This window comes from Coenobita brevimanus, chromosome 100 (genome assembly GCF_032717465.1).
Source record: "Coenobita brevimanus isolate Jiangsu-jjx chromosome 100, ASM3271746v2, whole genome shotgun sequence".
Taxonomy (NCBI): Eukaryota; Metazoa; Arthropoda; class Malacostraca; order Decapoda; family Coenobitidae; genus Coenobita; species Coenobita brevimanus.
The window spans coordinates 2,200,136-2,272,224 of NC_137053.1; the positions used below are offsets into that span (position 1 = coordinate 2,200,136).

Genomic DNA, 72,089 nt, shown 5'->3' on the forward strand with positions numbered 1-72,089 from the left:
ACCTAACCAGACTATAATGTCATCACCACCCTTTCCACTTCAATACCAATGCAAAACTCATGAACAGTCTGCAATTGCCCTCATTGTAATGCAGCCCCTCTTGCCACAACACATCTATCTGATGCATCTCTCTCATAACGTTTTCTCAGTATAAACCTCAACAAAATATGTGGGAGAACCCAGCTGAAGTGACCGGTTTCATGCAGTCCACCAGGTTCATACCTGTGCGAGCCTGAGGCCAAAATAACAGCATAAGATGGAATATGGTATGATATACTTAAGATTAAATGCCAGTACTGTAGTTTTTAATAGTCCAGTTGCATTGCATCAAGCTGCAGCAGTGTGGTACTGTATAGTATGAGCTGAAATTTCTGTTCATAACATAGTACCCTCCATTTATAACTGATGTACAGTTCAGTTTGTCCACATTTTGAGCTGGTAGTCAGGATTGTATCTGAGAGAATGAGCTTATGACCTACAGTAGTCTTATTTCTTGGGAGAGAGGTACTATGGGTGTTGATGAGTGGAGCCTATGGCATATAACTAACAGAGAAACCAAAGACAGTACTGTATACAGCAGCTTTTGCAGCAGATGCATATCGAACGACAGGCACTAGCGGTTGAGATGGATATATTCTGCACCATTTTGAATTGGCAAAGACCTATATGAGTCATTCGAAGGACACTGTGATAGGGTGGAAACTTACCTAATCTCAAAAAGATCCCATCATGACAGCGATTCAGCGAACCCAATGTGAAAACCAGTACCTGACTACCTGTACAAGAATTTCCAGAAGCCGAATCCTGTAAGGGGTGACGTTTCTGTGCTTCTGCTCCTGCTTAGCAACAAAAGACGTTTCTATCCCTACTCAACAACAAAAAACATTTCCATCCCAACTCAACAAGACGTTTAGTACCTACTCAACAACGAGACATTTCTGTCCCTGCTCAACAACGACCTATCTACACACAACACATCACCTTCGCCAACAAACAGTAGTCCTAATCTGGCACCTTATCTCTCTGCCTTGTTCTGTCCCTCTCTCTTTCAAACCAGGTCACTTATGCATACTCCTAGCCAGTCTTCCTCACGATCCCTTCATTTCAATGACGTATTTTGCATTATCTCGCTACCAGGCATACATTTATATTCCGTGTACTTGAGACCTTGTTGCAGTAGATTTTAATAAATTTTGTTTCTAATCCCATCACTACCAGTCGTCTCTCAGAAGCTAATTAAAACTGTCTAATGGCTGCAAGAATAAATTAAAATGTCATCTGACTGAAGGGCCTTATATTCTAATAATGAACTACTTTTGCTTTGTACCACAATTAATTTGTACCCAACTTAAGTATTTCTAGTGGTAGAGGGGTTAGTGAAGGCTGTATCTAAGCCCAACAGTTTGAAATTAAAATGCCAGCACCAAGGGGAGACCACAGGGAGTCCCGGAAAGGGCCCCCGCCATCGTGTGCCCTTCTTCCCCTCAACGGAGCCCATGGGAGGTACGCTGACCCACCGCGTTACTCTCGAGCCAGACCATCACTAGCTAGGATTGGGGTGGGATTTGTTTCTCAAAAGTCCCAGGTAGAACCACGACGACAGCCACTATACTCATTGGGGAGAGGACAGCCACCGTACACCTCTCATTTACCACCCCCTGTAGGATCGCGGTGGCGTCCACTGTACCCACCAGGGAGGGAACGACCACTGTCCTTCCCTCACCTGCAGCCTCCGTTGGGAGCAGGACCACGGCGATGGCCACTGTACTCACCGGCAAGAGGACAGCCACTGTCCTCCTCTCACCTATTGTCCCAGGGCAAGGTGGAACTGTGGCAGCATCCACTGTACCCATCGGGGAGGGAACAGCCACTGTCCTTCCCTCATCTGCTGCCCCCACAGGGAGCAGAACCGAGGCGGCGTCCACTGTACCCATCAGGGAGGGAACAACTACTTTCCTTCCCTCATCTACTGCCTCCACCTGGAGCAGGACCACGGCGATGTCCACTGTACTTGCCGGGGAGAGGACAGCCACGGTCTTCCCCTCACCTATCCTTGTAGGCACAAGCAGAACCACGGCGGAGCCCACTGTGCCCGTAAGGGAGGGAATGGCCAATGTCTTTCCCTCATCTGCCGCCTTCACACAGAGCAGGACCGCGGCGGCGTCCACTGTACTCGCCAGGGAGAGGACGGCCACTGTCCTCGTCTCACCTGCTGTCCCAGGGTCCAGCGGAACTGCGGCAGTGCCCGTCGGGGAGGGAACAGCTACTGTCCTTCCCTTGTCCGCCACCCGTGTCGCCCCTTAAGGGTAATGTCCCTTGCTCGCTTCACCCCTCCAGAGGCCGAGTGGGACACCCCTCTCACTCTCCCCAGAGAGCTAGCCCCCCAGTGGAGCTGCAGCTGGAGAGGATCTGGAGCAGCCCCATAATGAGTCTGGAGATACACTCGCTGCAGCCAGCGCCCCTACGTTGCCCCTCGCTGCCAGACTCCCAGAGGAAGAGATGCTGCAGGCAGCCCTTGACAGCCTTTCGACCAATGTGAGACTGCATCCCCCAGCCACCCAGGGGCGCCCGCAAGTCTCCCGGACGAGACCTTCTCAGCCAAACCGACAAGCAGTCCTCCTTCAGGAGCAGGGATAGGAAAGCACGCCTGCTCCCTTCCCTGTTCGGCCCCAGTCCTGAGGGTCGACACACCTACCGAGACCCCACCAGGGAAAGGCCTCCCTCTACACCGCCCAGCAGACCACACCGGACGACCCGGCCCCTGACGGTGGTCCCGTGCCTCCTGCGAGAGAGCACGCCTGGACGACACCTTCAGCTGCCCAGTCACCTGTAGTCCGACTCGGGTCCACTGTGACCTTATTAGTGTGTCTAGTTTGTACATTGTACTGTGTCCAGCATTGTAAATCTTTGTGGTAATATACGTGTAAGGTTGGTTGACCGGAGTTTTTATGCCCTGTTCCTCTAGTTACATGCTCTAGACCAGTCGCTCGTGCTCAGAGAGCGAGGAGTTGAGCTCTGCGCACGTAGCATAACAGAAATGTCGTAGGCTGAGTTAAATCGTCTGAAGGTAGCTGGTTACGGAAGTTTGTTCAGGCTACTACAATGTATGGCCAAAGCAGGGTTACACTGGACTGGTGCCACCACGGGAAGATGTCACTCCAACACCAAAATAGAGCCAGCTGCTACTCGGTACATCTATACAACAAGGCTTGGGTTTGCATTCTCTGTCATCAGTGTGTCTGTATCCGTCTTTCATGGGATGTAAGATTCCATTTTAAATGAAATTGTACAGTACATTAGAAATGCAAATAACCTTTTTATTACTGTTTATTTCTTCTAAGTAGCATTCAACTTATCAGTTGAGTTTAGCTGCACAAATTATTTTAATTCACTCATCATATCGGCAGATATCGCGGCACAGTTTAGATGAACCATATAAATCTTAAAAAAGAAAGTTGTCATTCTAACCAGTGTAAGTACAGCGTAAACAGTGTTTAAATCGCTTGGAAAAACGGTTATAACTTCGTATTTAAAGGGACAACCGCAGGTTACTTGGGAAAGCTTGACCGCGGTGTTTGTAAATAAGGGAGGAGGGCCGACGCCACTGCCTTTAGTATCACTCTCCCGCCAAAACACAGGCACTTTAATATTCCTCCGCCATTTCCAACGCCCAAATATCTTTTTTCGTTATTCTGTGTTCTGGTGGAACGTCACTAGCCTTTGTAAACAGCATAACTTTCACTGAAGTAGTTTTGAGGCAATAAATTCCAATTGATGCCAAATACCACTTTATAACGAGGAAAGATTGGAGGTGTTTAGTTTTCAGTGCGGATGATGAAGGTGTGGTAAGATCAGTCTTTCCCGCCACACGCCCGACTCTTCTCATTCTAGTAGTATCATTTGTTGAGGTGGGAATGTGCTGGGTTAGGAGTAGAAGTGGCTAAACATGAGTGAAGTGGACTTACACTCGAGTGTGAGAAGGAAATACAATGATCTCTCGTTAGATTTAAATCTAGATCAAGCGACGGCCGATGAAGCGTGGACAAATTATGAAAATATCTTGGTAAAATACACGTTAGAGGTAAGAGGCTGGTTTGTTTTGGTTCGTGCACTTGTTTCTCCGTCTGCCTGCCAAGTTATAGGGGTGAGATCAGGGTGCCCAGATTAGTTTTCCAGATTTCGGTATGAGCATACATCAGTAGCCATTAGAAAAACAGATATATCAATATTGAATGCCGTTCGCCGAAGGCGCTAAGCTATGATCTTGGGGGACTAGTGTGAGCAGTAGTTCCCCCGGCGGGGCTGGGGCGGAGCCCTGACTTAAAGAACATAAGATATGGAAGGATTTTTACCGGTAGGTATCCCAGATTAAAGAATCAGAAGACTTAAAATGATTTATTAAGACGTGAGATGAAGATTACCCATGGATGGCTTTTTTACTAGGTAGAGCTTGAAAATAGTTGCCGTATATTTTGAAACCATTTGGAGTACAGGAAGTATTTAGAATCAGCACTACTGGGGAGCCGTTAAGTTAGTATTTTGTTACGGTGTGTGTATAGTTTTTATAATATTTCCCAACACCTTCCAGAAACTGCTGATAATTTGCTGGTTTGTCACTTGGTTCAGGTAGTTTGCTGTTACCTACCATAACTTCTAAAAGAAAAAGTTGAAATGACCATTGATTTGCTTGTATGAAGTAATTGTGAACAAGTTCATCATGGCTAATCCAGGTCATTAACTAATTTTAATTTTTAAAAAATGCAAGCCTGTAAAAAGTCATATCCAGGAAAAGTTGAGCAGAATGATGCCAAGATGAAAGAAAAATTAATATTGAGATGCCTGGACTCACTGAATTTTAAAGACAGGTCATAGGCATAGGGAAATACAGATCAAAGAAGAGATCACCACATGCATATATGAAGGACTGCAAGTACCGGTACTGATTAGCTAACTCTTGCATTGAACAGAAAGGGGTGATTGTATTACTGAATTTATGGGCTCTGTGCACCTGTCATAATGAGGGAGGGATGCAACCAGACACTGCAGGCAGTTCTTTGTAATGGTCACTGAACCAGCAATAGGAGAGGGGGAGAAATGCAACACTGCTGTGTAGGGAGTCTGTAGGAGGAGGGAAGTGGATAAGAGGAAAATTGATCCCAGCCTGTTTAGAAGAGCTGCATTTGTTGAACTCCCCCATGAAAGGTGTACTCCTCACAGGATAAAAAGGACTTTAAACAGAAGAAACCGTGAAGTGTTAAAGAAACTGAGTCAGTTCAGCATACCCTTCTCAGGGAAGCTGGTTTTGCAAGGAAAGTTCGTTAACTTTCCATTTAGATTCTGGGAGAAAGACACCTTAAGGGTATTGAGAGATAATGGTCTGGTATGCATTAATTATGGGATACTCTTTTGAAAAAATTTTGGCTGGTTGGAAAGTGGATTTTTTGTTTTTCCCATGAATACCCAGTAAGAAATAGTATACAGGCTGTTATTGTTGATCAGTCCCAGTCTCTCTGGCTGAGCAGACCCATCAACTGCAGACAAGCAACTGCCCCTGTAGGACCATCCTGTGCAGTAACTTATGTTTGCTTTAGGTTGGCAGCACCTCTTGTCAGCAAAGTGTTGGGAAGAATGTGGAGGTTTGGTTCCTGAATAGACACCACATTTGCAGTGTTGCACCTAATTAGCAGGGGCACCACAGTAGGCTCTACACCACCTTGTGTTCTGGTTATGTGGTTCCCACCCAGTGCTGTAAATGGTTTTCTTGGTTACAGGAAACCATTAGGTTTGTTCTGTGTAGGGTTTTGGGAAGTAGAAAGAAGATTGATAAAAAGTGATAGAAAGGAAAGGGAGAAGTGTTAAGACAGGAGGATAGACAAAGAGAATGAATTATAGATGTAAAAGTTGTAGGCAGCACTACATCAAATGAGTGGATGATGAATGCCACCACAGTAGACAAATAAAACCAGATAGGCCATCCCATAGCCTCGGTCATGATTTTGAAGTACTGTACTGTATTTTAACTTCTGTGGTGGTGGATCCAGAGAAGCAAGTGAAAATATAGAGTGGGCAACGTTGGGTCTGGTTAGTACTTGGATGGGTGACCGCCTGGGAACACCAGATGCTGTTGGCATCCCTACGTGTCAAGTGGGGTTGGTGGAGGATTAGTGCCCCTCCCTGTAAAACAATTAACTCTAAGCCCTTGACCACCCCGTTTGGGATACATGGCGTCTGGCAATGGATGGATGGATCACCATTGTGAGTGGATGATGCTAGATGTGCAGCTCAAATACAGTAATTGATTAGGGTACTGGAAGGAAGAGCATTCTCTCGTGGAAACTCAAAAGACTTTCTGGAAGAGACTGCTATGCCATTGTATCCAGCTCTGGACTTTCAGCTAATTGTTGGGAGGACAGGTTCCTGAGAAACTGCTATTGATAGCTTTGGATAAGTGTCTATCTTCAGCAGCAGTTATAGAATGACCAGATAAGAAATTACAGATGAAAGCACAGCAAGAATATGGATATTGAGAACACTGGTAATTAGAAGTACCAGAATTTCAAAAGCCTTTGAGGTGTCAGTGGTATTACATTAAGCAACGTTGGGTCTGGTTAGTACTTGGATGGGTGACTGCCTGGGAACACCAGATGCTGTTGGCATCCCTACATGTCAAGTGGGGTTGGTGGAGGATTAGTGCCCCTCCCTGTAAAACAATTAACTCTATGCCCTTGGCCACCCCGATTGGGATACATGGCGTCTGGCAATGAATGAATGAATGAAACCTTAACCATGTTCAGACCTAGTCACAGCAATCAGAATCCCTTTTCTTATTTCAAGTTGTCTAGTTGATGGTGCATTAATTACTGCACTCTGATGACATTGGGCAGTGCAATTTTTGCTCCGAGTAAGCTAGGTGATATTATTCAGTGTAATTATAACATTCTGGTACCGATATGACTCATGGCACAGAGGTTAATGAAAGCTATATTTAGATTGTCCAGCATGAGAACTGAAAGTTTCAGATTGTTAGGTCCTTTCATGTCATTTAAGCCTTTCAGTAAAATTGTCTTAGAGTATAGTTATGATATTTTGTTCTTGCTACCACCAGATGGTGATATTCATGCCTAGAGAATCCCTAGGTATGAAAGTGTCATTGAAGCCATTATCTAAATCTTTTTAGTATGAAAGGTAACCTAATGTGAATAGAATTGTCTGAATGTAGCAAGAACAGAATTATTGTCTGTTTTTTTAACTGGCTCATCACACTCAGTGCAATGCAAGTTAGATCAGCATAGGATCATTTAGTTCTGCTTAGGGGTATCAATGCTGTGACTATGATATAGTTATGTTTAGGGCAGTTTAGGTTATTGTGGTCACTTCAGGTCCTTAACTTCCACGTAGGCTTGATTCGAAGCCATTCAGGCCAGTTATACCCAGAGTGGGTTAGGTCCATTCATATCCTTTAAGATAATTTATCATCAATTCAGATCCATCTAGTCTGACTCAGATAAGTTTAGGGCTGTGCATGATCAGTTAGGTCCATTCTGGTTCATCAGTGCAACTCTGTGTTCAGTCAGGATGTCACATCAGCTTAGGGTACCAATATTTCGGGTCCATTTATGACCTTCCAGTCCACTCAAGCTGTTATTATGTGTCTGTGTGAAGCCATTTAGGTTAACTGAGCTACATGTCATATATACCAGGACAGTACATGGTATAGCTAAGGTAGGGCCACTTTCTGCACGAAGCTTTCTGACTGTGGCTCTACGGGCCCAAGTCATGAATATAAGCACTCCAGCTAGATGGTCTGTTGCTTATAGCTACCAGATGTTTTGACAGAGGTAGTTGGTTTTCTGTACCATACTTCATTGGTGTTTTGGATTAGTTGTATTTGATAGCGATGTATCAGTTTGTCACTCAGATTCATTGAATGATTTTGGCGTGGTGTTCTTTCTGACTTTTTCCTGCCGGCTTCGGCTGGAGGGTTTGGAGGGCGGGGGAGAGCCTTCTTCTTTGCTATCCTTATCTCATTCTGGTAGTTTAGTTACTCTTCTAGGAGCTGCCTAGCATGGGCCAACCGGCCTACTGCAGTTATCCTCTCTTCTTATGTTCTTATGTTCACTTCTCTGTTGGATGGGAAAAGAATACCAGTATCTAACTTCAGTACTGCAGTGTTGGCCCTGAATCTAATATACTATAGCAGTAGCTGTGTGTGTGTGTGCGTGCATGTGTGTGTATTTTGGGCAGCCGAAACTACTTATTCAAATCACACCAAAATTGGCACAGAAATTGCAAAAAATTTGCTGATGTGAAAAAACTTGGTCCCATCATGATTGAAAAACTTTAACTATAGCCTATTTAATGAGCGATCACATTTTGACCAAAAAATGCTGCTCCTGGTGCCCGGCATAGGATCTCCGTAGAATTTTTTGCCCACAGGTACAACTAAAGTACTTTGGACTTGCATTCGGATAACTTGGGTTCCATTTCTGAAGCTGCAAATAACACGATCAGTTGGTTAGCTGCAAAAAATCCAAGTGACAACGTTACACTAGAACAGCACATAAACACGAGAGCCCTCTGCAGGAGCAAGTGCGAGGGGCCCGAAGGGCCCACAAGCACATATTTAGTAACCGTGGCTTCTGGTACTAGTGTTAGGAACTGTAATGAGTAGGTCAGTTGGGCAGTTAGGTAATGGACCAGGGAATATTTTGTAGATAATAGTAGATTTAGGTTGTACCTTAGGAGGCTACCATACCTTTGACTGAAAGAAGGTTTAGTGTGAGGAGACGTTCACAGGAAAGGTCATTACTGAAGTTGTAATCCATTAAATCCAGGTCGCCTTGTTGGATTATTTTTGCAGTTACCCGATTATTTTATTCAACTTTGAAAAGGCCTCTTGTAGTGAAGGGGTTTAATAAGGCAGTACCTTATCTAACCCCTCCAGTTTGAAAATTTTATGCTAACCAGAATTTAATTTTAAGGGGATGACAAGAATTAAAAAAATAAATAAATAAAATAAAAATCCCTGGGATTCAGCAGGTTGTCAGCAATGATCATTTCAGGTCATGCTTGTGAAGGCATAGCCTACGCCCCAAATCAGCCCTGTTGGTACAGTGTTATTTATGGTATGCCATGTATAAATATTGTATATTTGACAGTTCGAGTCTTTTGAGTCCCTTTAAATCCATCATACCTGGTACTGATTAACCCCTACACGCTGGGGGTTTCCGATGTTGCACGCTCCTCCCTACGGGGGATATCTGTGACGGAAAAAAATACCCTTACTTTAAACTCTAATATCTGCCAAACTATAATAGCTAGAGAAAAAAATAAAGATTCATAAGAATCACCAACTCTTCCTCTTTCAATTGAAAGTATCCCCATGTCTCTAGGTGGTCCCGTTGGTGAGTAAGGATAGGTTAAAGTTCAAAGGGTAGTGGGAAGACCCTTGCGGCTATACACGTCAACCAGCATTGTTCCACGCCCAAAATCGTGACTACTATACACGTCAGCCGGCGGTTAGGGGTTAAGGTCAGTAGCCTACAAGTAAATGCAGGCCATGCCTACAAAGGTTTGCAGCCAAAATCAGTCCTATTAGTGCAGTGGTTCTTAATATACAGTACGTTGATTCAGTATTTCACAACTGGATGGGAGTGGATGGAGATGAGTGGGCAGGATTGTTGGGAATGATGGTGGGTGGCTAGCTGTGATGAAAGTACCGGTATCCATGCTGTATATGATTGTTATGGGTTGGCTGGTAATCAAGGCAGATGTTTATACTGCATATTCACATCGTAGTAGAGATTAGTAAGGTGAGTGGAGAGAGGTGGTGGTGGGATGGGCTGGAGTTGTGATCAAGTCATTACAGATTGTTTCAGATTATTCCCATGAAAGCAATGTGCCATAAAATCAGCAGTATTGATGCAGAGGTTGGCGTGTTGATTCTGCTCTTTTGGGACTGCAGAGCTTTGGTGGAGAAGAATGGGTGAGACCAGTGATGGGTCTCAGAGCTGAGTAAGGTAAAAACTCCTTGTGATTATGGGTGTTGCAGGTTGATTGGTACCAGTCGTCGAAGCAGTAATTGGAGCAGTATTGGGTGGAGAGAAGTGGGCTGGGTTGGTGGTGGGTGTTAGAGTTCTGGTATGGTACCGTACCATATGATATGCCAGAGGGAGTGCTGCACAGTGTTTGTTGTGAAAATGGGTGTTGTGGTTGGTAAAGTGCTGGTCAAAGGTGGGAGAGAAAAAAATGGGAATGGTGGGCAGCAGACATCAGCTTGATGCCCATCCCAAGTCTTGAGATTGAGGCTTTTAGAAAACTACAGGGTCGAGTCCAGCTTTTTTCAGAAGGGAACCCTCATGAGATGTAAAATGAGATATGCTGTACATGGTAATATTATACAAATCCTTGTTGTAGGAATATCTAACAGAACATACAATAATGCTGCCTTCGAATAGAGAGCAAATACCACTATCTGCCTGTCTATAGCCATACACCATAATCCTATAAGGGGTGTCCATTTGAGTTACCGGTAGTTGTTTTATGGGGAGGGGGCACTAACCCTCCGCTAGCCCACTTGTTGACACATACAGAACATGTATGGTTGGTTGTATGGTTACCACCCAGCATTGTAAATGGTTTCTTGGCTTGCAGGAAACCATTGGGCTTGTCACTCAATGTAAAGCCATCTGAGAAGGAAAGAGAGTAATAAAAAGTAACAGGAAAGATGAGAGAAATAGGAAGAGAAGAGGGCAGACACAAAAACAATGATAAATGTGAAGGAAGAAGTAGGCAACACTACATTAAGTGAGTGGATGATGTAGAAATATGATTTTCCAGAGATGTACAATATGTCAACAGCTGACATTTAGACAGCTTTCTTTATATCATATTTCTTTTAAATGTGGTGGCCATACAGTAATGTTAATATTTAGTTGGTTCATCAGATTGCAATACTCTTATCCAGTATTATCTCTGACTATATTGTTTTTGTTGCAGGGGGAACAGCTACCATGGCTGGCTTGTGCACTGTATGCAGCCTGTCGGCGGCGGTCTGTACCCACAGTGGGAGGACGACCAGGCAACATGATCCAGGGTAACTGTGTCTCCCTCACTCGAATGCTGCAGCACTGCAATCTTCCGTAAGGACACATCTTCCTGTACTGTACATAATGTGTAAATAGAATTGTAATATTTAAATAGACATTGGATGACCTTATTTTGCAGTTTGCTTCTGTATTTTTCTCTACCAAAGCTTTTTGTGGTATTCTCTAAACATTTGCTGGGTAGGTTTTCAGGTTTCACTGATTTTTAGAATGCCATTTTTGCACAAAATTATCCTTGTCAATGCTTATTTATCCAAACCTAAATTGTCATAACACAACCTAATGTATCCTAAATTAACAACCAATTCTAACCTATTTTATGCTGACCTTAACAAATTTATCTCAACCTAACCTGTTCCATTTATAATCGTATTTTCCATAATTACTGGTGGATTCTCTTCGTACTTGAAAACTCACTTTTGTACACTATTACAAAGTCACTGAATCAGCTCAAAGGTGGGTAAAAATAATAATACAGTAATATGGTAATTTTTAAGAGACTATCAGATACGTTTATGTAAAGCTACAGTACATGGTGAATGTTCTTGGTATATCAGATAGAGCCAGGATTCTGGGGGCCTGAATGGTGAGTGGAAGCATGGCCTATTGGACTGGGCAAATTTGGGCTGTCTGGACATTGCTACTCACCCTGCCCTAGGGTGGGAAAGGAGTTCCAGATGATGATGAATGATGAAAGAAGCAGTCCTATGTCTACCTGAAAATTATCAATAGAATAACTGCAGTTTTTAATTTTTGTAGTTAGTAAGCACTGTGTTCTCTTCTGTAGTGCAATAGTAATGTTCTAGGGTGCAACCATGCAGGAGAAAAATGTATATAGGATCCCACTTTATGTAACAGATACCGTAGCTTGTTTGGGGTATTTATGATAATTACTCCTTTCTGAACTAATAACCATTGTCTGTAATATCTTAGTATATTAGGGAGCTTTTAAATTGGTGTGGTGATGTTGCATTGCAATAGTATCAGTAATTTATGTATATATATATTTTTTTAGCAAAAGAACCAGCAAAAAAAAAAAAGCACTTAACCCAAAATACACTACATCCCCGATATAATGAACTGATTGGTATCAGACCCTTGACATTAAAGCCAAACTCCATGCAGTTCGCTAATTTCCCAGGCATTGTGGCTTTTACTGAACAAAGATTAACGAATATGGAGCGTCTTTTGGCTATACAGTTGTACGCAGTAACATACAGGTAGGGCCAAATGGCTCTTTTTCTTAATAAATGCTCTATTGATGGCTCCTCTTACGATGTGGTCACCCAGAGACTGTTGCAGCATTCTGCGGGATACAAAGAAGCGCAGGTTTGTGTGTGTGTGTGTGTGTGTGTGTGTGTGTGGACACCATGCTAGTTGGTGTTTCCTGCGCATCCGTTCTTTTACTGAACAAAATTCGTTATATGAAAATAACATTCTGCAAGCTCAAGGTGGTCATTAAAACCGAAATTCGTTAAAAGAGGGTTTGGTATATTGAGGGTTTATTGTACGTGACTGTTAATCATTTGTAAGTAGTATTGGATCAGAACAGTGGCAACCTTTGATAGGGATTTCCTTCAGCAGAATAGAATCATTTGGTGGTTGCCAGAAAAGAGTACTCAGTACTTCACCGTCAGTTGGAGTTAATCTGGATCATTTTAGCTCTTAACTGTTAAACGTTTCCCTCATCTGTGTATGATCATTTTGCAGTGACTAGAATGATCTTATCAAGTTTAATACAAGCAGTTTAAATTTTAATGTAAATTATTTCTCTTGTAAAACCCCTTTAAGACAGGCACAAGGTCAACAAGTAAGCAGTCAGACCTTTTCAAACTGAGTAACCATAGCCCTAAGAAAGGTACCTATCATGGACCCAAAACCTAATTGCTGTCTGTTTAATTGCTATTTCATTGCAGATTGAGTAAAACATTTTGTAAGTTGTTTAAATCATGAAAAGTGAATTGGTTTGCAGGTAAACTTTAAAATTCTGGTACCATATTATAAATTTGTTATGAGAGGCAGTTAGTCTTCCTTTAAAAAGTTTTACTGTATGCTCATGACATTCTGTTTGTTAAGGTGCAGTAGCATAATAAACTTCACTGACCTGCAACACTGACCTCACAAATACTATACACCCTTGCTAATACTGTAAGATCAGTCCTGAATGAAACAACCCTAGCATATACAGTATTCAATGTAGGTTGTGGTGGTAGTGCCAAAGTGGTGACATGTGTTGGTATATGGAACTGCCAGACTTCTGGGAATGGACTGTTAAGTCTACAGTATGCTCATTGATGGACACACACACACACATATTATAGTTTCATTTCATGATGCTGCTAATTGAAGTAGTACCAGATTTTGTAGGAGCAAATGTATAGAAGAATGTGTATTTTCAAGCTCATCGCATGCCAGTTTTGTGTCATTGTTTACTACATTGCATCCCTCTGGGAACCCTTTAACAGGGGATGTCTAAGAAAGAACTACTTTAACCCTTAAATGGTGGCCTACTTTCCAATTTTACATCCATGTGGGACGGATTATTACGGAAAAAATAAAGTGTTATGAAATCAGGGAAAACATGCATAAATGGATCAGAGTAGCTGAAAAAAACAAAGAATTTTATGTTATTCTCCAAATTGCTTGCAGACTTGGTGGTGGTGAGAGGTAAGTGAGAGGTAGTCGCTCGTCAACGTTACTCAGGGGCACGCTACTGAATGCAGGCAGGGAGAGGGTCTTGTTTTCTGCTCTTATTTGTAACAGCAGCCAAAAATATATTATTTTTACAGTATGTACACTGTTATGTGTCTTTGGTGCACTTTGAACAATTATAATCTTACGTATGTAAATATTATGTACAACTCTACATTACAACTGTTCACACTCATATGTCTTTAGGGCATTGTATTCTGTAAAGCAGTTTATACAGACCCACACCGCACTCAAAGCACCACGTAATCACATCTCTGCGTTGACCTGGGGGTCTCAATGAATTCTTGCACAGCGCACTACCTCTGTTGTTTACAGGCGCTTGCATCAACTGGAAGTGACTCAAGGTGGTGTCATGAGATATATCCACATCCTAACAGGCACTTTTGCCATATCTCCCATTTGTTTCATGTAATAGGCTCGCAGAATAGGAATGTGTTCCAGAACGTCAACCGCCCTTTCCTTAGCGGACGTTCGGGAACGTTGACTGCCCTTTAGGGATTAAGGCTGTGTTTTTGTCACATACTATATTCACATTCTCAGATACTCCCCATCCTTCTTTCCACTGAGCTGCTCCAGTCCCTTCTTTCATACCACAGGTGGTCTGTGTTCCAGTATTACCCTCAGTCTCAGGTTAAGATTTTCATGGGCACCCTGTTTATGCTCATTCTTCAAGAGTTTCAAGACCATTTATGTTAATGTCGTTATCACTTCAGGACCTCCACATCTCATCCAGTTCAAAACGTTCATAAATATATTATTAATTAAACCATCCATCTTGCTTTTGTCTACAGATATTCTTTCCCCCATTCTCTTGGTTTCATTCCCATACTAAGGTATTGACAGGAACACTTTCAAAGTCCTCGTCTCCTCCATGCTGTCTCAGAACGCCACTAAATTCTCCTGTCACGTTTGAGGTGGTCTCTTGATTTGTACATTCCATATTGTCATGTTTACATAGAATCAGTTTAGAATAGATATGGCTTTACTGGCTTGGACACAGTGACGAATGCCCCACGTAATTTTTATCTTTCCAGTTATGTGACCATGCTGAATAGTATTTGTAATAATGTATGCCATATTTGGGTAGATTTTTCTTAAGTATGGCATAGATACATACATACATACAGCATCTAATCCTTTGCCCCATGAGGAGCGTAGGAGCGCCATATTTGGGTAGATTTTTCTTAAGTATGGCATAGATACATACATACATACAGCATCTAATCCTTTGCCCCATGAGGAGCGTAGGAGCCCGGGGCTAGGCAAGTTGGTCCTGACATTTAAGATGAGAGTGACCAGCCTCACTCATCCCTGAGTGGCATTACTTGAGCAATAAACCCCAACCGCCCCTTGGATATAAGCCTGCACCGGCTCAGTCCGATTGCAGTGCCTTAATTACCCACTAAACCACCAGGCGCCATAATTTGGTTATATGGTTATTTTATTTTAAAATTACTGTACTTTATTACAGGTTGACTGAGTTCATCAAGAAGATGAAATCATGGCTGGCTATGTCTAACTTTGACGAAGGGTTCTGCCGGAGTGTGGACTTGCTTGAGCGCAACTTTGCTGTCTCCAACAACATATTCAAAAAATACAAGCCCATCTTCCTTGACTTGTTCAAGGACCCAGCCAATGACCTTCCTCGGCCTCAACGCTCCCGCAAACAGCGCCGTCCTCCCTGCAATGCAACTGAGCTATTCCAGTTTTGTTGGACACTTTATATCTTAATTAAAGGTAGATATTATACCGGGTATTATTTATAGGGCCAGTGTCAACTCTTTCATTTAAGTTTCCATTCACATACACTTCAAATTCTTGATTTTTTCTTGTCACTCTCTAGTCAGTCTGTTTCACACCATTGTTATTACAAGATCATTATCCTGGCCTGTTTTCCAACCTCATGCTACCAAGAGGTGTGATTCAGCATCAGAGGAGGAGAAACTACAGTAGTGGGAAAATCATCAATAATGTGCCCAGTAAAATGAGCCACATAATTATTGACACTTCAAAGCCTTGAAATCTTTCTCTACTTCACAAACTTAACCAGTCATAAATTTATTATATGGATGCACTATAAAAAGCACCTGCCAGATAGTCATTAAGTTAAATATTGGTTAAAAAAAGGGGGGGGGACCAAACCTGCCCTGTGCTTTTCTATACATATTGCACTTCACCCAGTCACCTCAGTCCCATCAATTCCTTTACCTCGTGAACTTACATACCTTGTTTTCTCATACCCCATTTACCATGCCCTTCATTCTTAGCTTGGCATACTTCCATCCACTGTTGGCACACACATTTCACAACCCTGTCTTTATCCATTATCTCCATATGACAATGATCTAATTAATTCACATCTACCCAGTTTTCAATAGTTTTGTGCCCTCCCCCCCCTCTCTCTCTCTTTTTCTCTCTCTCCCTCTCCACACAATCTTGGGTAGTCCTGTTTCTGATTTTATGCTCCGTAAAACAATTAACTCAAAGTCAAACGGCCACCCCTTACGGGATTATGGCGTCTGGCAATAGATAGATAGATCGATGCTCATACTCTGCACTTTTCATCCATGCCATACCTGAGTCTTACCCATTTGTTAATATGAACACTTAATGCAGTCTTCTTGCGGCTTCTGTACTTAGAACCTTTTTTTTTTTTTTTTTTTTTTTTTTTTTTTTTGTGCTTGACTGGGCATAGGCTTCACAGCCTGCTCCAAGGCCCAGTAGTCCTCCTACATATCATACACCTCTACATGTCACCACTTCGGCGCTAACACCCACCGTCCATATTGAATACATGCTAGGGCTGTCTCATACAAGATTGGTGTATTGGTATTAGCAGGGATATTTTTGCGACAATAATATGTAGGCCTTCACCTTTCATCACTCTGCCACTTTGCTCCACCTCATTGCACATTTATCTTGCTTTCTGTTACTGCACTGAGGTATTTAAATTCCTTTCCCCAGTTCAAGTTTGTCTCACCATAAACTTCTCCCTTAACAACCATATCTCTACATTTACTGTGCTTTCGACCCATGCAACTCACAAATTTCCACATATTGAATTTAAACCTCTTTCATAACCCTATCTGTCTGTACATTACTGAACTTGTGTACCGTAATGAATGACATTGGGGAATTGACACTTTTTGTCACCCATAAAACTTGACACTGAAACATCCTTTTAGTTATCGTGTTCTCATATGTCACCATAATCATAATGGCTCTGCAGTATTAAATAATTTTCAGAGCATATCATCATCTCAGTCTTTTTTTCCCACTGAAGGATGGGGTAATGTAGGGTTCTTAGAACAAGGTAGAGGAGCAAAATGATAGTGGGAAAACTATCAGTAGCATGTCCAGTTAAATGGGCCACACTCATTCACTCCCCAGTCATTTCCCAGGAATTTTGACTCCACTTCATAGGCATCACCATTCACAATTCTGTGCTTCAAATTGCAAACTGTATGTTTTGTATCTGTATGGTGATGGATGGATGCAGTAATGAAACCTTTCATCCAAGTTTACCTATTCATTCACATTTTCCAGATTTAAATACAAATCTGACGCTCTTTTTCACGTTTTCTTGTTGAAGATGAATTGTCCGTAAACCTATGTGAACATGAGCTCAGTAGACCACAGGCTGAAGTTTCCATTCTGCAGTCCATCATTCTCCTTTCTGGAGACAGGGAGGGAGTTGAAAAATGTTGGTAGTGCTGGGCAGTGGAGCATGACATGTCAGCGCGTGAAAGTGTCCCTCTCCAGTACTACTTTTACTGTATACTCTATATCTGATCGATGTGCCATAAGATGCCAAGGTTTAAGTCCAAGAGTTTGCAGAAGGTTTTTCGTTGGTGTGATCTTTGTTTTTTTTAGTTCCATCACATCATACCATGTTCTGTAGTCACATCACTATCTCCACTCAGATTTTCCCCCTGCACACCCTCACGTTCTTCACAGTCATACAAGCATATCTTGTTTTACTGGTTCTAGGGCAGGCACAGGACACAGAACTGAGACCCTGAGTATATTGTGAGAGATTTAGAGGGTTGGAGTTGTCTGATTTGCATCATTATTTCCCTGAATAGTGTTTTCAAAGTCTGATGAATGGGAATGGAGAGAGCAAAGTGACTGTTACATGATTGGTTTTGGGGTTGTGCAGAGAAGGAATGTGGTGTCAGGAAAAGTGGCACTCGTGGAGATGAAGAAAGCTGTGAAGTGGCTGACGAATGGGAAAGCAGCTGGGGTTGATGAGGTGTACTGTATGCAGAGATGATTAGTGGAGAGAGCGGAATGAAGTGCTTGTTGGAGATACGTAAGAAGGCATGGATAAGTGAAACTGTGCCTCCAGAGTGGAAAAAGGCTGTGATTGTATCCCCGTAATAAAATAAAGGTGAGCGAAGTGAGTGCAAGAATTATCGTAGCATAAGTCTGTTGAGTGTGGTAGGGAAGGTATGCGGAAGAATTATTATAGAGAAAGTAAGAGATCAGAAGTCCTAGTGGGTGACGAACAGGGTGGCTTTAGGAATGGCAGAGGATGTGTGGATCAAATATTTGCAGTAAGGCAGAGAGTTGAGAAGGTGTGTGAGAAGGACTATACGGTGTTTATGGCATTTATGGATCTGGAAAAAGCATACAACAAAGTAGAGAGAGAAGGATTGTGGAAGGTTTTCCTCATGTATGGTGTAGATTGTAAGCTGCTAGGTGCCGTCAAGAGCTTTTATGATGGTAGTGAGGCATGTGTAATAAGTGATTGGTTCATAATCAGTGTGGACGTGCGACAAGGTTGTGTGATGTTCCCATTTTTGTTCAGTATATATATATATATATATATATGGATGGGGTGATGAAAGTAAAAACACGAATTATGGAGAGAGGGATGACATTGGCAATGAATGGTGATGGATGGAATATCTCAGATTTGTTGTATGCTGATGATGCAGTGCTATGTGAAAATAATGGACAAGAACTTGGTTGACTAGTGCAGAGTTTTATAAATGTCTGTAAGCTTCGTGCCTTGAGAGTAAATGCAGAAAAGAGTAAAGTGATGGTTATTGAGAGAGATGACTCCCAGTGTGATGTTACAATGAATGGAGAGAGACTGGAATTTGTGAGAGAGTTCAAATACCTGGGTACTGTTATAAAAAAGAGAGGAAAATTTGCAAAAGAAGTGGAAAGTCGAGTGCCGTAATGAAGGAAGGTAACTGGTGCTATGAAGGCCTTGATAAGAAACAGAGGTTTGAGTGTTGTAGCTGTGTGAGGTATGGCAACATGAAGGAGTGTTATTACCAACGTTAACATATGACTAGTGTGGCATGAAAATAAAATGTAAAGAGTAAGAGCAGTGGAGTTGGAACTATTGAGAAATGTATGTGGAGTACAGAGGGTGGATAGGATATGAAATAGTGATTCATGAAAGATGCAGAGTGAGGAAGTCTGTGGACACCAGAATCGAAGAGAGTACAGTAAGCCCCCGCGTTTGGCGATCCAATTAGTCTGGCGAAACTACCGCCAAATGTGAATTTCGCCAAACGCGAGTTCTTTTTACCATATAAATTGCCTATAAAGTGCCTCAATCAGTCTTTGGTCATTGCCAAAGTCCCCCTTTTGACCCCTAAAACACCATCTTTCGAGCTGAAATAAAATCTTTTGCCTTCACATATTAATACACATGTAGAAAACAGACCAATAAACAATAAATAAAGCTAATAAGACATGATATAAAGGTTGTAACTAACCGTAAATAGAGTGAAGATAGGCTTGCTTGGCTGGGGACGTCGGAGTGGCAGTGGGGGCAGCTTAGTTGCTACCACCACTTTCCTCATCACTCTCCCCCTCCTTCCCCATAACCCCCTTAGCAACCATTTGTCTCGCTTGATCATCCACTTCATCGAAGCCAGAAAAGTCAGCATCCAGCTTAAAGAGGGCAGCGAAGCTTGGCTGGGGAGGTTGGGATGGCTGGGGAGGTTGCGGCTGCTTTTGGGGCTGTTCTTGTGGCACATCGAGTGGGGGGGACCACCAGGGGACCGCCAAGTTTGAATTCAAATCGCCAAGCGCGCATTCGGTGGTCCGTGGCCACCCTACCGCCAAAAGTGAGTTTCGCCAAGTTGAAATTCGCCAAACGTGAGGGCTTACTGTATACTGAGATGGTGTGGTCATGTGGAGAGAATGGATAACAATAGAGTGGTGAAAATGGTATACCTGAGCGAATTTTAAGGAGGGAGGAGGCAATGTAGGTCAGGAAGAAGGTGGAGGGATATAGTGGATAAGTGTGTGAGGAAGAGAGGTATGGAAGTTGGTGAGGCTAAGGGACTTCGAGAGACTGAGCTGGCTGGATGAATTTCATGTGGAAGAGCACATGACTAGGGATTAGGCACCCCTTTTTAACGTGACAGCGTTCACATTTACTCCCATCAAATGTGTAAATGTGAAGCTACGGAACGTGGACCCCCCCTGATGGAGCCAGGGTTCGGGGGGGCTTGAGTGATGAGTGAATAGAAGCATGGCACATTGAATAGGGCAAGCTTAGGCTATCTGGACGTTGCTACTCCTCACCCTGCCCAAGGATGGGAAAGGAGTCCAGATGATGTTAATAATGAATATTGTTTCTCCCCTTATAGAGTGTGTGATTAACCACACAAGAGTAATAAAAAGCTTATTGATAAACAGGAAACCATTTGGGTTGTCATTGAAATGTAGAGTCAGCTGTAAGAACCACTAGCTACATTGTGTACTGATAGTGGCTGCACACTCCTGACAGCATATTTTCATATGAATGTTTTACTTGCAGGGAAGTATCCTAGTATCCCACAAGATCTTGTTAGCTGTTATTCACTACTACTGGCATCAATTGACCTGATATATGGCAATGTGATGCTGTCCAATCGTAAAGATCTCATCAATCCAAACTGTCAAGGTAAGTTATAATAATATTACATTTTCACAAGTATGATGTTTCACGTACTGTAATGGCTTTCATTTCCTCACCCCCTCTCCATACATTAGTTTTCTATGCACTGGAAGTAAATGTGGTAAATCAAAGCATCTCGAGTCACTAATTCCAACATTATGTGAAGGAATTGTCATGGGATTGTTCATAGTGTTTCTGAAACGGGAGAAGATAGTTACTATTAGTAACAATAGTCTTTCTTGATTTGAATTTTTGTTGTGGCCTGTAAATTTTTTTAGGCATGAATTCAGTTGAGTGCAGAAATTCTGACATGTAAATAGGTGCTTTTCTGGAGATCTTTTTGACGATATGTTGAAGAATTGTATTTGTCCTGACTGAAGTGTGAGTGTATTTGTGTTAGAGTAGAATGAAATGTTTCCTAGGCATATTTTTATTGTTATTACTGAAGAAGTGATAGAATGTTGATGATATTGTAGTAGTCTATGTTGAACATAGTTTCCAAGGAGGGAAATTTCCTTTGAATGTTTTTTATTTCTGGTATGCTTCTCATGGGGCAGCAAAGGATTAGATGATGAATGAATGAATGGAAGAGATCGGGCATTAGTGAACCAGTGTTGGCCAGTGTTACTTGTTATTTATTTATTTATCCATTTTTAGCATTGTATTCAGATTCAACAAGCATCTTGGTTGGTGGAGGCAAGCAAGTCCTGCCCTGCCTTCATGAGAACCTCATTTTGAATGCTTATTTATATCTATCTATTTTTTTACTTTTCTCTCATCAGCATCAGACCTCTTTTTCCCACCTTGTTACTGAAATACTGTACATCATCAAGTATGGCTGCATTCTTAGTACCATTACATCTTCTGTGATGGATTTTTGTAAGCATTGGTATAATTTTTAAAGAATTGTTTTCTCTTAGGTGTCCCGCGTGAATTCTGGGAAAATGAATCCAGTGGAAGTGAACTTGCTTCTTGGCCCATCTCAATTATGGATTACTTGTGTGAGAAGTTTGATGGTGTACTTGTGGAAACCAAGGTTGTGCGAGAGTACTACTGGAATAAGCGCATTAGAGATCTAATAGAAAAGAAGGTATGTGTGTATAGAATTTTTGGAAAAAATAATTTTTGCCTTTGATGATTTTTTAAAATTCCATTAGTTTGTGTAAAAGATAATGCTGGTAAATAAAAATTTCATAATTTCCCGATAAATGTGAAATAGATAGGTTTCATTATTAGCCTTCTCCTTGGTCATTTTCTTGTGGATATTGTTTTTTTGTATGCAGAAATAAATATACACTGTGTGCCATTTAGATATGCATTATGATTGTCACAGATTTTGAAGGGTGGTGTAGAAGGAACTGGGTTGTTGGAGCAAGCAAACTTTGATCACAATGTAAAGGAAGTGAAAAATGCCTATGAAGAATATCTCCTGAGCTATGGAGAATTTGATGAGCGCATGTTTCTAAATGAGGATGAAATGTTGACTGGTGTGGCTGGGGCTTCCCCTCCATCCATTCATCCCACACTTCCAGAATCTCCTCCAATGGACTCAAATTCCATGAGGCAAGCCAGGAGGAGCTTAGTTCAGGTAGGGCAAATCTTGTTTATTTGTCTTGATTTTCAGATTTCATTAATATGTTTCACATAGTGTGTACAAGTACTTGTAATAATTTCAGTATACTGCAGGAGTGCTGAGTATATGTTTGCTAATCTTCACTCTACCAGCATCCAGCAGCCTCTGAGCTGTCTTTCTGATTCATGATGGGCTTAGTACCGTACCTTGTTTCTGTGTTCCTAAGTAAAAACAAAACAAGGAAGGTGAATATTGTCAAAATTGCTAGTAGGAATATTTTGTTTTATGAACTTTTGATGAGCATGGTTTATTTCTAGCTACTTTTTTTTAAATTTATGTATGCTATATATGGAGGTGGGGCTGAAGCTAGCTCTGTGGCTAGGGTGAGAAGTGGTTGGAAGAAGTTCAGGGAGCTCTTGACTCTCCTGACATTGAGAGGACTCTCCCTACATGCTAAGGAGGTCTTTGTATGCAGCATGTGTTACGAGTGTAATGCTGTATGGTAGTGACACCTGGGCAGTAAAGGAGGAGGATATTTGCAGGTACAGACGTGTTCCTCAGGGCACTGTCCTATCACCAACTCCCTTCCTTTTATTCATCAGTGACCTTCTAAGCTGTACATCTAACCCTATCCACTCATACGCTGATGACTTCACCCTTCACCTTTCCATTCGGTTCCCGCAACGCCCATCTCAGCAGTTACTTCAACAAACAAGGGATGAGGCTATGGCACACCTAATGTCTGACTTGGCTCGTATCTCTGACTGGGGTAAAAATAATATGGTTGTCTTTAATGCATCTAAGACTCAGTTCTTACACCTTTCAACCCGACAAAATCTTCCACAGGTATACCCACTAATGTTTAATAATATTCAGCTTAATCCTACATCATCCTTGAACATGCTTGGGGTTTCATTTACTGGGACTTATCTTGGAAAGATCATATTACATCTCTTGTAAAATCTGCTTCCAAGAGATTGGGTGTGCTAAGCCGACTCCGCTCTTTCTTTACCCCTGCGCAATTGTTGACTCTATACAGGGGTTTTATCCGCCCCTGTGTGGGTACAACTCTCATGTGTGGGGAGGCTCCCCTCATACAGCTCTTCTCAATAGGGTGGAGTCAAAGGCTTTTCGTCTCATTAACTCTCCTCCTCTTACTGACTCCTTCAACCTCTGTCTCTTCGCCGCACTGTTGCATCTTTATCTCTTTTCTATCGCTACTTTAATGGTCACTGCTCCTCTGAACTGTCTGCTTGCATTCCTCCACCTCTCTGACGGGCGCGTAGCCCCGTCTGGCAGCAGACTCTCATCCTTTTTCTGTCCAACTCTCTAATGCAAGAATTAACCGTTACTCCCAGTCTTTCATTTATGCAACAGGTCAACTCTGGAACTGTCTCCCTCTGTCTGTATTTCCTGCTGCCTATGATCTCCAGTCTTTCAAACGCAGTGTGTCCAGGCATCTCAAAATGATCGGATCTTGAATTTGGCTCTATATTGTATTTTGTTTTTCTCTTGGAGGGAACTGTTACTGCGGGCTCATGGCCTTTGGTTCCTTCTTCCTCGCATTAAAAAAAAAAAAAAAAAAAAAAAAAAAAAAAAAAAAAAAATCATCCTTGAACATGCTTGGGGTTTCATTTACTCAGGACTTGGAAAGATCATATTACATCTCTTGTAAAATCTGCTTCCAAGAGATTAGGTGTGCCAAGCTGACTTCGTTCTTTCTTTACCCCTGCACAGTTGTTGACTCTATACAGGGGTGTTATCTGCCCCTGTGTGGAGTACAACTCTCATGTGTGGGGAGGCTCTCCACATACAGCTCTTCTCAATAGGGTGGAGCCAAAGGCTTTTCATCTCATTAACTCTCCTCCTCTTACTGACTCCCTTCAACTTCTATCTCTTTGTCGCACTGTTGCATCTTTATCTCTTTTCTATCGCTACTTCAATGGTCACTGCTCTTCTGAACTGTCTGCATGCATTCCTCCACCTCTACGACGGGTGCGTATCACCTGTCTAGCAGCAAACTCTCATCCCTTTTCGGTCCAACTCTCTAATGCAAGAGTTAGCTGTTACTCCCAGTCTTTCATTTATGCAACAGGTCAACTCTGGTACTGTCTCCCTCTGTCTGTGTTTCCTGCTTCCTATGATCTCCAGTCTTTCAAACGCAGTGTGTCCAGGCATCTCGAACTGATCGGATCTTGAATTTGGCTCTCTCTTGTATTTTGTTCTTCTCTTGGAAGGAACAGTTTTTGTGGGTTCATGGCCTTTGGTTCCTTCTTCTTAGCATTAAAAGGGGGAAAAAAAAAAAAAATCCATATACATATATATTGAATAACCATGGGGACATCACACAACCTTGTCGCACGCCCACAGTAATCGTGAACCATTCACTTAAATGCCCATTAACCCTTACACATGCTTCACTGCCATCATAAAAAACTCTTGCCAGCACCTGGCAGCTTACCCTCTACACCATACATGCTCAAAACTTTCCACAATTCTTCTCTGTCCACTTTGTCATATGCTTTTTTCAGATCCATGAATGCCATAAACACCTTATGGTCTTTCTCACAAGCCTTCTCCACTAACTGTCTCACTGCAAATACTTGGTCCACACATCCTCTGCCACTCCTAAAGCCACCCTGTTCATCACTCACTAGGACTTCTGATATCTCTTACTTTCTCTTTAATAATTCTTCCATATACTTTCCCTGCCACACTCAGTAAGCTTATGCTACGAAAATTCTTGCACTCACTTCGCTCACCTTTATTTTTGTACAGAGGTACAATCACAGCCTTTCTCCACTCTGGAGGCACAGTTTCACTTATCCATGCCTTCTCACATATCTCCAACAAGCACTTCATTCCATTCTTTCCACTACACTTAAGCATTTCTGCATACACCTCATCAGCCCCAGCTGCTCTCGCATTTTCCAGCTGCTTCACAGCACTCTTCACCTGTGCGAGTGTCACGTCTCCTGGCACTGCATTCCTTCTCTGCACACCCCCAAAACCAGTCATGTTTACAGCTGCTCTGCTCTCTCTTCCTATTCATCAGGCTTTCAAAATATTCTTTCCATCTGGTCCTTACTTCATCTCCATGGGTTAATAATCTACCACTTGCATCCTTCACACCATCACATTTCTTTCCACTTTCACTTCTACATTTCCTCACCTCTTTCTTGAATAACTTTCTATTTTCAGAGTAGTTTGTATTCATTTTTCTTCCTAGATCCTCATTTACCTCCTTCTTTTTCCTCTTCACTAGTCTCTTTACGTGCTTCTTGCTCTCAACATATTCAGTTCTTATTTCAACTGAACCCCTATCCTGTAACCACTTTAACCACTTCTTCCTCTTTTCCTCCACCGCTCTCTTTACTTCCTCATCCCACCATGCCATACCTTTCTTCTTCGTTGTTACTCTTGCCACACCACACACCAGTTAGCATTCCTAACTAAGCAGTCTCGTCATGCATTCCATAGTCTGTCCAGATCCATTTCATTCCAATTCAGTAATTCTAACTCGTCCTCTACTTTGGTCTTGTATTCATCCGCCATTTCTTTGATCCTCAGCTTCTCAACTTTCAGTCTTTCTCCCTGACTGCTCCTCTCTCTCCTGATCCACCTTACTCCTCTCAGTTTGATCTTGCATACCAATCATATGATCTGACAGACCTCCACATCGTCCTCTCACAACCCTCGTATCAGCAGCCATTCCCATCATCGACCTCTCTACGAGCACGTAATCAATCAGGCTTCTTTCAACATGAATATATATATCTATATCTATCTATCTATCTATCTATATATATATATATAGAGAGAGAGATTGTGGTAGGTGGGGGCACTCACCATCCACTCACCTGATTTAGTGCTGCCCTTGGGTGACTGCCCTTTCCTCTCTTCCTTCCATCTTTCCTACCATCCTCTTCTGTCTTTCTTTCATTTTTTCCTCTTCCTTATGCCTACGGGTGAGTCTACACTCCATCTTTTGTCTTTTTCTTCCTCCATTCTTTCCTCTTCCTTCTGCCTGTGGGTGACTTTACACTGAGTGAGAAGACAAGCCATATGGTTTCTTGTACACCAGGAAACCATTTACTACGCTGGGTGGTAACCATATAACCAAATTATGGCACCTGGTGGTTTAGTGGGTAATTAAGGCACTCCAATCAGATTGAGCCGGTGCAGGTTTATTTCCAAGGGGTGGTTGGGGTTTATTGTTCATGTAATGCTGCTCAAGGATGAGTGAGGCTGGTCACTCACAGCTTCAATGTCAGGACCAACTTGCCTAGCCCTGGCCTCCTATGCTTCTCATGGGCAACAGGAATAGTTGATGATAATATATATATTATATGTGTGTGTTGATTATTTATTTTATTTATTTTTTCCAGTCATTTGATGGTGATTACCACTTAGTACCTCAAACTCCAATTACTGGTCGGTGTTACACCATAGATCGCCCGAACATTGGGACAACTCCTTTAACTGTTGTTACATCAGGCTTGCAGAAACTGTATGCTCTTCTTGCTGGACGAAAAAATAATCCTAGTGAAGAACTTCAGGAAATGTTCAAGTAAGTGGGTGAAAATTTTGTCATTGGTAGTTGATATCATCTTCATCATATGGTATTGTTTTGAGTGTCAGTTTAATCATCTGGCATTTCCCTGTCTGGGAGCCTTCCCATAGGGAAGTACATATAGAGTAGTGTTTGTAGGCTGTCTTATCAGTACATACTCTCACTGCAAAATGAACTCAGGATAAAGCAGTTGAACAGAGATGCTACAAATATTAGCAAGGGCAGCTTCCATCAGGTGAATGAGGTTGGCACATTGATACTATATAAAGCTTTTCAAAACAATCTGAACTCTTTAACTTGTATCTTCCACTGTTGGATTGTTTGTCCACACACATACTGTACTATATTTTCCAAAACAACTATTATTTCAAAAGTTTCATTGGCACCCTTCTTTTGTGCTGTCCTTAAATATGTAATAATCACTTTCATGCCTTTCTCCTTCAGCTCTTGTTATTTCATCATCATCATCATCATCTGGACCTCCTTTCCCACCCTAGGGCAGGGGGAGGAATAGCAACGTCCAGACAGCCTGAGTTTGCCCAGTTCAACGGGCAACGCTTCCATTCACTCATCATTCAAGCCCTCAGAATCCTTGCTTCATTAGATAGGTCAAAAAACTTTCACCACATTCTGTAGCTTCACATATACTTTTTGAAAATGGGTTGATCTAGGATCCACAGTCATAGAAAGAGAAACTGACAGAATTGCTACAGCTAGCACTGTCCCATGCAGTGTTCCACTTCGCACATATCATGATATCTGTTGTATTTTGCTTACATGTACCAACATTCCTTGTTTTACGCTGTGGATAGGCCGCCCAAAGCCGCAAAGTTAAGCAAATTATCTCTAACTCAAGACGTTACAGTATGGTTTAATGGGGATGCATTGCCAGATGTCCTAAGGTTGGCTGTTTGGAGGATTGCAAATGAAAAGTTGAGAAGAAGGCTGGAACTTGAAGGTATTGGTGATGTGATGTAAAAGGGTAGATGGAGATGGTTTGAATGTGTGGAGGGGATAGAGGTTGACAGTTAGGTGCTGAGTGTGAGAGGTATGAACATTGAGGGTAGAGTTGCAAGAGGCTGACAGAAAACGAGAAAAATACTAGAACTGAAATCATACAGTTTGAGCTGAGGGATGGGGAACTGAATAGAGAGGCTGCAAGAGATCAAGCAATGTGAAGAACTGCCATAAGGTGATTAATGCCAATGCATGCAAGCATGTTGAAGCCTTTATCAATTAAATTTAACGAACTTTCACCGGACTATGTCCAGAACCAACATAAATAGTAAATTTATAGCCATTTGCAACACGACGTATTACCAAGCAGACCCTGGTATTATTGTTTACCATAATGATTTAAATTTTTTACTTTTTCTCTGTTTCCAATGTACACTTCTCCTATAATGATCATTACTCTAAGTTAAGGTACAGTATCTGTATTGGTCCATGTCCACCCAGAATGTTGCATGAACCGGACCACTTAACACATTAATGTGGTAAGTAGAGATGGTTATTCAGTGTAACCTACAAATACTGTTACCCATTATGTATGCATGGTCCCACAGAAGCATGAAAAGTTTTCAACAGTAAGGTTAGACTTTTGTCATAAAGTTTGCCATTTTGTGGTCTGGTTTGCCCTGTCCTGTGCTAGTGATCAGATAAATGTTTTTAATGATTTTTTCTAATAAAGCTTTGTTTCTACAGGTCTTGCCAGGAAAATCCTGAGGAAAAGATTACAGCATTAGTAAATGAAATGAGTGATGAGTTTTGCCATCTGTACACTCAGTCCACAGAAGATTACAGTGGTCCAAGCATAGACTTTGCTAAAATGAGGCTTCAGATGGGTCAAATGCTGTACTACACATTCCTAGAACACATCTTGGTGGATGAGAAGAAGAGAGGAGTAGATTTGATGGTAATATATGCTTCTTGACTGTTTGATAGTGCATGAACATGCAAGTTGATAGTAAACCAATCATGTCAGAATTTGAGAAGTACAGTAAAATCTCAGGGTTATGCATACACAGTACAGTAATGATTCTCTCTCTCTCTCTCTCTCTCTCTCTCTCTCTCTCTCTCTCTCTCTCTCTCTCTCTCTCTCTCTCCCTGCATTTGATAACTTGAGGTTTTGGAAACCCTACTTTGCATGTAAGCACTGCTTTGGATCATAACATTTTTGGGCATGGCAACTTAATTTTGGTACGAGTTAATCCCAAAGTTTCTGATCGAGCAGGATACTGTATATGTGTGCATTATGTGTAATATCTTTTATTCATCAGATACCTTTGAATAAGAGAATGGCAGTTGTTACTTCATACATAAAAGTTCTGTTTCATCTGTCTTACTTTCTATAGTCAGACACCTTAATCCCATATGGAGTGGCCACAAATGAATTGCCTTCATGTCACTTTGTCCCCTTCCATTTTGCTGCTCTCCCCCCAGCTCACCCCCCCACCCCTCCCTCATATACCTGTCCACTCCATCCTCCCATCTCATCTCATCTTCGGTCTCCCCCTCCCTCTCCACCCTTTTGCTTCACTCACACACTCCTTGTTAGTCTCTCACTCTCCTTTCTCTTCACATGGCCAAACCATCCCATTGTATTTCTCCTAATGCAGTCTATCACATCCACATCCACACTACAACACACTTTCACTTCCTCATTTGTCAGTGTGTCTCCATGTAACTCCATATTTTCCTCTCAGTGAACTCACAGTGTACCTAAATTTATTTCAGGCAATTTTGAAGGAAGACCTGTTTCATCGAACTCTCTTCACATGCTGCATTGAGATTGTTCTGAAGTCCTACAATGATCCAAGACGGTTTCCATGGTCTTTGCAAGTAAGTTTTTAAAAGTATATAGATCCCTACGTGTCAAGTGGGGTTGGTGGAGGATTAGTGCCCCTCCCTGTAAAACAATTAACTCTAAGCCATTGGCCACCCCGTCTGGGATACATGGCGTCTGGCAATGAATGAATGAATGAGATATGAATCAGGAGGTAGTTGGTTACCACTGACTATGGGATGTAGTCATTAGAATGCTTCTTGGCTACAAGCTTTGCAGCTAGCCACAGAATTATCAGTAGGCAGGAATCTCAGTCTCAGATACAGAGAATCAAGGCTCATGCTGATACTTGGACACTCATCTTCATTACTCAGATAGAAATAATGCTTGCCTTGTATTTCCTGCATATCATATAGGCAGCTAACAGAGAGGGGTTTTTAGAGCCAGAAGGTCTGTGATCCTTTAATAACATACCCAAAAGGGGATTTTAAATATCACAGATATTCCTGCCTGTCCAGGGCCCAGTGGAGTTAGGCAGGCTATATAAATCTCTGACTTCCCACATCCTTGTGACAGATCGCACTTGGCCACTCACCCTCATCTTTGACGGTACCACCCCCAGCCCTAGAGACCATCGCTTTTGTTTTATCTGCATTTACTCTTTAGCCCTTGTGCCCCATACCATCTCTCCACTTCTTAAATCTTTCCTTCTCCTACCTTTCATTCTCTGCAACCAGCACCAAATCATCGCACACAACGTGTCCCACCGGAGTCCATTTCAGAAGTTACGTGAGAGGGCTTCAAGTACCATGATAAACAACAAGGGGCTCAAGACTGACCCATGATGCATACCAACATTCACTGAAAACTAATCACTCAAATCTCCATACACCTGTACCTGGGTGTGAGCACCCACATACTTGGCTATCACCCCTAACCAGTCACTTCTCGATCCCAGGCGTTATCATTTCCCACCTCAGCGACTCTTTAGGGGCTTTGTCAAAGGCCTTCTCCAAATCAACAAAAACAAAGTACAGAAATCAGTAGGATAGAAGTTGTGGAAGCAATGAAGAAAGTTAAATTGGGGAAAGCCCCAGGAATTGATGGAATGTGTGGTGAAATGCTGAAGCATGGGGGAGAGATGGTAGTAGAATGGATGTGGAAGATGTGCAGATTGGCCTGGGAGGAAGGTAGAGTCCCGGAGGATTGGAAGTCAGGTATAATTATTCCCTTGAACAAAGGAAAAGGGGAAAATGAAGTGTGTGGTAATCATAGGGGCATTTGTCTTCTTTGTATAATAGGAAAAGTGTATGGTAGGATACTTATTGACAGAGTTAGGGAAAGAACAGAGAAATTAGTTGGAGAAGAACAGGGAGGCTTTAGGAAGGGAAGAGGTTGTGTAGATCAGATATTCATTCTTAGATCTTTAGTGGAAAAGTTTCTAGAGAAGGGAAAGAAGTTGTATGCGGCTTTCATGGATTTGGAGAAAACATATGACAGGGTGGATAGACAAGGATTGTGGAAAGTGTTAAGAATATATGGAGTGGATGGGAAGTTGTTGAATGCCGTGAAGAGTATATACGATGGTGTGAAGGCTGCAGTGCGTGTGGATGGTGAACTAAGTGAATTTTTCTCTTTGAAAGTTGGGTTGAAACAGGGATGTGTCATGTCTCCATGGTTGTTCAATCTGTACATGGATGGGGTAATAAAAGAGAATAGTGGATGTTGGAGTGGCCCTGGTGAGAGAGGATAGTGTTTGGAAACTCCCTGTACTGTTGTTTGCAGATGATACTGTGTTGTTGAGTGAAGACGAAGGGGAGCTGCAAGGCTTGGTGGATGAGTTTGGGAGAGTGTGTAGAAACGGAATTTAAAGGTGAATGTAGGGAAGAGTAAAGTGATGGTCTTTGAGAGAGGTGAAGTCAGTGAATGTACAGCGAGGTTGGATGGTGAGGAATTGGAAAATATGAGTACGTTTAAGTACTTGGGTAGTGTGATGAGTAAGGATGGAGGTTTGGAGGATGAAGTGCTTGAAAGGGTATAGCAGGGAAGAAAGGTTGCTGGTTCTTTGAAAGCAGTGTTAAGAAACAGGGAAGTGAGCATGGAAGTGAAAAAGTTACTGCATGACAGTATTGTGATACCAACTCTAACATACGGAAGTGAAGCTTGGACGTTGTTGGAAGGAGTGAGAGCAGTGGAAATGAGTTATTTAAGAGGAGCCTGTGGAGTCACATGGAGAGACAGGCTGACGAATGAGGATATAAAGGAGCGTTGTGGTGTGGATGTGGATGTGATAGGAAGCGTTATGAGGAACACACTGAGGTGGTTTGGCCATGTGGAGAGGATGGAGGGTGAAAGACTGACGAAGAGAGTGTATGTGAGTGAGGTGGAGGGGGGAAGAGGGAGGGGGAGGTCGAGGATGAGATGGAGGGATGGGGTGGAGAGGTATATGAGAGAGGGGGGTGTGAGTTGGGAGCAGGGCAGTGAAATGGCGGGGGACAGGTCGACTTGGAGGCGATTTGTTTGTGGTCATCCCAAACGGGATTGAGGCGTCTGGCAATAGATAGATAGATTGTATATTCTTCCTGAAGCTGTCACCCAATGAATGTGGTATCAGTGGTCCCTTTGCTTGGCATAAACCGAAACTGCCTCTCATTAATATTCACTCTTTCTCTAATCATACTTTCTAGAACTCTCTCCATTACCTTCATTATCTGGTTTAAAAACTTTATGCCTCTATAATTTCCTCTTTCCAGTGCATCACCCTTCTGCTTGTACACATTTACAATTACACTCTTCAGCCAGTCTTATGGGATACCACACTCATGTATAATCATATTTATCAGGTCATTGAGTAACCTCACTCCTATATCTCCTGAGGCTTTCAGTATTTCAGCAGTCAACCTAGATACACTTGCTGCCATCCCCACCTGCATCCTGCCTATTGCCCTGCTCACAGTAGCAGCATCAGTCAAAGGCCACGGGCCAAAAACTGGATCTGCAGGCTCCAGATCTTCACTCTCCCAATCAAACTCCTCATTCAGCAACCGGTTGTAGTGCTTTGTCCATACGTCTTTAATATCCCCACTACTCACCACAACACTTCCTTCATCATTCTTCACACACTGCTCGCTTATGATATCGTCATTCTCCCTCTTCATCTGACTTGCCACCATAAAAATCATATTCTTCCCTTCCACACAATTTAGGTTATCTGACTCAGACTTTACCCTGTAAACCTCTTTTCCAACCCTACTCTTGGCAGCCAAACATTCTTCTTTGTTACCACCCTTTTTCCATTCCCAGTAAAGCCTTCTTTTCTCCTTAACTGCAGCTTCTACACCCTCATCCCACCACCAAGTCACTTTACGTCTTGGTAGGTCTCATGTCCATCCACATACTGAATCAATAACTTTCGACAGGTTGGTCTCAAGGGCTCTGTACTGTTCATTAACACATCTGTCAACATCTCCCTGTTCAGCCACCACTCTCCTCATCTCGCTATAGAAGGTATCCCTTACTGCTTGGTCTTTCAGCTTCCATATTTTCTTCCTAGGTGCATAGGTCCTCTTTTTCATAAGCACCATGTCACATATCAATAATTTGTGTTGCTGCACACACTCCTCACCCCCTATAACTTTAACACTAACCTCCTGTCAGCCCTCCTGACCAGGAAATAGTCCATCTGCCTGGTATTTCCTCCAGAGTCATACATAATCAGCCTACTCTTTCTTTTCCAAAAATATGTGTTGCACACAATCGTGTTCATTGCCACCCCAAACTTCAGCATCGTTTCCCCTTCCTCATTTCTTGTATGACATGCACATCCCCCATGTACTCCTTCATATCGTTGAGCTGCTTCATCTACATGACAACTTAAATCCCCCCCCTCCCCCCACCAATACTACAATCTCATCATCCCCCATACTACTTACCATACTGTATTAAGTCATCCCCAAATTTATCCTTCTGTACCTCATCCAAGCCTGCTAGTTGAGCATATGCCGATACAATTGCAAACACCACTCTCTCCCTCTCTCATCGTAAGTGTCACTCACATCTTAAATGTCAGTACCAACATGCCCAGTCCTGGGCTTCTACACTCTTCATGGGGCAACGCAGAATTATATGATTAATGAATAATCATTATTTATAGGTTGGGCATGTGGAGCCATATTTCTTCATGCGGATCATCGAGCCAGTTATAAGATCGGAGAAGCAGTCAGACAATCAGCTGTCAAGAGAATTAGTGAAACATTTAAAAGGGGTATGTATACATCAAGTTGAATGGTATTTGAGTGGAGAGGAATGTCCTTTTCACTCAGAAAATTGGTTTCCTCTTTCTTTCTGTGGAGGGGAGCTAAGGAGGCACCATAGGCCAAGAAGTTGGATAGACATGGTGAGTGAGTGTATGAGAAAGTGAAGTATGAAAGGTGATAAGGCAAGGGAACTGACATGGGATTGAGCTGGTGGAAAGAATTTTGTACAGAGGAGTTTATGGCAAGAGCACCCCTGTTTTTCCTAAGGTGAAGTTAGTCATTAGATTGACTTAAGCTGATAGGTGGTATGAAGGATATAACTTTGAATGTTTATACCCGTTGGGTGGATTCAAGACTCCATGGGCATAAATGGTGAGTGATGGGCAAATGTTTAGTTAGTCTCTCTCTCTCTCTCTCTCTCTCTCTCTCTCTCTCTCTCTTCCTCTGTGTATGTGTGTGTTTGCATGCATGCGTGCATGCAAAGTACCATACTGTATGTATAATTTTGAGGGTATGGCTTTCTCTCTCTCTCTCTCTCTCTCTTTCTATACATACAGTGTGTGTGTATTTTATTTATTTTTTTTTTTAGTTACTGTACTTATTTTTTTTATTTTTTTATTTTTATTTATTTATTTATTTATTTATTTATTCATTTTACAGATTGAGGAGCAGATCCTTGATTCTCTTGCCTGGAAAGGAGACTCTCCACTCTGGCAAATTATTCAAAATAGCAACCAGGATATTCCGTCATGCCAGGATGTAAATTTCTCTGACCAATTGGAGACTGAAATGAATTCAGCCACCCCTCTGAGCCTTTTAACAAATCCCCTCTCACCTACATCAAAACTAGTCAGCGATAAAGCTACCCCTAACAGTAAGTGTACCAGTAAATATCACTTTAGTGCATAGTATGCTTTAGGATTATTTAAGAACCTTCTGCTTACGTTGTGTACATATTTTGTCTTATAATTAATGCAAGTTTTTCCTTCTGCATACGGGTGACTTTACACTCCCTCTTCATTCTTTTCTTCGTTTGATGATGATGGTTTTTAACATTTTAAAATGATGTACTGAATGCATCACTGAAGGAACCACTTTCTGTATGTGAAGTGTTGGAAACCTCACAGGGCATTTCAGGTTTTCAAAAATGTTTGTAACACTGATGCATGTAGGTGATATTGACAAATTCAATTGCCAGTTTTTGTGATGTGGTTTAATTTGTTTGGTGCTTAGTGGCGGCTGGGGGGCTTACCTTGCACTCACTCTATGTAGTGCTGCTCTCGGGCGACTGCCTTTTCCTCTCTTCCTTCCTTCTTTCCTTCCATCTTCTGTCTTTCCTTCATTCTTTCCTCTTCCTGATGCCTACAGGTGACTCTACACTGCCCCTTCTCTTTTTTTTTTTTCCATCATTCTTTCCTCTTCCTTCTGACTATGGGTGACTACAGTGAGTGACATACAAAATGGTTTCCTGTACACCAGGAAACCAATTACTACACTGGATGGTAACCATATAACCAAATTACGGAGCCTGGTGGTGTAGTGGGTAATTAAGGCACCCCTGTTGGATTGAGCCTATGCAGGTTTCCATATCCAAGGGGCGGTTGGGGTTTATTGCTCACGTATTGCCACTTAGGGATGAGTGAGGCTTGTCACTCTCATCTTAAATGTCAGGACCAACTTGCCTAGCCCCAGGGTCCTATGTTCATCATGGGGCAACACAGGATTAGGTGATGATGATAATGATGTATTTGTATTGAATGCCTGTTTGTCATGTATGTCCTATTTATCCTTTCTTGTTTCCTCTGCTTCTCCCCACATTTAGTTTCTTGTGAATAGTTTGAGGTGTAAAGATCTTGATACCTGTGCAGCAATGTAAATGTACTTTACTTTGTTTTCAGATCTTCAGCGTTCACCTCTGTCAACAGTGTCAGAAAGGTTTCAGTCTCCTATGGGACAGTCATCTGCCAGGAGAACTCTCTTCCCGTCATCTGCTCCTTCAGACAACCAGAATTCATCAGGAATCTCTTTAAACCGCATAACAACTGGTCTTGCAAATCGTTCTGCTGGGTCCTCTGTTGTAGCATCATCTGCCTTACCAACATCTCAAAAATCACCAAATCTTATTACAGTTCAGGTATGTTTACTTATTACTGTCCTCCCTTTCCCTCATGAGTGTAATCATTATTGTTTTTTTGCAGCATTCTCTTTGCATGAGTCGAGATAGTTTATGTCATACATTTTGTTGGTCTTAAAGCTGTATGATCTCTTGCCATCATCCTAGCTAAACCTGTAGCCTGGCAATTATCTCGACACTGAGTCTCATGTGTTCCCATGATTGTCTTACTTTCTTGAAGCACACCTACTCTTTCTGCATTATTCCCCCCCACTGACTTCAAAAGTGTGAACTGCACCACTCTACCATTATGCTAGACCACATTGTTATATACTTTTACCCAACCAGCCTCTTAACTCATTATGAGGTGGCCAGTCCGACATTTACATATAGCTCATCCTTTCAATCATCTTCATTTCTTTGTGTTTATACTTTTATTCATATTTCTTACTTGGTTACCCACGTGTCACTACCGTACAGCATCTCATAATTATGTTAGCTATGGTACACAGTTTATGTATATACAGCTTAATCTTTCAGTGTGGGGAGTCCTCAAGTCCCCTAAAGAGGCTGCAGCTTCCTCACTTTTCAAACCACTTCTGATTCTTGCACTTATGGCAGCATGAGGGTCACAGTAACATTACTGAATATCTCTGAAAGAACAATATATTAGCACAAGTGAAATTGTTGCTGAAGTGTCAGAAGCGATGCTTGTAGCCAACCAGTGAGTTTTGTATCAGCAGAGGATGAATGAGTCAGTTTATCCTGTCCCATGGGCTTTGCCATGGCTGGTTGCATGGTGAAGCCTTTGCTGACCTTGAATATGCCACTGCCTTTTTTCCAGTGTTGAAGAAAGTGTAATAAGTGGGGGCTCTCGTCATTTGCTCACTCGATATAGTGCTGCTTTGGGTGTCTGCCCTTTCCTCCCTTCCTTCCTTCCCCTTCTGTCTTTCTTTCCTTCCTTCTTTCCTCTTCCTTCTGCCTACAGGTGACTTTACACTTCCTCTTCTGTCTTTCTTTCCTTCACTCTTTCCTCTTTCTTCTGCCTGTGGGTGACCGCCGAGTGACAAGCCAAATGGTTTCCTGTACACCAGGAAACCATTTACTACACTGGGTGGTAACCATATAACTAAATTATGGCACCTGGTGGTTTAGTGGGTAATGAAGGCGCTCCAGTCGGATTGAGCCTATGTAGGTTTATATCCAAGGGATGGCTGGGGTTTATTGCTCACGTAATACCACTCAGGGATGAATGAGACTGGTCACTTTCATTTTCAATGTCAGGACCAACTTGCCTAGCCCCGGGCCTCTCCGTTCCTCATGGGGCAGCGTAGGATTGGATGATGGATGGATGAAGAAAGTGATGTAGGAAAGTGGGTACAGATTACCCCATCTCCTCACAGTGGATAAGACAGCCATTTTGAAAATGCTTACCTTCCTGTACCTTTTTAACACAGGAAGAAAGCAAAGCACCAGGCTTCAAAGCCAGTAAGGAGTGGCTTACCATCATGCTTTGTGAAAACATAACTAGCTAGCACAAGCTTCTGCTGGATGTTGTCCACTGGTTTGTTAGACCCTGGTCACTTGTTGGTTAGAACCTGAAACAACTTGGCATCAAATGGGATCATAACGATAAATGGTAGGCCAAGGAGAAGGTGGAGGGATATGGTGGATGAGGGTGTGTGGAAGAGAGGCTTGGAAGTCGGTGAGGCAAGGGGACTGACAAGAGATCGAGCAGGCTGGATGAATATTGTGAGGAGAAATGCATGATCAGGGATTTGGCATGCCTTTTTAATGTGGTAGCATCTGGATTGACTCAATTGGATACGTTTATGTGAAGCTACAGAATGTGGTGAATGTTTTTGGCGTATCCGATAGAGCCAAGATTCCAGGGGCCTGTATGATGAGTGAATGGAAGCATGGCCCATTGGATTGGGCTGATTTGGGCTGTCAGGACGTTGCTACTCCTCACCCAGCCCTAGGGTGGGAAAGGAAGTCCAGATGATGATGATATATTATATATATGTATATGGTATATCATTTATAGAGGCACCAACATACTTGCATGCATCATCCACAGTCACTTAATGGCAACTGTTCACATTGCTCAGTCTCTGGCAGCCTCCCCATTCACTCCCTTATCCCTAAGGTCACACTCTGACTTCCTTCCAGATCTTTTTCAATCTGCCTCTCTCGACCCTGCCCCTAATGTTCACACTTCTCACTTCCCGCACCCAATAGGAGCCTCCACAAACTCCTGAAAGTTGCCAGTGTTCACCGGATCACTAAATAGCGTGGGGTCACTACCCGGTTAGAGCTGACGTACCTTCCATAAAAAAAATTCCTGTCGGGATTATTACTCATGCATAAAGCATTTTACCAGTATTATAATTGTCTTATATATTTTACTGATGCTCTAAATGAGATTTACGCCAAAAAGTTCTCCACAGCGTTTATTAGAAGCCATGAAAGCTTATTGTGCGTTTTTGCATTCAGCACATTTTTACAAAGTTTTATGAATCTCAGTTGTTCGAAAAATTTATCATACAGTTTCCAAAGACCGTAACCTTTCATTTGGCAAATCTTGACATGATTCTGTCTGTTATACACTTAAAATAATAGTACAAATTGTGCAATCAAAATCTTACATGCCCGAGATCAGTGACCCGAGTTTTAAAAGGCACGATATTCCTCTTGCTTTGAGAAAATGTCTTAGTTCTGCTACAGTCCATTTTTCCACATATACTTTAGCTGCGCAGTCGACCATGGCACCGTATTTTCTGGATTTATCAGCTGATTTCAAAAGGCGCATTGCCGCCCTGGGCCCCTTGCGGCGGGAACACAAACTACGCGCCTCCATATGAGCTCAGTGAGTTCATACGATCTTCAGTTGTTTAAGTACAGTACCATATTTCCTTCATTTGTTATGTAAGAGACAATATCATTATATTCATTTACCATTTTGCCTTACAGATGTACATTCACCAGCTAAAAACACGACAGTGTTCAATACTCAGGCAACATAATATTCGCATGTAGGCTGTCCCTAAACTGAGATGGATGCAACCTTAAGTTTCTATTATATTTTGAAAACGAAGCCATTTTTTTCTCCAGTATTATATGCAGATAAATCAATAAATATCATATTTTCAGCTGTGTAACATAAAAATTGTATAACAGAGGGTAATTCAAGTTGACCCCACTTTTGCACTTGACATTAAGTAATCTGGCGAGAGATGGCATCTTTTGCCAGTTTGTGGGAGCTCCTATTGTCATCCTCCATCCTCTCCACATGCCCAGACCAGTACAATCTGCCCCTCCTCATCACAGCACCAATATACTCCAGTCCCATCCTTCCGCTCATCTCTTTATCCGTAAACCTGCCCCTCCCCTCCCCCCCCCAGGCCATGCTTCCAAGGCTGCACTACACATCCATCCAGTCATTGTCATTTCTGTACATTTGAGCCTGCAAATATGCTCTTCCTTTACTGCCTAGGTCTCAGTACCTTCCAGCATTACACTCCTGACACATGCCGCATACAAAGATCCTTTAGCATAGAGGTGGAGCCATCTCAGTGTCAGGCAAGGCAACTCTCCATGAACTTCTTTCAGCCATTCCTTTCCCTAGCCACAAAGCTAGCTCCAGCCCAGGCTCCAGCACTTAACTTGTCCCCCATATAACAAAACTCTTCCACACACTCAAGAGACTCACCACCAAGATCAAATCTTCATACTTGACAATCTCTTCTTGCCCTTCAAACACCACACACACAAAATCAGCATTGTTTTGCAGTTTCCCTCTACCTTTAATACCACCAGATCCCATATGCCCCCACTCATCACAAATACTGCACAAGATGAAGTTACTTCCCACACTGTTGTGGCAAACTGCACATTGCCACTTTCCCCCTGCTTTTAAAGTACTGCAACCAGCCCTAGATATCATCACATTCATTTTATCCGCATATACTCTCAGACCCATGTGCCCCATTCTGCCAAAGCTAAATGTGTGCTGAGAAGAGCAGCATTCGTTTTACTGTATATATGATTTGCCCATGACCATACTGTTTCCACCCTGACCTGTCGGATGTTAAGTGTCCCTCACATTTATGATGAAGGCACATAATTTACAAAAGGTTGGCCACCGAAATATCCTCATTGTTCATTTGTTGCCACCATAAACCCTCATGGCGGAAAACATAAGTGTGCAAGATTAACCTGCATTTATTATATTACAGGTAAAGGAGAATGGTGTGACAACTTTGTATACAGTGCCATCAAATCCTCAGGGTTCAACACCATCAGCAGATACAGTAGGACAAACTTCTGAAAGAATAGTGGAAGCACAGTCAACAGACAAAAAGAAAGATAAACCAAAGAGAAATGGTTCATTAGCCTTGTTTTGTAGGAAGGTAAGAGTTAAAAAGAATGTTTTTAATGATTCTGTTTTATGTCTATCTATCTGTCTACCTATCTTTCTGTCTACCTGTATCTATCTATATACTGTGTACACACACACACACACACACACACACACACACACACACACTTCTGACTAACATAAGAGTAGCATTTCATTACATGGATGAGGAGATGATGAAAAAATTAATAGTGGCCATGATCCACCCCAGGTTAGAATGTGCAGCAGTGCTGTGGTCCCCACACAAAAAGAAAGATGTAAACAAGATTGATTGGATGATGAATGAATGATGAAAGAATACAAAGAACAGCAACTAACATGGTCCCCAGTCAGGCAGATGTGTTGTACAGAGAGAGGCTGGAAAAGCTGGATTTGGGTTCCCTAGAGGAAAGGAGAGAGAGGGGCAACATGATTGCAGTGTTCAGGACCATGATGGAAGTAGATAAAATTGACAGAGAAGATTTGTTTTTATGGGATAAGAGAGTAATAAGAGGACACGGAATGAAACTGAAAAAGCCAAGCTGCTTGAAGGATATCAAGAAATATAGTTTTCCTTATAGATGTATAGACCTATGGAATAACCAGGACAAAAAGATCGTCCATTCTAAAAACTTAAACGAGTTTAAAGCAAAACTTGACTAATTGAGAAACAGAGACAGGACCCAACGAGCATAGCTCATTTTCTGTATATCACAACTAGGTAAATACACATATACACACACACACTGTAATGTGTTTGTCTCCGTCATATAAAGACGCTCATGTTCTGACTAGGATAGATTAAAACTGCTGTTGCTTGCCTAGTTGCATGGGGCTAAGCAAACGGAGTCAATCCAGGGTCTAAAAGGAGGTCCAGATGATGATGATGATTGAAGCATGTAAGGATGATTGCATGGTAGCCTGGCTAGGTGCACCTGTGTATTTCTGGGAAGGGCAGTTGCTGTCAGATGATTGTATCATGGGGATTCGTGAAAGATGCTGTTTGACTGAAGGGTTTGGATTACTTGTGGCTGTGTGTTTTGATTTGTGTTTAATGTCGAGTTGGTTGGAAGGATACTTTGGGGGCATTCTTTTTAGTGTTGGAAAGTAGGTAATTCATTTTTCTTTTTGGTTGGGGTGGTGTACCAGTGTATTACTCCTGCTGTGCAACACCTTTCAGTGCCATCTTTCCAACTCATCTTCACCCACCACCCACCCCATGATTTACCTACCCCTCCAAACTGAACTTATGCAGAAGGCAGATATATTTATCCATTGCTACACCGTTGCTTACCAAGCTACAACACTCCATCTTAGGAGGGTGTATTGCTCTTGCCCTGCCCTACCACTCACCATTGTCTAGGCTTCTGACCTCCTTCCCACTCTTCTCCTCCCTCATCACTGTTATTTTATCCCCCATGTCAAACTTTTGTGACTTAACCTTCCCATCACCATTATCACTCCTGATACAACGTGTCTTAGCTACTGTTGTTTTTGTTGTGACCCCAGGCTCATCTGAACATGAATCTGATGGACTGCAGGCTGAAGTTGCTTTTCTGCCATCCACTACCATCCTTTTGGGGGATAAGGAATGAGTTGAGGGATGTTTGTGTAACCAGGCAGCAAAGCTGTCCAGTTGCATTGGTGTCAGACACAAGAAAGCATCTCTATCACATACATCTTACTGTATGGTCAACAGACAGTTCATAGTCATTGCATTGAATGATTGGTGATGCAGCTCTAATAGGGGGGGGGGGGAAGCTTCAGAAATCCATCCATCTATCCATCATCCAATCCTATGTTGCCCCATAAGGAACATAGGAGCCCAGGGCTAGGCAAGTTGGTCACGATACTTAAGATGAGAGTCATTGCAGTGAATGATTGGTGATGCAGCTGTAATGGGGGGGGGGGTAAAAAAAAAAAAAAAACTTCAGATTTCCATCCATCTATCCATCATCCAATCCTATGTTGCCCCATAAGGAACATAGGAACCCAGGGCTAGGCAAGTTGGTCACGATACTTAAGATGAGAGTGACCAGCCTCACTCATCCTTGAGTGGTATTACATGAGCAGTAAACCCCAGCCATCCCTTGGATATAAACCTCTACAGGCTCAATCCAATTGGAACTGCCTTAGTTGCCCAGTAAACCACCAGGTGCCATAATTTGGTTATATGGTTACCACCCAGTGTAGTAAATGGATTCCTGGTGTATAGGAAACCATTTGTCATGTCACTCAGTGTAGTCACCCATAGGCAGAAGGAAGAGGAAAGAATGAAGGAAAGACAGAAGAGGGAGTGTAAAGTCACCCATAGGCAGAAGGATGATAAAAGAATGAAGGAAATAAAGCCAGAAAAGGAAGGAAGAGAGGAAAGGGCAGACATCTGATCGATTGAGGGGATGATGGGCACTCCCACCTACACTTCAGAAATACAGAAATGATATTCTCTCCTTCCCCAAGAACCAAATACACTTGGTTAAGAACCATCTGAACACTATACATAGCTCATCACCATGTCAGAAGACCCAGGTCATGCAGACAACTTGGTGCTTAATATCCCAATCCTTCTCTTCCCTCTTTTAGGAAATAAAATAAATTTTGTACTAATCACAGTAAGTGCCAGTATCCACCCAAGCAGTGTACTATACAACCCACAGCCACCGCATAGAAGTTTACAGTGTTCTTTTACTAGAAGTTTAAAGTAGTTCACAGTAAAATAATGTCATGAAAGAACCACCCCTGATAACCAATGCATTGAAGCTTTATTCCTTAAAAAGATGAGCCACTAAATTGTTAGGCAGCCATCAAGAAGCTATAAATTATACCCATCATCATCATCCTCTGGACCTCCTTTCCCACCTTAGGGCATGACAAGGAGTAGCAACGTCCAGACAGCCCAAGTTTGCCCAGTTCAATGGGCCATGCATCCATTCACTCACCATTCAAGCTCCCTGAATCCTGGCTCTATCTAGTATACCACAGCAAATATTTAGCTTCTTTATGCTGTGTCACGCCATATTACATTTATTTACTCCTGGGGCATCTTTCACACCATACAGTCTGTAAAGTTATATAAAGTTCTGCAAAGATCATTAAGAACATCCAGTTGAATTGTTGGCTTGTCTGCAGCCCATCAGTTTGATGGCAGCAAAAAAGTAAGCATTTTCTAAAAACAACTGCCTTCTCTAATTTTTTGTTGATTTGGAGAAGCCTTTGACAGTCCCTTGGGAGGTGGTGCAGTGGGCAATGAGGATGCTTGGGACTGAGGAGTGGCTGGTTAGAGTGGTTATGGTAATGTATGAGGGTGCTTGCACGAAGTTGAGAGTGAACGGATATTTAAGTGATGAGTTTTCCATGAATGATGGCATGCATCGTGGGTCATTCTTGAGCTTATTGTTTATCATGATGCATGAAACTCTTCTCCGACATCCTGTTAGACATCCATGGTAGATGTTGTATGTTGATGACTTGGTGTTGGTTGCAGAGTATGAGAGAGAGGCGGAGGAAAGATTTGAAAAGTGGAAAGATGAATGGGGTAAAAGAGTTTGAGAGTAAGTGCAGATAAAACAAAAGTGATGTCATCTAGGGTTGGTGATGGTAGTGTCAAAGGAGAGGGAGTGTAGCCATTGGCAGTTTGCCACAAGTGTGTGGAAATTAGCTTCATCATGTGAAGTGTTTGCAATAAGTGGGTGCATAAGATATGTAGTGGTATTAGAGATATGCTGCAAAACAATGCTGATTTTATGTGTGCAATGTGTCGGGGAGAGCATGCAGAGATTGAGAAATGTGAAAGGATTGGTCATGCTGGAGAGTCTTGAGTATGTGAGTGTGTAGAGGAGTTTTGTTACTTGGGGGACATATGTGCTGGAGGTGGGGCTGAATCCAGCTTTGTGGCCAGGTTGGAGGAATCGCAGGAAGCTGTTGCCTCTCCTGACCTTGAGAGAACTCCCTGACATACTTAGGGGTCCTTATACTGTATGCTGTATATGTCAGGCACATAATGCTGTATAGTATAGAGACCTGGGCAGTATAGGAAGAAGATATTCATTAATTCAGATATACAGAAATAATAATGATTAGACAGATGTGTAGTGCAGCCTTGAATGAGAGGCCAGGGGAGGATAGGATTGCAAATGAAGGATGAGACTTGTATGTACAGTATTAGTGTTGTGATTAGGAGGGGTAGATGAAGATAGTTTGGGCATGTAGTGAGGATTGAAGATGACAGCTGCATGCATAAAGTGAGAGATGTGTACACTGAGGGTAGAGTTGCAAGAGGCAGACCAAAAATGACTTGGGACGAGGTTATAGTGTGTGACCTCAGGAATATGGGACTGAATAGGGAGGCTACCAGAAATGGGGCAATGTGGAGAGCCACTGTTAGGTGACCAAGGCCAACACATGCAAGCACACTGGAACCTTTATTAGTGAAACAAAACAGACTTTTAATTCTTTGCAAGTCATACATTTTCTTTGTGCATATTGTAATTTTTCTGCCCCATAGCTTACTGTGGGTGCGCATGTCACAACTGGTCTCTAGGAGGAGGAGGGGAGGGTTTAAGGAAGTGTTGGTACAGTAATCTGTTTGGGCCAGCTATGATATTGTTTTATAAATCTGTAAGGCTTTCTGTGGTAGTATTTGCATTTGCTCTGAGCCAGTTAGTATCAGTCTCCTGTTGTGGTGGAGTGAGGGCAGCTCTTTTTCCTGAGCTTAATTGTAATGTAGAAAACTAACTATGTTAGAAAAACCTGTGATCTGGTAGAACAGGTGTATTCCAGATTTTTGTATGGTAATGATTGACTAAGTATGAGATTAAATCTTATATTTCTTTTTTCCTTTGCAGTTCTACACATTGGCAAACATGAGACTACGGGAGCTGAGTGATAGATTAGATGTCAATGACAAGGAATTAAGAAAGAAAATTTGGACTTGTTTTGAGCACTCCATTATCCATTACACCGAGCTTATGCGTGATAGACACATGGACCAGATGATAATGTGTGCCATTTACATCACTTGCAAAGTAACAGGACATGACAAAATTTTCCAAGAAATTATGAAACATTATAGAAGCCAGCCTCAAGCTGCATCACATGTGTACAGAAGTGTTCTAATATCAAGAGCAAATTCTTCACAGTCTGGTGGAAGGCATGAAGGTAAAGAACATCTTTATATGTACTCATTGTTTCATTGTCATGGTTTTCAGTGGATGTTTTCAAACATCAGTCAGTCGTTGCTGTCATCATTGATACTAATGAAATTATCATTGTATCACTGTTATTGATGATGCTGATCCCTCCTGGTAACTCCCCAGCAAGATACAGCCATAGCAGAAATGCCTTCAGGCTACTGTATCCTTACAGATCGGTGTCACCTTCATTCCCTTTCATAGTACAACTCATTAATTTTCACTTGTACATGTTTGGTCTTGTTTCAGTGCTGCTATCAGTCTCACTTTCAAAGATCTTCTCAAGCACCCTGTGTGCCCACATTCTTTTAGTGTATAATGGTGGTAATTATTCATTCAGTATTGCCACATTTCACTCCTATAGCACTTTCATAGCAAACTTTTCATTAACCTGTTATTTACATACTGTATATCATCCCTGTTATGGTATCCATTCTACTTATGGCTGAAACTGTTTTGAAAGTATAATCTTATTCAATACCAAGGTTTCACTTCATTATGAGTATGTAAATGGGCTTAGATATACAGTATTCTGACCCTGTTCTCTCCAAATATTTTTGCATGCAGTGTTTATTGCAGTGTTCTCATAGTTGATGTAGTTAAAAGAAAGTTAAGGCTGTTCAGAGAAATCTAATTCTGCAATTTGCTGGTAAGCAGAGAAAGAAGTGGAGACTGGAAATAATGGAAAAGTTAGGTAAGTATCTCTTGCTGCAGTGACGAGAGAGAAGTGAGATGAGGAAATCGATAGCAGAATGATATGAGGGAGAAAGGTATTTGGTGTTAGAAAGGAGTCTGTGTATCAGTACTTTACATGAAAGAGGATGAAGGTGAGTTAGTATTCATATTAATATACGGTATGTACTGTAAAGGAGACATTGATCATAAAAGCTTAGAGTAAGAGCTTTGGGGATGGGACTGTAGAGGAATATATGTATAGTGTATATACAGGGTGTTCAGTAAATATGTAGCAAAAATCAGGAGGTGTATTCCGGAGGCGATACTGAATGCAGATTACTAAATGAGCATGATGCTAAATCTCAATAGTTTGGGAGTTACAGCACTTCACAGGTCTGCTATGGATGTGTTGGAGTCAGGGGATTGTAAATGAGATGTTCATCTTTTACATTGAAATTTATTAACAGTATTATACAACATGCTTTACAGCAAATATTCATAACTCAGGACTCCTTGCTCAATGCATGCTGCAGCCCGTCGCAAAAGTGACTGTAGGACACGTTCCAAAGCCCCGGGATTGTTGCTGATACGTACCACACCATCTTGTGCGCGACACCATAATTCCTCACAGTTTGGAACCTCTGTGGCACACACTGCGCTTTTAATGTGTCCCCATAGGTGGTGTATTCCATTATGCTAGAATAGCCTAACATGGGGTTACCTAAATGCTGTGTTTCCTGGACAATGGATCGGGCAAGGTGGCCCAGTGCCGTGGCCACCTGTCACCTGACATCACTCCCCTTGACTTCTACCTGTAGGGGCACCATAAAAGCGAGGTGTATGCTACAGAGGTTCCAAACTGTGAGGAATTGTGGCATCGTGTGCAGGACAGTTTGGCATGCATCAGCAACAGTCCCAGGGCTTTGGAACGTGTGCGACAGTCACTTTTGCAACAGACTGCAGCATGCATTGAGCAAGGAGGCCGGAGTTATGAACATCTGCTGTAAAAATGAATGATATACCTGTGTCTAGCATATTGTATAATATTGTTAATAAATCTCGGTGTAAGTGATGGATGTCTTTTACAATCCCCTGACTCCAACACCATAGCAGATCTGTGAACTGCAGTAACTCCCAAACTACTGAGATTTTGCAATATGCTCATTTAGTAATTTGCATTCAGTATCGTCTCCAGAATACACTCCCTGATTTTTGCTACATATTTGCTGAACACCCCGTATATATATAAGCTAAATGAATATATGGCGAGAGATGAGGCAGGTTGGTGGTGAACTGAATGAATGGAAGCCATTGATTATGTGTATGTGGATGACAGAATGTAATGGATGCAAGAGCATACACAGGTTGGGCCAATGGACTAGGTGGCAAAAGTCACAGTTCATGTGCAATGGAGGAACAGTATAAAGGAGGGACGGGAGAAGGTACATACAAGGAGGCATGAAAGGTTGCAAGAGGATGGGAAAAATGCAGAACATAAGAGAAATCTAGAGGAGGAATTGGGTAATTATGATTTGGAACAGATGGAGGAGGTGGAAGGTATGTCCAAGATATTCACAGAAGAAATCTGTGCAGCATGTGAGGTGGTGTGTGGGGTGAAGAGAAGATGAAAGAGGATGCAAGTAACAGCATGGTGGAATGCAGAGGTGAGACATGCTTTGGTGCAAAAGGAGTATGTATGTAATGAGTGGATAGGAAACAGAGGCATGGAGGAAGTTGAGAGATGGAAGAGAGAGTTATATGTGGAGAGGAAGAGAGGTGCAAAGATATTAAGAGAGAGTAAGAAGAGAGTGGATGAGGAATTTGGAAGGAATTTGAGTGTAAAGTGGAGGGACCGTAAGAAAATGTTCTCGAAGGAGGTAGAGTTAGATATGGTGTTAAAGAAGTTAGTAGGGAAGTGGAAAATAAAATGGTAGATTGATAGTGGAGATGGGAGAAAAAGCGAGCAGATGGAGAGAACACTTTAAGGAACTGTTAAACATAGAGAATGAAAGTGATGTGTGTGTAAGTGGCTGGTGAATGGCTGGGAGGAGGAGGGAGGTGAGAAGGGAGGAAGAGATCAGTAGGATGGAAGTTGTGGTACCAGTGAAGAAAGTCAAAATGGGGAAAGCCCAGGGAATTGATGGAGTATGTGGTGAAATGCTGAAGCATGGGGAAGAGATAGTAGTTGAATGGATGTGGAAGATGTGCAGATTGGCCTGGCAGGAAGGTAGAGTCCTGAAGGATTTGAAGTCAGAAATAATTATTCCCCTATACAAAGGAAAAAGGGGAATAAGAAGTGTGTGGTAATCAAAGGGGCATTTGCCTTCTTAGTGGAATAGGAAAAGTATATGGTAGGATACTTATTGACAGAGTTAGGAAATAACAGAGGAATTAGTTGGAGAAGAAAAGAACGAGGTTTTAGGAAGGGAAGAGGTTGTGTAGATCAGATGTTCATCCTTAGGTCTTTAGTGGAAATGTTTCTAGAGAAGGGAAAGAAGTTGTATGCAGCCTTCATGGATTTGGAGATAGCTTATGGCAGAGTGGGTTGACAAGGAGTGTGGAAAGTATTAAGAATATGGAAGCGGGAAGTAGTTGAATGCTGTGAAGAGTATGTACGAAGGGGCTAAGGCTTCAGTGTGTATGGATAGTGAACTGAGTGACTTTGTCTGAATATTGGATTGAAACAGGGATGTGTCATGTCTCCGTCGTTGTTCAGTCTGTTTATGGATAGTGTTAGATAACCTATACAAGGTATGGCAGTGGATGCTAGAGCAGCCCTAATGAGAGAGGGCTGCATTTGGAAACCTCCTGTATTGTTGTTTGCAGATGATGCTGTATTGCTAAGTGAAGACGAAGTGGAACTGCAAGGCCTGGTGAATGAGTTTGGGACAGTTTGTAAGAAACAGAACCTAAAGGTGAATGTAGGGAAGAGTAAAGTGATGGTCTTTTAGAGAAATGAAGTCACAGAATGTACAATGAGGTTCAGTGATGAGGAAATGGAAAATTTGAGTGCATTTAAATACTTGGGTAGAGTGATGAGTAAGGATGGAAGTTTGGAGGGTAAAGTGCTTCAAAGGGTACAGCAAGGAGAAAAGGTTGCTGGTTCTTTGAAAGCAGTGATTAGAAATAGGAAAGTGAGCACTGAAGTAAGAAAGCCACTGCATGATAGTATTGTGAGTACCAGCTCTAACGTATGGAAGTGAGGCTTGGACGTTGGAAGGACACAAGTCAGGAGTGAGAGCAGTGGAAATGAGTTATTTGAGAGGAGCATGTGGAGTTGCATGGAAAGGCATACAGACAAATGAGGAAGTGAAGGAGCATTGTGGTGTGGATGTGGATGTGATTGAAAGCATTAGGAGAAATGCATTGAGATGGTTTGGCCATGTGGAGAGGATGGAGAGCAGGAGACTAATACGGAAAGTGTATGAGAATGAGCTGGAGGGAGGGGAGGCCAAGAATGAGATGAAGTGGAGAGGTATATGAGAGAGGGGGGTGTGAGCTGGGAGCAGGGCAGTGAAATGGTGGAGGACAGGGGCGACATGGAGGAGATTTGTTTTTGGCCACCTCTTACGGGATTAAGGCATTTTGCAGTAGATAGATAGATATATACAGTAAACTCTCAAATATCTTTCGTAATTCAGCCAAGCCCTACGCCAAGTAACGTGAAACTTTGGATGTTGCATAGACCCCTTCCCTGGCCTCCCCTTGGCTCAGTATTTGGCATTGAGCCGGATATTGCATTACTATCCATCTCGACCCTCTGTCCTAAAATTTTTCACCTGAGTAAAAGATGAAACTTAAAGCATAAAATACAGTAAATTAATGATAGAACACAGTAACATTGTACAATAATACAGCTCCAGTTGGGTACTATTGACGAGCCAGTTAATACACCTTGACACTGGATATTGCATAGAACTGCTGGTTACATCCTGTTTCGGCATTAGATGTTTTATAACTTTGCCAGATATTGCTTTAATAGAGCCAAGCCAACAGCAGCTGATACAGGTGTACCCCAGTTTAACGATGCAGTTGGTTAAGTAAAAACCCATCACTATGTGGGGTATCGTATCTCGGGGCAGATTTAACACACAAAGTATTGGGATGCATTTTTGAGCCTTGGGTTTCCCCCCAACCAAGTCCTAAACCCACCCAAATGAGTTCAAAAATAAGTTTCTAGCTCATTTAAACCCCCAAATAGCATTAAGCTAAACTAAACCTAAGACCAGTTTATAACTCATCTAATTCCAAAAATAAAATATGAAAATCATCAAATATACCTCTGGAAAAAGTCTAACTTAGCAGACTGATCCCCAAAATGACAATGTTCACCCCACCTATGACTAAAATACATTAATCTAATCTAAAAGCAGTTCATAAATCAACCTAAACACAATATTTAAGTCAAAACTATAATCAAAACCGATTTTTTTTTTTAATCAAAACCTATCGTTAAACCATGATTTGGCCATCATTAGGCGGGTTACAGTGATACTTCTACCCCCATGCTAAGCTGGTGTATCACATCTAGGGGTATCGAATCTCGGAGTATCCCTGTATTGTGTTGGGTTGGATATTGCAACAAAGGATAATTCAGAGTTTAGTATATACAGTATAAATATTTTTTATATATACAGTACTCACTCGATTATTAGGACGCTCTGTATCAAGATGTTAGGCCTTGGCTTTGTTATTTCCATATCTGGAGTTCTTTGACAACATCCAAATATAAAACTTCCGACATGGCCAGTTAGGTGGCCTACAAATTCAAAAATTGGTTGGGTGGCCAGCCAGCCTCTCAGGCCACGCCCAGGTAATAGACCACAACCCACCAGCTGAGCTAAAATTGCTGTCCACCTCATCACTGAACGGGCAAAGTCTCCCTGCCGCCCAGATCACACTGAAGCTACCTACTGCTCAAACTCATCAAACCTCTCCACGCTCAGCACTGCCAGGCGTGTCTCCCCTGCTGTCCCCCCGCCCTCCCCTACCGCTAAGTGCTCTACCTGACAGGCCTCCCACCACTTACCCCCCAGCATCACCACGAGCGATTTTTTTTAGGTTATGGCAATTTAATCAAATACTTGTGATCGTATCGAAATTCCGAAAACACCATGAGAAAGCTCATGAAATTCTACATCTAGACATATCCTTAGCTTTTGCATGGTGCAGGCAGAATATTGCACTAGGATGTTGGGAAGTTATTTGAAGCTATTTTTACTCATGAACAAGTTTATTCTCTCTGCATTTCTGTACTTTTCTCATCAATTTTGTGTGTTTTCATTAGCTTAACTTTTAGTATAAACACCAGTGAAGATAATGGTACAGTATACAATTTATGCCAATATAACCAGTTTTCCGGGGCAAATTTGACCGTGAAAATGTTTTTCTTTGTTCATGTGGAAGCAGCCAACGCTGGTTCTCGGCTCTGTTGGTGTCCCAGAAACTCACTGAAAACTTATGGTTCCTGAGAGGATTAAAATTCTCTTTCCTACCATCATCTTCATTGATTTTTTTGGCGAATTTTTGTTGTTTATGCATTGTTTTCTTAGTGTCTAGAATTGTGTTGGATTTTCGCATGTGTGTTTTAATGTCTACATAGCTGAAAAACCAAAGAAGACTGCCACAGTTAGGAGGGGTACAGTTCATATAGTTATTTTTGGATTTTTATTGTTTATGCATTGTTTTCTTAGTGTCTAGCATTATATTGGATACCCCCAAGTGTGTTTTGATGTCTAAACACAGGTGAAAGACTGGAGATCACTGCCATAATTAGGAGGGGTACTGCACATATAGGTTGGGTATAGGTACAGTATAGGATATTGCACTGTATCCAGATTTCATCCATATATGGACATGCCTTTGGCTGTTATGTTGGATAATCAAGAGATTACTGTGTATGTGTGTGTGTGTGTGTATATATATATATATATATATATATATATATATATATATATCCAGATTTCATCCATATATGGACTTGCCTTTGGCTGTTATGTTGGATAATCGAGAGATTACTGTGTGTGTGTGTATATATATATATATATATATATATACTTGTATTTATATTTACACTTACATACATTTATATCTTTAAACATACTTGGAGTTTCATTCTTTCAGGATTTATCTTGGAAAGAACATATTACCTCTCTCGTAAAATCTTCCAAGAGATTCAGTGTGCTAAGCCGTCTCTTGCCTTTACCCCTGCACAGTTATTGGCTTTGTACACGGGTTTTATTTGCCCGTATAGAGTACAACTCTTGCATGTGGGGAGGCTCCCCACAAACAGCTCTTCTCAACAAGGTGGAGTCAAAGGCTTTTTGTCTCATTAACTGTCCTCCTCTCACTGGCTTCCTTCAACCTCTGTTTCTTTGCCACACTGTTACATCTTTATCTCATTTCTGTTGCAACTTCAGTGGTCACTGCTTCTCTGAACTGTTTGCTTACATCCCTCCACCACTACAGCAGGTGTGCAGTACCCATCTAGCAGCAAACTCTCATCCCTTTTCTGTCCAACTCTTTGATGCAAGAGTTAACCAATACTCCCAGTCCTTCATTCACGTATGCAACTGGCCAGCTCTGGAGTTGTCTCCCTCATCTGTATTTCCTACTGCCTATGATCTCCAGTCTTTCATATGCAGTGTGTCCAGGTATCTGGAAATGAACGGATCTTGAATTTGGTTCTTTATCTTATTTTGTGGTTGGTGGGGTGCTTACCATCCACTCTATGTAGTGCTGCTGTCAGGTGTCTGCCCTTTCCTCTCCTCCATCCTTCTTTCCTTCCATCCTCTTCTGTCTTTCTTTCCTTCATTCTTTCCTTGTCCTTCTGCCAATGGGTGACTTTACACTCCCTCTTCTGTCTTTCTTTCCTTCATTCTTTGCTCTTCCTTCTGCCTGTGGGTGACTCTACACTGAGTGACTAGCCAAATGGTTTTCTGTACACCAGGAGACCATTTACTATGCTGGGTGGTAACCATATAACCAAATTTTGGCACCTGGTGGTTTAGTGGGTAATTACAGCACTTCAATTGAATTGAGCCGGTGAAGGTTTATATCCATGGGGTGGTTGGGGTTTATTGCTCACGTAATGCCACTCAGGGATGAGTGAGGCTGGCCATTCTCATCTTAAATGTCAGGACCAAGTTGCCTAGCCCTGGGCTCCTACACTTCTCATGGGGCAGTGTAGGATTGGAAGATGAATGGATAGATGTTATCTTTTTGCTTTTCCTTGGAGGGAACAATTTGTGGGCTCCTGGCCTTTGGTTTCTTCTTCCTTGCATAAAAAAATATATATACAGTATATATAATGGATACCTTTATGTGAAGCTACAGAATGTGGTGAAAGTTTTTTAGCATATCAGATAGAGCCAGGATTCCGGAGGCTTGAATGATGAGTCAATGGTCATACTAATTTAGTTTGATTATACTGTAATGCAGCAAGCAGCATTTTGAAGGTAGACCATTTTGGGAAGAAGTAGCATTGAGTCTTAGTCCTGACCAGTTAAGCATGGCTTCCCCTGCCATCAGTTCTGGTGACCTTCCTGAGTATCTGCAGAGGTGAAGGAAATGAGAGAAATAAGTTTGGGGGAAGTCGCAAGCCCACTTTCTCTCCTGCTTGAGTGGCTTTCTCTTCCTCTTCACTGAACCATATGTGAGCTTTGGTAGAAGAAAATTTCTTTCTAGGCATATAATGGCATTTGCACATTGGGTACCTAAATACTGCTTGATTTTTTTTTTTTTTTTTTTTTTTTTTTAACTGTATTTTGGACTCCAGGTACCACATTGCATTATATTCTGTATCTGAAATGGTTTTCCCACTGAATTTTGTACTGTATCTGAAATGATTTACCCCAGCCTAAAAAATGACTTTCTTGTGTTGTAAGAAGGCTTGGATTTTTTTATTTATTTATTTATTTTTTTTAAGAAACCTATTAATATTAGTAAGTTTTATGTGTATCTGCTGTGTTTCATTAGTATGTACAGTACAGAGTTGAACACTGATATAAAGGTAAGCAGGTTTCTAGGTTGTGTTCAACCTGCTTTATAGTGTGATAAAAACTGTTACAGGTAGTCATCAACACAATGCTGCCCCTCCCCCAACACCAAGCCAGATGACCGGCACTTCAACAAGCTTTGAGTCAGAGGAACGTGGTGACCTTATCAAATTTTACAACCAAGTGTATGTTCAGCAGATGAAGGCATTTGCTCTAAAGTTCAGAGCAGCACAGGAGGTATAATTATCGATTGTATTGGCCTACGTTAGTAATAACATAAGTACAGTAGACCCTCAGTAGTCATGGGTTCAACACTTGAGAGTAATTATTTGTGCTTTCCCTCCTTGGAAATTTTGGAGTCAACTCTGAAGCTCTCAGAACCAAATAAAGCCTTTTTAAAAATCAGAATCTGTAATACCTTCAGTTTCCTAGCTACATCCCTCTGCAACATTGGATGCAGGCTTAACAGACCATTCCCTGAAGCCCAACAGTCCTATATTTGCACACCATATATCACCATTTTGGCATTAATACCCACTCTCCCAATACCCCCTGGCATATCACAGTTTTGTATATGCTGTATTATGGTATCCAGACCACGTATTGTGCAAGTTAATATGCATAATATGTTCATAAGAGATGTAAAAGCTAATGTTTTCAAGGATATCCTGTTTAGTTACATCCCAGTAGATGCTCTATCATGGTAACCAGACCACCTGTTGTGCAACTTAATATGCATACTACTATGAGTGGTAACCACATAACCAAACTATGGTGCCTGGTGGTTTAGTGTGTAATTAAGGCACTCCAACCGGATTCAGCCAGTGTAGGTTTATATCCAAGGGGTGGCTGGGGTTTATTGCTCACGTAATGCCCCTCTGGGATGAGTGAGGCTGGTCACTCTCAACTTAATGTTAGGACCAACTTTCCTAGCCCCCAGCTTCTACGCTTCTCATGGGGCAACACAGGATTGGATGATGGATGGATGGAATGATATTCATAAGAAATGTAAAAGTTGTTTTCAAGGATTTTCCTTTTAATCACATCCCAGCACCCTTCCTCCCACCACATATTACAGCTTATGGATACCCTGTCTTTTCAGTCTGGCTTTCCTTAGTCATGCAAATTCACACTCTATATAGGCCTGTGGTAAAGTTCTAGCCTGTCAGTTTTTTTGGTTCAGTGTTTTACAGTATCCTGTGAAAAGTTCATTGGGGGATATATTGATATTTGACTGTTGACTAACAGATTTTGATTTTAATGATGCAGAGTTGTATAAATGTGCAAGAATGTTAATTTTGACATCAGTTTAGACTGTAGCATTTTTATTACTATGTTTTCAGGGTGATCAGCCACCTCTGTCACCGCTGCCAGTAGTACGTCACACACCAGGATCTCCAAGAAGAAGAATATCATCTAACCACTCAGTGTTTATTAATACCTTAAGTCCAGTCAAAGGCAGCACAGCAATGTCTCCACGGAAACCATTGCCATACTATTTCAATAGGAGTCCTGCAAAGGTAATGTAAGACAAGCATAGAACATCCCTGGTATGTTTGGCTGTGAGAATGAGTTACTGCGGCATTTTTCAGTTGTGTCATCCAACTTTCTTCCCCACCATTATTTATAACTGTATTGTTATGAAATTGCTACATGTTGCAAATGAATAAATGATCTTCCTAATGAATGGAAAAAAAAAAGAGAAAAAAGAAAATAAATTAGCATATTTTATCACTCACTCATATATTCAATGCTGATTTCTCACAGATATATAAACATTTTGTCAATGATTGTTGAGACAGAGTTGTAGAGCATTCAACAAGCATTGACGAAGTATATACAGTACAGCAAACTCGCCCCTAACACGAGGGTTTTGTTCCAACCGTGGCGTGTTCGGCGCGAAACCGCATAAGTTTTAACTAATCCTTATTTTGCTCCCTAGACCCCCTAAATGTGGTGTGTTGCTGTTATCTGCCATTGGTAATCAATATGAAGCACTTTAAATGGTTAGAAAGTTTACAGTTATAACTTACAAATACATTACTGCACAGCAAAACTTCAACATACAAATACATAAACACAAGGCAACATTCCGATGCCAATTGGTTTCAGGACAATTCGTCGTCAGTCATTTCGCAAGACAATTAGCCGTCATTAATGAAGACGGCAGTGGGTGATGCTAGAATATAATTCAAAGGCGAAATAAGTATGTTTATAGAATGACGGGGAATCGTTCATGGTGCGAATTGTCCTGATGGGGAATCGTCTATGTTTTGACGGGGAATTGTCTGAAAGCACATTGACGATGGAGAATTGTCTCGGAACCCGCCAATCATGGGTAGTCATATAAATCAGGTTAACTGGTTACAAGGCTTTATTTAATGCTTTAACTTTATTTAAGTGCTTTAACTTACATACCAGAACAATAAATATTTAGCTTACAAATACAGTACTGTGGAAAATCAGTGCAGCAAATCTTTAACGAACAAATAAAAAAGGCAATATTTCAACGTCTATCAGGTAAACTGGTTATAAGACTTTATTTCTTGCTTTAATGTTATTTAATAGTACTTGTACATAAACTTACCAGAACAGTAATGTAAATATTTAACTTACAAATACAGTACTGTGGAAAAGCAGTACAGCAAATCACATGATCACGTGATCAAAACAAACCGTGTGTGCAATGCTGAGGTTTGAGGATTTGGCCTTTCAAAAGCCTCTCGTGTAAATTTGTAGTTTTCGTAATGTTCTTTAATCTTACGTTGTCTTATCGTATCCCAGCAGTAACTGCATATAATTGAGAGCGCATTCAGCGAGAACGTGTTCGGGGCAAGCTTACTGTACAGTGTAGAGTATCTCTAAAATATCGGCCTTGAATAAATGAGTGAACAAAAAAATATGGTATTTTTATTTTTATTTTCTATTTTCTTCTCATTGGGAAGATCATTTATTCATTTATAACATGTGATTCCATAACAATACAGTTACTAAAAAGGACAGGGGAACGAAATGAAATTGAAAACATTTTACGACGTTTAGCCAGCCACTACTGGAGCAGCTGGGTGTGGTCAAACACTGTAAGATATTTGTGTTTCGTACGCCATAAAAATCTTCCTAATAGAACTAGAAGAGTCATTTTTTAAATATTATTGCAAATAACTGTTTTACAACTTTCTTTCAACAAGCATTGATGAAATGTTTATATATCTGTGAGAAATCGGTGTTGAATAAATGATATACCGGTATATATATATTTTTTTAGGGAAGATCATATATTCATTTATAACATATAGCAGTTTCATAATGATACAGGTGTAAAAAGTGCAGGGGAGAACTTTGAATGGAAACATTTTCCGATGTTGTGCACTTTGCTGAGTGAGGGGTGTGTGACGTAAGGTCTGGACCAGCCCATGAGGGTCATGCAGTACTCGGAAGCAGTTGAATGCAGGTTGCATCGAAAGAGTTTGAGGGGGTTAAGCTGTTTAAAAAAAAATTCAGTTCCCTAGTCAGACATGCATTATGTTTTATATTAATTTTTCCATATATTACAGAACTTAAGAGTAATAAATACCATGCTGAAGATGAAGAGTGGAGCAAAACGATGGATAGACGAGTCAGACTTAAGTGGGCAAGATGTGAAACGACCATTGATGAGTAGTGTTAGCAAAAATATTCAAGGAGCTTTGGGAGAACCCATGCAAACTGCTCCAAGCCTAGAACTCCAACAAGACAGTGATGGTGCACATGAAGCCTCGTCTGTACCTCAGAATGGTCATGCTACAGAACCAGCCAGGGAAAACTTCACACCAACTGAGCAGCCATAGCCACCTGTAGGTATGTAGTACAGTTGCTCAAAATAATAATTATTGTTACTTGAAAGTGTTATAGTTTTATTATCATATTATGACCAATATTCAAACTACCAGATTGCAGTGATATGATATTTTGAGCTTAGAGTTTTTTTTTTTTTTTTTTTTTTTAATGTTCTTGATAGTTTATGCCATGTCTCTTACAGCCACATAAAAGTAACAAGGTGTTAAACCACTCTGTTGGATAATAACCATGCTGTTTGGTAAGTCTTTCCTGGGTTATTTTTACCAAATAACCATGTAGCACTATCAGAAGTCACTGACATTGTCTGCAGTATCAAGTGCTGACATGTTCAGTGAGATCACTCACAGATGATGCTTTAAAGAAAAAAAAAAAATGAATTTCTTCATAATGTGTAACAAAACTGCAGCCAAAAATATAAATTGCTATGGCGAGGAGATAAACAGTGTCATGATGTGTAAATATAAATTGCTACTGCTAGGAAACATGCAGTGTTATGATATGTACTGTAAATACTTTATTAGAACCCCTTCATTATTTGATAGGTATGACTTTTATCAGTTGTTACCAGCACATATTTGCTTTTACATAAGTATAATCAGATATAAGGCTGAAATTCCTTATTGGATAAACCTGTACATTATAGTTGTTATTGTTTGACATGTGCTGTGTTGAAGTGCTATCACAATAAGCTACAAGATTTTGTCACCAGCTACCATTTAATGTCAGAAATAATCTATGATAAAGGAATCACATATGATGACAAATTAACAGTAGGTAAGCAAGCAGGAATATTCTTATACTGAGATCTTTCACCACAATGATAATTATCATCTGCTGTACAGAGAAGAAGGGCATCGCTTATTTTCTTGTTTATTTACCTATTGTTTCCTTCAGTACCATAATAAGACTTTTAGTTGCAATACTTATATTATTTAGAATATTTCATCAAGAGATGAAATGTTCAGTTTAAAATCATTAAAATTTTATTCACATAATTATATAGTGATTCTTATATAACAAATGTTTATCGTTGTAACTTAAATGTTCTAATTTCCATTAATACAGTATACTATTGTGTACCTTTTTATTTTAAATTTATATAAGTGTATATTTTGCAGTTTCATTTTAACAATGAATGTAAATTATTCCTGTTGTCCAGTTACTGCTTGTCCATACAGTTGGTTGTGTTCTGCTTTTCCTACTTTAGGAGTCACAAATATGAGGAAGACTAAGATGTTTCAGTGGGATTCATTTTCAATAAAAACTTTTCTATTACTGAATTGGTGAATTAAAGACATTTTACTGTTGCATGCCACATAATAACGTAAACTTGAAAACTCGGCGCTTCTTCTGTCTGTAGTGCACTTACAATAACACTCCAGGTAAAATCTCAGTATACAGTATACACTATTTAAGTATGGAAATCAAAAGTACCTTGTATTTTCAGTTCTGACAAGCCAACTAAAATTTACTATATTGGCACCAGTTATGAGTTTACACTCATTAGTTTGGCATGATCTTGCTCAGTGAAAAACTTTGGGATCCAAATACTGTACACTATAATTAATTCTGGAACATTAATCAACACTGGAAGTTTATGAGCCTGAATAAAAAGATACAGTGTGATATTACTACTGTTCAAGAGTTCAGAAACATGGTTCCACTACCTTTCCATCTACTAAACTGTTTAATGTACTGTACAGTCTTTCCTTATTTAAAGTTTACAGTGTGTTGTGGCAAAGCATTCCTTGTGAGACCAACTTCTAGTTCATGATTAAAGATTTTGAGACAAAAGGCCTTTCTTAAAGGTGATATACAAGTGCCGGTAAGTGTTAATTCATCAACAGCTTCATAATGAGAAATGAGGACTAACTGAACAATAAAATGTTACTGTACTGATCATGGTCAGTTCAGTACTCGCTGCTTTTGGGTGCAAGGCCCCCCCCCCCATCTCTCTCTCTCTCTCTCTCTCTACATACACACATACATATATAGGCCTATACTGTACATACATATATATATATATATATATATATATATATATATATATATATATATATATATATATATATATATACTGTATACATCCATGCATCATCTAATGCTACATTGCTCCATGAGGAGCATAGGAGTCCAGGGCTAAGATGAGTGACCAGCCTCACCCATCCGAGTAGCATTACGTGGTCAATAAACCCCAACCACCTCTTAGATATAAACCTTCACCGGCTCAATCCGATTGGAGTGCCGAAATTACCCACTAAACCACCAGGCGCCAAAATTTAGTTATATGGTTGCCATCCAGTGTAGTAAATGGTTTCCTGGTGCACAGGAAACCATTTGGCTTGTCACTCAGTCACCCACAGGCAGAAGGACAAGGATAGAATGAAAGAAAGACAGAAGAGGGAGCATAAAGTCACCTGTAGGCAGAAGGACGAAGAAAGAGTGCAGGAAAGAAAGACAGAAGAGGATGAAAGGAAAGAAGGATGGAGGAGAGGAAAGGGCAGACACCTGAGAGCAGCACTACATTGAGATATATATATATAAATACATATATATACAGTTTCCTGTACGCCAGGAAACCTTTTACTCCACTGGATGATAACCATATAACCAAAATCATGGCGCCTGGTGATTTAGTCCTCCTCCCTTGGTGTCGCCAAGCTCCTCCAGTGTCTTGACTTCCGCTCCTGTCTCTAAGTCTTTCTTTGTTCTTGTTTCTCTTTCTGATTATTGCTCTTCTCTCCTTTGTTTCTCGCCTCCTTCTACCTCCTTATCTTTTTGGTTCTCTCCTCCATCACCTTCTCATCCCACACGCAAATGTCAATGTATTTGCATTTCCCCGCTTCACATTCTTGGTCTTTCCCCCCCAACTTCTCCTGTCTGACCTCCCATGCCCCTCACTTTTCACTTCTCCTCCCAGTATCTCATCCTCTCTTACCCACCTGTCAACACCCTCATGTCAACTCGTCAGTGTCCCCCTGTCCTGTTTCGTCTCTCTCAGATACAGAGACCATTCAAGATATTGCCCTACTTCCTCCATGTCCTCCCTCAGTTCTGGACATCCATCCACCTCCCTCTTCCCTTCCTCCTACTCCTGTTCCTCCTCCTCCTCCTGAACCTTCCCCTCCCCCCAAACTCTATCTGTCCCTCTACCTCTGTGCCTTCTGTTTCTTCTTTCTCTTCTCCTATTCCTTCAATACTCGATCTCCCTATGCCTCCCGGGCACCCTTGCTGTGACCGTCATATGGGTCAACCACCCTCTTCCCAGTCTTAATTTTTGTTTCTCCTCATGGCCCTTCTGCAATAGAATATATGCAATTTTATGTCCCAGCGTCCTTCATTATGATACTTCTTATCCGTTCTTGATCCTCTGCTTGTAGCTCTCCAAGAAACTTTTCTCTGGGCTTCACCTGTTCCTATTCCAGGTTTTACTTTTCTTGGTTCTCCTCCTCCTTCTGCAGCTCTTCTTATCCACAACACTGTACTTTTTTAACCCCTTTCTGGTCCTTCCTCTGTCCCTCTTGTTTCCGCCTGTCTTTTTCTTTGTCGCTAGGTCACTGTTTGCTCTCTCTGTTTCTCTCCTTCCATTCCATTTTATTTTTCTGCCTTTTCCTCCTTACTTTTCCTTCCTCCTCACATTCTCCTTCTTGAAGACTTCAGTTGCCATCATGCCCTTTGGGGTGACCCCGTTGTCACCTCCAGGGGTTGCCTTTTTGAACTGTTTCTTTCTTTGTCTGATCTGTTTCTGCTTAATACTGGTTCTCCTACTCACTTTGACCTTCGTACTCGTTCCTTTTCTGATCTGTCTCTTTTTTTTCTCCTATTTCCCTTGACTTCCACTGTTCAGTTCTAGATGACTCTTTTTAGTGACCACTTTCCTATCAAGCTTTCCCTTACTTCTTTCAGTCTGGTTCCTTGTCCTCCCCGTTAGCAGTTCTGTGCTGCTAAGTGGAGCTTATTTTCCTCTTTTACAGTCTCCTCTTTACCCCCTTCTTCCTTTCCTTGTCCCCACGAGTTGCTTTCTTTCTTCTGGGTCCTGGTTTTAGGATCTGTCCTTACTGCTATCCCTAGAAATACCAGACCTCCTATAGCTAAAACTGTGTCATGGTGGACTCCTGAATGCAAGTGTGTCCTCCATGGTACCTGGAAAAGCTTCCGTTGTTGACGATTTACAGCGGACTGTATCAATAGTCTCAATATTTCAGCGTGTATCTGCAGCCTTCCACTGTACCATCCGTCAAGCCAAATGCCACAGCTGGACGTCCTTTGTTTCTAAGATTTCAGCAGACACTCCCGTTGCAGCACTTTGGTTTCATATCCATAGAATCTCTGGCAAGGATATCTCGCCACAGGCTCCTGCTCTTTCTTTCGATGGTTGTTCTGTAACTAGTGTGTCCTTGGTTGCTAAAACTTTAGGTAGTTATTTTAGTCTTGTAAGCACATGGTCCCATCTCCAGATTTTCACCATATTAAATCTCTTTCAGAATCTGTCTTGATTTCTTTTACATTATCTGCCGAGGGGGCTATTAATGCTCCTTTCTCTGTCTGTGATTTGTCATCTGCTCTTCAGTTGTGTAAAGAGTCCAGCAAAGGTCTTGATGGTATTCATTATAATACAGTATGTTGAAGGGGGTGCTCACTATCCACTCACTCAATGTAGTGCTGCTCTCAGGTGCCTGCCCTTTCCTCTTATTCTCATTTCCATCCTTCCACTTCTGTCTCTCTTTGCTTCATTCATTCCTCTTCCTTTTGTCTGTGGGTTACTCTACACTGAGTGACAAGCCAAATGGTTTCCTGTACACCTGGAAACCATTTACCACACTGGATGGTGACCATATATATAACCAATTTATGGTGCCTGGTGGTTTAGTGGGCAACTAAGCACTCAAGTCAGATTGCGCCGGTGTAGGTTTATATCCAAGGGATGGTTAGGGTTTATTGCTCACGTAATGCCACTCAGGAATGAGTGAGGCTGGTCACTCTCATCTTAAATGGCAGGACCAACGTTCCTAGCCCCAGGCTACTATGCTTCTCATGGGGCAACACTGGATTCGATGATGAATGAATGAAACATCTCTCCCAGTGCCCTGTCTTTTCTTTTGGTCCTTTACCACAGGAATTGGTCTAAGGGTGTCTTTCCTCCTGCATGGCATGTGGCCATGTGCTGGTTCGGGATGCATGTTCATGGTGACATGACAGCTAGACAGCTTCACTGCCTTGTTATACAAATGTCCCTCAGATCCCTTCCTCTGTCCTGAAAAATGGATGATGGACTGTAGATGGAGGGGCAGTTTCAGCCTGGAGTCTATGGAGTTCACATTCAGATGAAGCTGGAGATGTACTACTACTAGCCAGTTCTGCCTTGGGCTTCTCAGGTAGTTCATTAACTTAGGTCTGCTGGGAAAAGGAAGATGCCCATAATGCAAATAGGTAATTAGCAAGTCCACTCTGGTTCTGAAATGTTGGCATTGCCGTACTTGGTACCATATTACACTGACCATAGTAATGATGATTACTCTTACGGTAAAGAAAAGACCAAGTATTTGATGAAATTATGGGACCTGCATAGGTGAGGCTGATCCTTTACACTTCTGCAACAAGTGCAGAGGCTGTAACAGATGAAGATTGAAACATTTTTGAAAGATGCCTTGGAAGATTTCCATGAAGGATGTACCGGTATCCGTATGTCCACAAGCACTGGAGGATATTGTTTCAGAGGTTACCCCCTCATGAGTCTCTCATTACAGTTACCAGTACTGTGAAACAGGAATTAGAGAGGTTTCAAAAAGAACTTGATGGTGCCGAGGTAGTAGGCCCTAGCATAATGATTTAGGTTTAGATGAGAATCTATACCCAGTATGTATTGGTGTTGAAACCCAAGGATGGTACTGTATGTGATAGGGTATCTGCTGCTGCAGTGGAGTGGAGGGGACACAAGTCCATTCATGTTAGCTGTAGGCAGACATCTGGAATGCTTATTGGCAGACTTCCTCCAGATACAGTATAGCAAGGTGGAAGTTAGTGTTGCAGTGGGATTGTGTTTTGGTCCAGAGCTAAAAAAACATAAATAAATAAATTGCCAGAAATTAGTGTTGCGGGAATTCGTGATGAAAAATTGTACCAGGCATGACAAGAGTGAAAAGATATGTTAACTTTTAAAAATTTTCAGGTTAACCCATTTTTCAGAAAGGTAAAAAGTGATAGCTTGTTTGAAGTGATGGAGACGGCCCCAGAAACAGGAAGTTTAATTAACAGTTCTTGAATACATAATATGTAGGACGCAACAGATGGAGAACCCGTGATAGGTTATGGGTCACTCAGTACTACAGTCACCAGAAATTTGAACATACTGCTTCTGGCTTTCCTTGTTTCAAGAGAGCATCTCCAATATCTGGATTTTGTGCAGACAGACGTGAGTCCAGGACATTTTCCAACGAGATTTCAACTGGCTGTGTAAGTTGACTTCCAGTACCACCTGAATATTCTTGTATTTGAAAACTGCCTTGTGATGATACGCCAACATAAAGTATTATTAAACACTGAATATACGTGCTTAAAAAATGCATAAAACACACACACACACGCTGGCTCAGTGGTAGCGTTCTCGCTTGCCATCTGGTAGACGGGAGTTCACGCCTCGCTCAGGTTGCAAAAAGTTTCACTGACGAAGTGGGTGGTTACTGTCCCCCTGGAGCAAGGGGACGGGTGTGTGCGTGTGTGAAGGTCACAGCTTTGCCCTTAGATCGGACTATATGAGCTCTCAGCCCCCTTCCGGGAGGGTAAAAGCTGACAATCACGACCATCAAGTGATCCTAACCGACCCGGTGAATTACATACACTCTCTCTCTCTCTCTCTCTCTCTCTCTCTAGAAAATAGGGTAGAGTTTCTGAATTAATTTAAATATTCTGTCACATAAACATGGCTCTAAGAAATAAACACCAACATTATTTGTATATTAGTGCACTTTGCAAGACCTGTTCTATGATTAGCATTCACAAACCTGCTATTGCTCTGGGTGAGGGGATAAATTCACCACGAAAGAGTCAGAGGTTGGATAAACCTTCCAAGGGTGGGGTTCAGGGCAGGATTGACCCTCTAATATGGTCAGAGATGGCACAGATACTCAGATGGGGATTGGGACATTATTGGCTCCCACAGAGGGGTCTCTAGGACTTACACCTCACAGAGGGACAGATCCCCAACATGGCTTCAATGGGAGATCAGGAGGAAAAAATACTACTCAAGAGGGTTTTATAGGAAACTGACCCCTCTGGGGGGCGGGGTCAGGCAGTATAGCTCCCCAAGGGCTGGGCCAAGGTGGGGTAGACTGCTCTGGGGGAACACAAGGCAACAGACCCCCCCCCCCAGCGTCGTCAACAGATCAGAAGGGAATAGGTCCCCTCAATAAAGATCAGCAAGGAATAGACCCTGAGGGGGATCAGCTAGTAACAGACCCCATAGGGAAAATCAGAAGGGGAGAGACCTGCTGGGATGTTAGACCTCCTTAGAAATGGGAGAGATCAAGGGAGACAGACCCCAGCAGGAATCAATTAAAGGGAGACCCCCTTGGGAGTCTGGAGATAGGTTTCTAGAGTGGAGTCGACCTCCCATGACCTGGAGAGATTAACTCCCACTGGATCCAACCCTTCCTTGGGCGGCTGGTAAAGGGGATGCGACTACCCCTGGGAAGGGGAAAGGGGACAACCCCACGTAAGGAAGGAAAGCCTCCATTGGGAGACAAAGAGGGAGGCAGTCCCCAGGAGGGAAAGAAGGTGCAGTCTACCCTTGCCGGGAAGGAAAGGAAGGACAGTGCTCACTTGAGTGTGAAGTGGGGGATGGGGAGGGAGTCATCCCCTCTTAAGGGTATGGGGGTGCAACCACTGCCCCCGAGAAAATGCAACTCGCCTTAGGATGGCCGGAAAGGGAGTCCTGCCAGCTTGCCTGTCAGCGTGCCATCCTTGCAGCCTGCCCGCTTGCCTAACTGCCAGTCTACCGGCCTGCTTGACAGACTAGCGAGCAGGCAGGCAGGATGATAACAATCAAGCTGGCAGACAGGTAGGTAAGTAGGCTGGAACAGTGGCAGGCTGGCTGTAGGCCAGTGTGCCTGCGTAGTGTGTGTGTGTGTGCGCGCGCGCGTTTTAATCAGGCATGTGCAGAGTAGGGTACAGGGGGTGTCTGAGTACCTGCCCCCCCTTTGCCCAGTGTGTTCTAAGTGCCCTCTTTGGATCTCAACAGTAATAAGCAGCAAAAGGACGAAAATCTGTGCCAGATTAAGAGTGAAAGCAGTATAGGTGCCCCTTTCCTCCCCTCTCTCTTTTCTTTAGCATCTGACTCGCGACAGCGAGAGGTGGCAGAGAAGCGCCTCCCTCGGGAAGGAGTGAGGAAAAGGCTTTCTTTCTCTCGTCCCTGATTGGTCTACGGAGATGAGCAGAATGGGGAGGAGTGACAGCGCTTATATTTCTTTCTAGTACTGGGGGGGCGCGGTGGCTCAGAGGTAAAGCGCCCGACTCGTAATCGCGAGGTTGCGAGTTCGAGCCTCTCACGGGTCACCGTTGCCGGGAGTGGTAGCGCAATCCTGTAACCTAGCGGGGCTATATGGCCATAGTTGCCTAGCTCAGGAATGATTAGGTCCCTTTAAGTCTCTATTACTGTCACCAAATTGATAGCCATTGTTCGGAGCTTTATTTATTGGTTACAACAGTTAACATGCGAAGATAGAATATAACCTATGGTATATTACAATACATACAGGTGTGCATGTTGATATTCTAGGTAGGATATGAAAGTCTAGTAATAACATATAAGGAGTAAAACATTAGAATGGACAGTAATACTCATCATAAGCCAAAATCAGGAAGCGAGAGAGAGAGTTGAGAATGAATGTGCAATGAATGTACACGATCATAAAATAATCTTTGTAAGCTTTGTCTTGTCACTGTAAATTAATCGACTAAACTTTTGAAATAATTCTTGAGTAAAATTCTCATGTTTGTGAATCTCAGCTGTTTTTCTCAACAAACCATAAAGAATGATTTGAAATACCACCCGCGACAACATACTACCGGAACGTCGCGACCCCCACCCCTGGAGGAGACCACGGAGGGGCTCCGAAGGCGCGCGCACTCCCCAGGCAGTATGGGCCTATGTCCCCGACTACCTTGCGCCCTTATTCCCCTCAACGGACCCAACCAGGAGTATGCAGTGCGAGGGCATTACCCTCCAGCCAAACCAGCCCTCGCCAGGTTGGGGGTGGGGCTAGTTTTTCAGTCCCAGACAGCACCCACGTGAGGGCCATTAGCTGCACCTGTGTAGTGATGGCCACTTTCCGCTCGCTAGCTGCATCCCCCCCCTCCCCTCTGCAGGGACAAGTGACGGCCATTAGCCGCACCTGAGGAGAGACGGCCGCTAGCCGCTCCCCTCCTGCAGCTGCTACAGGAAGTGAGACCTCGGTGACGACCATTTGCCGCACCAGCAGGACGGTGACGGCCATTAGCTGCACTGTGCCTGCCATCTCCTCTCCTCCCAGGACCTTGGTGACGGCCATAAGTAGCACCCGTGAACAGGTGATGGCCATAAGTAGCACTCAGTTCACCATCCACCACCAGGAGAACAGTGCCCTGGTGACGGCCACTAGCCGCGCCTCCCCTCACAGGACCTCAGTGATGGCCATTAGCCGCACCTGTGGACAGGAGAGGGACAGCCACTGGCCACCTTACCCCTGTTGCCCTTGGGACCTTGACGACGGCCACTAGCCGCGTCAGGGAGGGATCATCCACCACTCACGCCCTATGACTTCACCCAGAGGCGCACCCAGGGGGGGGCCCACCGGGCCCGGCCCCCGCCCCTCTTAGCTCTCTGGATCCTTTTAAAAATTTATATATATTTATTTCGATAACAGCAAAACATGAAAAATTGGCAAGTAGCCTACAAACAAAGACTCAGAGTGTGTATTGACGTTTTGCCTCGTGGCTTCCTCAGGCTCAGAATACAATTGCTGAATATACACCACATTTCTTGTATATATAGCAAAAGGCAGTGGGGATGTGAGGGGTGAGGTATTGGCTAGGGGTGGTAAGGGGAACAGGTAGGGTAAGGAAGGTGAGGTCCAGGGGAAAGGGATTACAAATCACGGCTCAAAGACGGATAGAAACAAGGGACAGGTGAAGTGGGAAGTCCTTAGGGTGAGGGAAGGAATGTTGGGTAAGGAAATAGAGGTCACATGGGGAAAGTGATTGGCAACCCCAGCTCAGGTGTGTGTGTGTGTGTGTGTGTGTGTGTGTGTGTGTGTGTGTGTGTGTGTGTGTGTGTTCTTACCTTACCTAATTGTTCTTACCTAATTGTATCTTTACAGGAATGAGTCAAGCTCGTATTGTCCAGTGTCTTAGACCATATTTATCGTACATATCCTTAAATTTGTGAATTGTTTTGGCACACACTATTTCATTCGGTAGTGCATTCCATTGATCAATTGCTCTGTTTGGGAAACTGAATTTCCTTACGTCTTTATCACCTCTCTTCTTATGCAGTTTTTTGCAGTGTCCTCTTGCTGATGCTTCTCCATATGTTAAGTAATCATTTATGTCTATTTTCTCCTTTCCTGATATGCACTTATATAGCATTATCATGTCACCTCTTTTCCTTCTCTCCTGTAGTGTTGGTAGATTCAGTTTATTTAGTCTTTCTTCGTAGCTTAGGTCCCTTAAGCTTGGTATCCATCTTGTAGCGGCCCTTTGAACTTTTTCAATCTTGTCTATATGCTTTTTGAGATGAGGACTCCAGACTATTGATGCATATTCCAGGGTTGGTCTAATGAATGATGTTATTATCCTTCTTAGCATGTCTTCATTTATGTATGTGAATGCTATTCTCATATTTGCAAGCAGTGTATACATGTTCCGTACCTTCTCGCTGATGTGGTCAGCCGGAGATAGTCTGTTATTGATAATCACACCTAGGTCTTTCTCTCTTTCTGATGTGTATAGGGTTTTATTTCCTAACTTATAATCCCAATCAGGTCTTTTTCCACTTTTACCAAACTTGATTACATGACACTTGTCCACATTGAATTCCATTTGCCACGTACTACTCCATTCATGAAGTTTATTTAATTCTTCTTGTAGCTCCCTACAAGAGTCTGTGCTAGTAATTCTCCTTTGTATTTTTGCATCATCTGCAAACATATTCAGATAGCTGTCATTTCCAGTGTTACTGTTTATATCATTTATGTATACTAGAAACATGATTGGTGCCAGCACCGAATCCTGTGGTACTCCACTAGTCACTTCTTTCCATGATGAGTAGTTTCCTCTTAGTACTGTCCTCATTTCTCTTTTTATGAGAAAGTCTTGCATCCAACAAAACAGTTTGCCTCGAATTCCTCCTTGATGGTACAGCTTCCATAAAAGTCTTTGGTGTGGTACTGTGTCAAAAGCTTTCTTGAAATCTAAATAGATACTGTCCACCCATCCTTCCCTTTCCTGTATTGTGTTTGTTACTCTGTCATAATAGCTCAACAGATTAGTAACACATGATTTTCCTTTTCTGAAGCCAAACTGTCTTTCTGTTATCATACAGTGTTCTTCTAGATGATTTACCCAAGCTTTTCTTATAAGTTTTTCTAATACCTTGCTTACAACACTGGTCAGTGATACTGGTCGGTAGTTGAGAGGATTTTGTCTATTTCCTTTCTTGAATAAGGGGACTATATTTGCTTTTTTCCAAATATCAGGTAGTTTCCCTTGACTCAAGGATTTCTTGAAAATTAAAAATAATGGTTTACTTAACTCCTTTGCACATTCTCGTAACACCCAACATGAAATTTCATCAGGACCACTTGCTTTTCCTCTGTCTAATCTACTTAACTCCTCCTGCATTACTTTTTCTGCTATTTGCATATCTGGTAGTATGTGTGGACATGCGTGTTCCACATATTCCCTCTCAAAATTTTTTTCTTTTGTAAAAACTAATTGGAAATTCTTATTTAGTGCTTCACAAATATCTTTCTCTTGTGTATAAGTGATTCCCTCGTCCGTGATGGATTGTATTATATCTTTTACTTTGGTTTTGCTTCTGATATAGCTGTAAAACCGTTTTGGTTGATCACTACTTTTATTTATTATATCCTCCTCAAACTGTTTTTGGGCTTCCCTCCTTATTCTTGTATAGTCGTTTCTTGCCTGTTTGTAATTATTATACGCCCTTTCACTATTGTGTCTTCTGTATCTATTCCACAACAAATCTCTTCTTTCTTTTGATTTTTTACATTCTGTATTGAACCATTTCTGTATTTTCTTATCTGCTTCTTTGTGCTGTGGGATGTACTTCTGGACTCCTATTTCATAAAATTCACAAAATTTTTTATATACAGCATTTAAATCTTGTCCTCTCAGCTCATTTTCCCAGTCAACTTCTAAGAAATACTTCTTTAGGTCTTGATAATTTCCCTTTTTATAGTTTAATCTCTTTTTGTAACTGTCATTGCTGTTTACTATGTCATATGCTATCCTGAAGTTATAATTTAGTACTGCATGATCGCTTTTGCCGAGTGGAGGGTGATATATTAAACTGTCAATGTCATTTTCTTGCCTAGTAAATATTAGATCTAGCACTGAAGGTACATCAAGTCCTCTTTTTCTAGTGGTTTCCCTCACATGTTGCGTTAAGAAAAACTCTTGTACGAGATCCAGGAGCTTTTGGTCCCAACAGCTTTCTTGGCTATTTATATCTAGAGTATTCCAATTTATATTTGTATTGAAATCCCCAGTTAGTATAATTCTTTCCGATTTCTCTTCCATTTTATGTAGCAAGGATCTTATACTCTGAATTGTACTCTCTGCCAGGTCCTCATATTCGTCTCTTTCCCATGTGTTTGATCTGGGTGGCATATACAAATTGGCTACAATTACTTTACCTTCAGATGTGTCGATCTCTACTGCAATCAGTTCTACTTGTGATGGTATATCTAGGTTTATTTCCTTGACTTTTAGATTTTTCTTAGTTAATATTATAATTCCTCCTCCTTTTTTAAGTTTCTGTCTCTTCTCCATATATTGTATTCCTCTAAGTTTAGTATGTCATTGGATATCCTTGGTGTTAATTTTGTCTCAGTTAGGCATATTATTTGTGGTTCATTTTCTCTGACATAATCATTCATCTCTAGTAATTTAGATACCATTCCATCCACATTTGAGTACATCAATCTTATCATCTTGTTTATATACTTGTCATGACATGGTTCTACTAACTTCCCCCTTTTTCTTCCATCCTGTTTGTGTACCACTTTCGTACCTGCAACCCTATTACTTTGTAAAAAAATTTCTTCTTGTCCTCTTCTGATCTTCCCTCATTTTTTGTTTTTGCTTCCTCCCTTTTCTCTTTCAGTAATTCCAGTTCCTCTTGTGTTAGGCATCTTTTTATCCATACATTTTTGAACTCCTCTTTTTCCATAAGATTCTTTGCATTTTTTAGTATCTCTTCCACAGTGTTTACACTCTGGAAAGTCACCTTTAGAGGTCTTGTCTTGCTTTTCTCGTATTTCCCTAACCTTTTGTGTTCCTCTATGTCTTTACTACAGATTTCCTCTGATACTTCTTTCAGTAAGCTCATTACATTTGCCATCTCCTTTTTGTCTCTAGTGCCAACGGCCATACCACGTTGAGTACACCGCTTCCCGTCCGATCAGCGAAGTTAAGCAACGTTGGGTCTAGTTAGTACTTGGATGGGTGACCGCCTGGGAACACCAGATGCTGTTGGCATCCCTACTTGTCAAGTGGGGTTGGTGGAGGATTAGTGCCCCTCCCTGTAAAACAATTAACTCTAAGCCCTTGGCCACCCCGTCTGGGATACATGGCGTCTGGCAATGAATGAATGATTTTGTTTTTAATTTCTTCCTCTTCTATACCAGTGATTACTATTGATTTATTTATTTCTACTGAATCTCTGACTAACTTTGGATTGTTTTGGATTAT

The 72,089-nt window shown here is 41.8% G+C and overlaps 1 protein-coding gene and 1 non-coding gene across 3 annotated transcripts; both read left to right on the plus strand.

Annotated features, from left to right (window-relative positions):
- The first annotated feature begins 3,917 nt into the window (after positions 1-3,917).
- On the plus strand, positions 3,918-59,034 carry LOC145414692 (retinoblastoma-like protein 1). 2 transcript variants are annotated; one of them, XM_080284213.1, is made up of 17 exons: positions 3,918-4,081; positions 10,999-11,141; positions 15,289-15,554; positions 20,605-20,730; positions 21,645-21,814; positions 22,058-22,312; positions 26,686-26,867; positions 28,575-28,785; positions 29,607-29,711; positions 33,809-33,919; positions 34,572-34,785; positions 35,810-36,045; positions 40,263-40,436; positions 45,268-45,580; positions 54,358-54,521; positions 55,628-55,804; positions 57,839-59,034. In XM_080284213.1, the coding sequence occupies exons 1-17, from the start codon at positions 3,947-3,949 to the stop codon at positions 58,109-58,111; spliced, it is 3,255 nt and encodes a 1,084-aa protein (XP_080140339.1). In that variant the 5' UTR covers positions 3,918-3,946; the 3' UTR covers positions 58,112-59,034. The 2 variants fall into 2 exon arrangements, with proteins under 2 accessions (XP_080140339.1, XP_080140338.1); XM_080284212.1 differs by lacking the exon at positions 3,918-4,081 and adding an exon at positions 4,299-4,354.
- A 12,723-nt stretch (positions 59,035-71,757) lies between these two features.
- On the plus strand, positions 71,758-71,876 carry LOC145414778 (5S ribosomal RNA). Its single transcript, XR_013899933.1, has one exon. It is a non-coding gene; the product is annotated as a 5S ribosomal RNA (ribosomal RNA).
- The last annotated feature ends 213 nt before the right edge of the window (positions 71,877-72,089 follow it).

What these genes read in the sequence shown, in the direction of transcription:
- LOC145414692 (XM_080284213.1), top strand. Translation starts at nt 3,947, where the DNA reads ATGAGTGAAGTGGACTTACACTCGAGTGTGAGAAGGAAATACAATGAT. An exon ending in GAACTTCAGGAAATGTTCAA is followed by an intron (nt 26,868 to 28,574) that starts GTAAGTGGGTGA and finishes TTGTTTCTACAG; the next exon opens with GTCTTGCCAGGAAAATCCTG. An exon ending in GTCTGGTGGAAGGCATGAAG is followed by an intron (nt 45,581 to 54,357) that starts GTAAAGAACATC and finishes AAACTGTTACAG; the next exon opens with GTAGTCATCAACACAATGCT.